The sequence below is a fragment of the Pinus tabuliformis genome, chromosome 9 (assembly GCF_031772625.1).
Source record: "Pinus tabuliformis cultivar Carrire ecotype Pingquan chromosome 9, CPIR1, whole genome shotgun sequence".
Lineage (NCBI taxonomy): Eukaryota > Viridiplantae > Streptophyta > Pinopsida > Pinales > Pinaceae > Pinus > Pinus tabuliformis.
In genome coordinates this window covers 1,769,809,887-1,769,881,975 of record NC_142307.1, presented here as the reverse complement: position 1 = coordinate 1,769,881,975, position 72,089 = coordinate 1,769,809,887, and the positions used below count along the sequence as shown (strand labels likewise).

The window sequence follows — 72,089 nt, the reverse complement described above, 5'->3', positions numbered from 1 at the left end:
AGGCTTTTCAAAAACATGATATTTTATCTTTAATTTCATGCTTGAAAATCGCGAAAAATTTAAAGTTTTTCAAAGTCATCTTCTATTTTTAATGTCGTTATTAGAAAATGTTGAAAATATACCATGAAAAAAAAAAGATTTTATTCCAACATCAACAATTTTTGTTTTGAGGGTGTTTTTTGCACAAAAAAAATTGGTTCTTAATGTCATTTTTAAAAAATGTTGAAAATGTACCCTGAAAAAAAAAGTTATTCCAGCATCAACACTTTTTGTTTTCAGCCTGTCTTTTCATGCTTTTTTGGGGCTTTTGAGTGAGAGTACTCATTTTGAGGTAATAGTTCCCATTTGATAGGTAACTATGTTCATTGAGAAATGGATAAATGGAGGGTAAAATGCTGATTATTGATTTGAAGATAAGTGTAAATTAGCATACATTGGCTATGGGATAAGAGAAAACTCCTCTTTGATACTCTTGTTACTCATGTTATATTATACGGATGTGAAATATGGGGATGTAGTATTTCTAGAGAACCTTGGAGAAAGTTAGAGCATATCCAAAATAATTTTATAGTTTATGTTATCAAAATTAAAGGAAATGTGCCATGTCTTATCTTATCTTTTTCATAGAAGTGAGCCTTGCCTCCATGGAGTGCATTACCATTATTAGCTTAATGTAAAAGAAAAAGCTAAACAACATAGATGATGAGAGACTCCCTAAAATTGCTTCAAACTATGGCGAAAACCACCAGGGACTCAAGCAGCGATGACATTAAGATGTCAAGTCTAGGCTGAATTATTGGAGAATCCAAGATGTCATTTTAATGAAAATTGATAATAATAAAAAATATTATTACCTTCAAGAGAATTTGTGATGCAATAAAGAACTAGAAGATGAAAAGAAGTTAAGATACTTTTCAGTTTATATATATATATATATATATATATATATCAGTTTTTTGTGGTGCAATAAAGAAATAGAAGATGAAAAGATGTTAAGATAAGAATTTGTGTTTTTTTCTTCAATTTTTTAAAATTTTTGTTTTTTTTGCTAATTATTTTTTATATTTTTTTTTTAATTGTGAGGTTTTCTTTTAATTTTTTTTTTTTAACTTAAAAAAATTGATTTAGATCTTTTTTTTTTTCCCTTAAATTATATGTTTTTTTTTTTAAATATTGTCCTTTATTATTTATTTTTGGATATTTTTTATTTATTTAAAGTTTTTATTTTTACAAGTTAATTTTTCTTTTCTTTTACAATTTTCTGGTTATTTTTTAATATATTTTCTTATATTTGATTTACTTTTGACATGAATTCGCCCCTTGCTCATTAGGCCTCGTGGTGGGCGAGGAATTTATTTTCTTTTTTTTATTTTACTTTATTGTTTTATTTTATTTTTGTATTTTTTTTATTTTTCTTAAAAAAAAAAAAAATCCATCGTTTTTTATTTTTTTCGTTAATCTTTAACTTAGATACCATTTTTTGGGATTCAACTGTGTTAAGTAATTCATTCATCTATGACCATTTCCATGAGAGGTAGTCATAACTGACTAATTTCTCATGATTTTTGAATAGTCCACTTAGTACTCATTGCATCGAGTGATGCTCAAAGGGGTGAAGAAGTGGGATCGAAATTAGTGAATTAAATCACAAAACGTCAATCATCACTTCCGGGGCTTGCACCCGGTAACTAGGACTTCTCAAGTTATGTCTGTTTTTTACATTTTCACCCTCCCCCCCCCCCCTTTTTTTATTTTTAAATTTTACATGTTAATTTGATTTTTTTATATTTTATAGTTTTTTTTGTCCTCTATATATATTTTTTAAATTTGATTTTTTTGTCATGTTTTTTTATGTTTTATTATTTGTTATTATTTTTTAAATTTCGTTGAGTTTTCTTTTTTATTATTTTTTATTTTTTTTCAATATTTGAATTTTTGTTTTCTTTTGTATTATTTTTTGTGTTTTTTTTTTTAATATTAAAATTTTTGTTTTCATATATATATATATATAATTTTATTTTATTTTTTCTCTGAAGGGTTCGTGTCGATGCTCATATAGCAACCTGATTTCATTACGTGTAATTTGATAGTTGATTTTATATTTTTTCACTAGAATGAATCTAGTATGCCCCTCACAAAGTGTCAATTTCATGGTTGATCTTTAAGTTTTTATTACAATGGGTCAATTTCAATACACTGCGTGTCAATTTGATGATTGATTTTTAATATTTTCTTTGCAATGTACCAAGTTGTCTTCGGCTAAGATTTTAAAATCTTTATACATTTAGCATTTAAAAAAAAATTACTCTTGGTATAATAAATCTTTCATTAAGGTGTTCATTTTTAAAGTTTTTTTGGTCATAATTTTTTTGCATAATATCATGCTCGAAATATTTTGAAAACTTAAGATTGTCTTGTATTCCTAATCTTTGGTTTTAATTCCATGGTTGAAAAATTGTCAAGATTTTATTTTTTTTCTAAGTCGTGATATTTTTTCTTTAATGCTATGGTTGAAACAATTATAAGTATTTTTTCTTAGCACTATACCTGAAAATTGTTGAAATTTTAAAGTTTTTCAAATACATGATATTTTAAATTCAATGTCATGCCTAAAAATCATTGGAATTTTAAGGCTTTTCAAAGACGTGATATTTTATCTTAATTTCATGCTTGAGAATCATTGGAAATTTAAAGGTTTTTAGAGTCATATTTTATTTTTAACATTGTTATTAAAAAATGTTGAAAATGTACCGTGAAAATAAAGACATTATTCCAACATCAACAGTTCTCGTTTTTAGGGAGTTTTTTGCACCAAAAAAATTGGTTTTTACTGTCATTTTTAAAAAATATTGAAAATGTACCCCGAAAACAAATGTTATTCCACATCAACACTTTTTGTTTTTAGCCTGTCTTTTCATGTTTTTTTGGGGGTTTTTGAGCTAGAGTACTCATTTTGATGTAATAGTTCAAGTTTGATAGGTAACCATTTTTATTCAGAAATGGATAAATGTAGGGTAGAAAGTTGATTATTGATTTGAAGACAAGTGTAAATTAGCACACCATTAGCTATGGGATAAGAGAAAACTCCTCATTGATACTCTTGTTACTCATGTTATCTTATATGGATGTGAAATATGGGGATGCATTTTTTCTAGAGAACCTTGGAGAAAGATAGAGCATATCCAAAATAATTTTATAGTTTATATTATCAAAATTAAAGGAAATGTGCCATGTCTTATCTTATATTTTTCAGAGAAGTGAGCCTTGCCTCCATTGAGTGCATTACCATTATTAGCTTAATGTAAAAGAAAAATCTAAACGACATAGATGATGAGAGACTCTCTAAAATTGCTTCAAATTATGGAGAAAACCAGCAGGGACTCAAGGGGAAATGGCATTAAGATGTCAATTCTAGGCTGAATTATTGGAGAATACAGGATGTCATTTTAACGAAAATTGATAATATTAAAAATATTATTACCTTCAAGACAATTTGTGGTGCAATAAAGAACTAGAAGATGAAAAGAAGATACTTTTCGGTTTTTTTTGTTTGTTTGTTTTTTTCTTGGTGCAATAAAGAACTAGAAGATGAAAAGAAGTTAAGATAAGAATTTGTGTTTTTCTTTTCAGTTTTTTAATTTTTTTGTTTTTTTTTTTTTGCTAATTATTTTGTATTTTTTTAATTATGAGGTTTTATTTTTATTTTTTTTAACTTAAAAAAATTTGATTTAGATTTTTTTTTCCTTAAATTATATGTCTTTTAAAAATATTTTCCTTATTTATTTATTTTTGGATATTTTTTTATTTATTTTTTGTTTTTTATTTAAATTTTTTATTTTTACAAGTTAATTTTTCTTTTTTTTTACAATTTTCCGGTTATTTTTTTATATATTTTCTTATATTTGATTTATTTTTTGATGTGAATTGGCCCCTTGCCAGTTGGGCCTCGGGGTGGGCGGGTAAATATTTTTTTTTAAGTTAAATTTTTTAAATTTTATTGTTTTATTTTGTTTTTTAACTTTTTTTATTTTTCTTTTATTTTTAATTTGGTTTTTATTTTCTTTTATTTTTTTAGCTTAAAAAAAATTGTTTTTGATCATTTTTTGGGATTCAAATGCATTAAGTAAGTTATTCATCTATGACTATTTCCATGAGAGGTAGTCGTAACTTACTAATTTCTGATGATTTTTGAATAGTCCACTTAGAACTCATTGCATCGGGTGATGCTCACAAGGGTGAAGAAGTGGGATTGAAATTAGTGAAATAAATCACAAAGCGTCAATCATCACTTCCTGGGCTTGCACCCGGTAACTAGGACTTCTCAAGTTATCTCTGTTTTTAAAAACCGAGAAGTCCTAGTTACCGGGCGCAAGCCCCGGAAGTGATGATTGACGCTTTGTGATTTATTTCACTAATTTCAATCCCACTTCTTCACCCTTGTGAGCATCACCCGATGCAATGAGTTCTAAGTGGACTATTCAAAAATCATGAGAAATTAGTAAGTTACGACTACCTCTCATGGAAATAGTCATAGATGAATAACTTACTTAATGCATTTGAATCCCAAAAATTTCAAAATATTTCAAGCATGAATTTATGGAAAAATTTTATGACTAAAAAAACTTTAAAAATGAACATCTAAATGAAAGATTTATTATACCAAGAGTAATTTAAAAAAAAATGTTAAATGTATAGAGATTTTAAAGTCTCAGCCAAGACAAATTGATACTTTGCAAAAAAAAATTTAAAATCAATCATCAAATTGGCACGCAATGTAGTGAAATCAACCCATTGTAATGAAAACTTAAAGACAAACCATGAAATTGACGCATTGACGTGAAAACCACCAGGGACTAAAGAGGCAATGGCATTAAGATGTCAAGTCTAGGCTGAATTATTTGAGAATACATGATGTCATTTTAACGAAAATTGATAATAACAAAAATATTATTACCTTCAAGAGAATTTGTGGTGCAATAAAGAACTAGAAGATGAAAAGAAGTTAAGATACTGCTAGGAAGTGGTCAACTCTAATATAGAAGATCAAAGTATCTCTTAATACTGCTAAAAATGAACCAACTCCCATAAGTTACATAGCAAAATTGAGCATTGGACAATCCTCATAACACAGTGCGATGCAATAATATGTCGTCTTTATGATACTAAGAGATTGAAGATGAAAAGTGCATTCTCCTAAGGTGTTCTAGAATACTCTACATATATTTAAACTACATCATAATATATTTGAATTACATCACAATTTCAAAATATTTGCACACTACTAACATTTGTAACCTCCGAAGTCATCAAAACTATAATAACCTTAGAACACTTCTCTTAATACTTAAAAAAAAAATCTAAATGATGTTTTATGTTTCTTAAAATTAATGTTTTATGTTTCTTAAAATTAAATATAATTTCATTAAGACAAAATTATAATTTCAATAGATATTATTCATTATCACATAACTATACAATATTATTATCCATAATATATTATTATATCATTTGATATTAACCATAAATATAAATTAATTTAAATATATTATTAATTATATAATATATACTATCAAATATATAATAATATAATTAAATTATATATATTAAATATTCTGATCGAATATTCGAATCTCCATTAAAAAAAATAATCCTATTCATTACAATTAACTACTTATATATAAAACAGAAAAGCATGACTCCTGCTCACACCATTCACCTTGACTTTTGGTTCTAAAACTCTTATAACGAAAAACCAGCGTGATCGATGAAATCGCATTTAAATAATATTTAATGTGCAAGTTACCTATCAGAATTATATTTAATCTTTGATATTATGGAAAGTCAAAGTGACCATCAGCATAAGTGTGAGGTTATTGCTCAGAGTTATCTTGGTATGGAACACACATTGAGTGAGAGGAACCACACAGCCTCGGTCGAAGTAACATCGGCAGCTTCGGCACTACTTCCAAGAAATCGAAATTAGGTCCGAGAGAATATTCAAGGAGAATATCTGAATTTCGACCCTTTAAAACACAGTACCGGCGTTTGGTTAGACAGCGAAGAAGAAGGCCATTTCACGGCTCAAATCATCTGCCCATCCGCTGGGTTTGGGGATTTGCCTCAAACAAATATTTTCTTGCCGCCTGGAATCTTGCAATTAATGGTATGCCAGTCAATTTTGCATTCAAATTGCTTCTCGTTAAAAATTGTGTGAAATTGCTTATCATTTAAATTGTGTGAGCGTTTGAAGCCGAATTTATAAATATTGGAAGGATATGAAACATTAAGGCCGAATTGGTTGAACATTGAAAAGGATGAAGCTTAAAAAATATTTAATTTAAAGCCTAATTGATTAAAAGGATTCAGGCCCAATCGGTTGAACGTTGAAAGGGATGAAGCTTAAGAAAGATTTAATTTAAAGCCTAATTCATTAGAAGGATTAAGGCCGAATTCAAGGTTGAACATTGAAAGGGATGAAGCTTGATAAAGATTTAATTTAAAACCTAATTCATTAAAAGGATTCAAGGGAGGGAAAAAAATATTTAATCCTCGATTTTTTATTTTTAGCTTCTTCTCGAGATGAAGAATGTTCGATCTTTTATTTTGAGCTTCTTCAAGAGATCAAGAATGTTCGATCTTTTATTTTTAGCTTCTTCAAGAAATCAAGAATGTTCGATCTTTTATTTTTAGCTTTTCTTCAATAGATCAAGAATATTGCTTCGTTTAGAAATTCTGGCCTGTTTTCTAATCTAATTTATTTAAAATTTGAAATTTTATTAAAATTCGTGGAAAACACCAGTATGAATTGTGAATTCTCTATTCTGAAACTTTTTAGAATGATAAATTATTTTAGATCTCAATTTAACCAAAAATTATTTTAAATTCTGACAAAATCCCCAAAACTTAAGACTTCTAATAGTTAGAGAATCACTTTGTTTAATCTATCTTACTGTACTCGCCCGCAGACACTCATACACAGATTTAATTTTCCTCATAAAATGAGAAAAATTAAAAATTAAAATCTGGCTCACCTGAACAGCTGAACCAGAGAGCACCTCTTTTAGCGGAAGATTCACAAAGCATAGCAGTTCAACAGGAGTTGCTGATGCGTAGCACTCCTGTGTGGTTGAATTTTCTAAATCCTTTCCTGTTTGACTGCTTTTTACGGCATCGCTTAGGTTTATAATTGCATCTGGTACTTTGCAGTGCACATGCTTATTCATGGCCTGCTTTTGACCTAAAATAAGGTTTAATGCCATGGATAATTTTTTTTTTCTTGTTAATTTGCAGTGCACATGCTTATTCATGGCCTGCTTTTGACCTAAAATAAGGTTTAATGCCATTGATAATTTTTTTCTTCTTCTTAATTTGCCTGTGCCCTACCATAAGCTTTAAAGAATCGCTAGGACGCTCTGATTTATATGAAGGTTACTGTGCTCTTATTTATATGATCGTAGCAGGATTTTCATACAATCATTTTGTTCTCTCTTTCGGTTTTTGTCATGAACAGGTCTGATATTTTTTTTTGAAATATCGGTTTCTATTTGCATTCTTTGTGTTTTTACTACGTTCTTTAGGAATTCTTTACCTTTACATAGATGCAGATGCTATATATGTTCAGAAGGATTTCCTATCGTTTGATAATTTCGAATATATATATTTAGCAAGAAAGTCTGAAAAATTAAAGAGTTGATATTGCAGATTTTGTTGAACAGTTGACGTTGCAGATTTTAAAGATTGATTGTAGGGGGTCCAAATTGTGAAATATTGTGAACAGCGTATTATCTCTGCTGACATGCCGTCATACAATTTTGTTTTTCTTTTCAGGTTTTTTAAAGACATTTAGGTTGGGAATTTTAATTACTTTGGCGTGTAAGAGTGGGCTAAATTTGGAGAATCTGACTTAAGTCAAGTTAAGTAGAGGTAAGTCATATTTTGGAAAAAAGTTCAAATTTAAAATATTTTTGCATGTATGAATTGGCTGTTAAGCAGAGGTAGGTTATATTTTGAAAATAGTCAAATTTAAAATATCCTTGCATGTAAGAATTGGTTTAGGAGATTCTGAGTTAAATCGAATCGAATTAAGTAGAGGTAAGCCATATTTTGGAAAAAGTCAAATTTAAAATATATGTGCATGTAAAATTATTTTAAGCAAATCACTGAAAAAAATTTTAAATACTGCTCAGAGCCTCAGTTCCTATGATTGTGTCAAATTTTATGTTTTGCTCCTCTCTGTGAAAGTTTTAGTTGGTGTGTTTTGTGCAGATACCAATAGAGTGCCATGGCTAAGGGTCAACTGGAGGTTCTTTCTGCCCTGGACAAGGCCAGGACGCAATGGTACCATTTCACGGCCATCATAATAGCGGGCATGGGCTTCTTCACCGATGCATATGATCTCTTCTGCATACCGACCGTAACTAAACTACTGGGACGGATCTATTACCCGGCTGCTGCGGGGAAAGTAGGTACTCTGCCAGTCAACGTCAACGCGGCAGTGAGCGGCGTCGCTCTTTGCGGAACTCTGGCCGGGCAGCTATTCTTTGGATGGCTGGGCGACAAGCTGGGTCGGAAAAAGGTCTACGGTATGACACTGATGATCATGATGATCAGCGCCATCGGAAGCGGTTTGTCCTTTGGTAACACGTCCAACTCCGTGATGACTACTCTATGCTTTTTCAGATTCTGGCTGGGCTTTGGCATCGGCGGCGACTATCCGCTTTCAGCCACCATCATGTCGGAATATGCGAACAAGAGAACCAGGGGAGCCTTCATCGCGGCGGTGTTTGCCATGCAGGGATTCGGCATTCTGGCGGGGGGAGCTGTTTCCATCGTAGTCTCCAAGGCTTTCATGGCAGCTTTTCCCGTCAAGCCTCCGAACACCCCCCCACAGGCGGATTTTGTGTGGAGAATAATTTTGATGTTCGGGGCTGTGCCTGCTGCACTGACATATTATTGGCGCATGAAAATGCCGGAGACTGCTCGATTCACAGCCCTGGTTGCAGGAAATGCCAAGAAGGCCGCCATGGACATGTCCAACGTACTGCAGGTGGACATCCATGAAGATCAGAATGTCGTAGAAGCCATCGCAAGGGACGAAAGCACGAAATTCGGCCTGTTTTCCAATGAGTTTGTCCAACGCCACGGTTCGCATCTCCTGGGCACTGCGTCCACATGGTTTCTTCTGGATATTGCATTCTACAGCCAAAATCTGTTTCAGAGCAATATATATACTAAAATCGGTTGGGTGCATTCAGCGAGTACGATGAGCGGCATAGAGGAGGTTTACCGTATTGGAAAGGCGCAGTCACTGATCGCCCTCTGCTCGACTGTTCCGGGTTACTGGTTTACGGTCTTCCTCATAGACCGCATTGGGCGTTTTAAAATTCAGCTAATGGGCTTCTTCTTCATGACAGTCTTCATGTTCGCCATAGCGATTCCATACCCCTACGTTAGCAACCATGTAACATTGTTCCTAGTTCTTTATGCCTTCACCTTCTTCTTCTCCAATTTCGGTCCCAACAGCACCACTTTCATTGTGCCGGCGGAGATATTCCCGGCGAGGCTGCGTTCGACGTGCCACGGCATATCTGCAGCAGCTGGGAAAGCCGGAGCCATCGTCGGGGCATTTGGGTTCTTGTATTTATCGCAGGATGGGTCGACTGCGGGTTATCCTAAGTCAATCGGGCCGCAAAAAGCTCTCCTGATACTGGCTACAGTCAACGCACTGGGCTTCCTTTTTACCTTTTTGGTGCCTGAAACCAATGGCAAGTCGCTCGAGGACCTGTCGGGAGAGAACGAAGAAGTTCTCGAAATGACCGGATCGTCCGGTCGATCGAACCGCGCTCTACACGTCTAGCCGTGGTGACGTAATCAATGTTCGATATTGCATGTCTTTAACAGACAGCTGTGTGGATTTTTAGTTACGGAATAACGACTGCAGTGATTCATTCGCAGTCAAGGTGTGTGACCGTTCAAGTGACGGAGGGATGGTAGGAATATTCGTGTCAAGCATATATATATATATCTCCATTGAGTGCATGTGAATGTAGGGTATTAGAACATATTAGATGAGTGCATGTGAATGTAGGGTATTAGAACATATTAGATTACTAGCATTTGGATCAGATGTTATAAAGAAAATGTAGTAAGGCAATGTAGTAAGGCAATGTCATAAAAAATATTAGTGATTCTGTTTTTTTATTGGTGTTTCTTTTTTATCATATGTTATATTTTTGGGAGATTCCAACCAAGATATGTTCAAAGTGAAGGTAATGCATAACACTTCACTCGAAAAGATTTATGAAAATGCTCTTCATTAAGATTCTAGAATGTTTATAAGTAAATGTTTTAAATCAAACATTGCATAACAAAGTAATCTCATATCACCTTAATTCACAATGCAATGGATAATAGTTTTTGTTCATTAGAAATTGGTCTAATTTTATGAGGAAAGCTTAATAGAAAGACTTTAGTAGTAAGAGGAACATTAATAAACTCCCTCATCATTTGTTATATAATGTTGTTAATTTAGCTATTTGTTGCTTCTTATCCTTATTTTAGTCGTATAATATGTCCAAACTATAAAATAATGGTATTATTTATTCTCTTTGGACCATTGTATCCTTCTAGTGCCATCAATAAATTTCAATTTTCAAAATAAGGTTTCCTTGTTCTGATAAAAAAAATGTCTTTGATGTAATACATGTCTATTGAATTTCTCTAGCTTTTATTCCCAAGAAATTCTATTAAAGATTCAAAAACATTTTTTTAATTTCTCTAGCACAAAAATAAATGTTTGAGCTTAAAAAAATATCGTACTCGACACAGAGCTCTTCTTTTTGCAAAAATGATAAACTCACAATCGCAAGTTCGCATAATTGAGGAAGAAGACAATTCTATACTTGTAATGGAAAACTTGTTAAAATATCAAAAATAAAATAACCAGTTGCTAGAAGTGGACAACGTACAAGTGGAAGAGAAATGCCTAAGTAAATAGATCATCAATGACACTATGCGAGTTATCAATTTAGGGCTTGAATAAATTATTTACGAAGCTTGTGAAATTCGGGAGAATCAGGGTATTATTGTTGAGCTTGATGACAATGTATCGAGTTGTTGCAAAGACATTTAAACAATTGAAAGAACAAAAGAAATTGCATTCATCTTTGAATAAGTTAGACTTTGTTTGGATTGTCTTAAATAAATGTCTTAATTACCCATATTGTGTAGTAGTACTAGGGCCTTGTGCCCTGAAGGATGTAGAGTTTACCTTGGGTGCCAATATTTCGAATGAGGGGAAATGCTTGGAGGTTTTCCCCAAAATATTTTGTTTTATTAAAAAAAATGACAACTAAATTCATAGTCTTCATAGATAGGAAAAGTTGGCGCATTTGAGGTAATTGCACTTATATTAGATTTCCAAAACTATAGGTTTCAATTTTGCCTTTCATATTAGAGTAATTACATTATTACTTCCCTTGATTCCCTATGTCACTACTCAACTTGAGTTTTAAGTTATTTTAACATCAGTAATCATTCATTTGTGTGGATATTGGCTTTAATTTGTGGGGAGATTGGCTTTTGTTTTGACATATTCAATTAAGGAGTTAAACTAAGATTTAATGTACCTAACCTAACCTAACTGACAAAAAAAAAACTTACTATATAATCATTAAAACATGTATTATTTATATGATTATTGTTATCTCATAAATGAGTAAGGCTTCCTATTTCTTGTTATATCATAATTGCAGAAGGCTTCTTATTTCAACTTACTGTGGATGAGGATCAGTTGACTTTTAATTGAGTGTCTAGATTTCTTCTCAAGGGAATATGCTCAGCATATGCTTTGTCTAAGTGCTTATCAATGGTTGTAGTGAGTTTCTTGTTATATCATAATTGCTTAAGACTTCTTATTTCAACTTAGCGTGGATGAGGATCGGTTGACTTTTATTATTTTATTAATTGAGTGACTAGATTGCTTCTCAAGGGAATATGCTCACCATGTGCTTCGTCTAAGTGCTTATCAATGGTTGTAGTGGGTTATGACTTTTAATAAATTAAAAAAAAATTGTGTCATGTGGCTCCCTGTGCACCAATTTACTAATTCTAATTAGATGGGGAAATTAATATATAAGCAAATTTTATTTAACAAAATGGTCCATTTTACAATAAGATGTGTAATTTTTTTTTTTCAAGTTAAATTAGATTCATGCCAGGTGGCTCCCTGCCCACCAATTTCCTAGGGATTTAAGATCATTCCAATTCAAATAAATTTATATTCTAATTAGATTTGGAAATTAATATATAAGCAAATTTTATTTAGCAAAATGGTCAATTTTACAATAAGATCTATAATACCTTTTTATTCTCAAGTTAAAGTTGACCCATAACCTTTTTATACATGGTTAATCAAGGAATTGTGTGCATTTCTTTGTATTGCAATAGTTTTTTTTGCAATAATTTTTTTATTATATTTATGAAGCCTTCAATTATATAACCTCATTAATATTTTTAATATGATTTGACTAATATATTTTTAAAATTTAACTTCTAATTTATTATTAGATTATTTTTATATTTTCAATAAATATATATTTTCCAGAGTAATAAAAATGACAATTGCCCAATAATGTCCCACAAGATTTGTTAAGAATTTAAATAGGTAGGTTAGTACACAAGATTTGTTAAAAATATAAAAAGGTATGTTAGTACAATATCTAGAATGGTTCTCAGTCTGTAATTCCATTATTATTTAATCCTAGCAGGAGTTAGAGAATCTGACAAAAATCTGCAATAGCTTTAAATAACTTTTGAATCAGTGTAGGCATCTAACCATGTTTAAATTTGTGTTACTAGAACTTTTCAAAGGCTAAGTAAACAATTGAGCTGTAGATATGGAGTCACCAAAAGGCTTACTAAGTGTGGCTATTGAACTGGATGGTGACAAGAGAATGAGGTCATAATACTTTGAAAAGATTGGGCATCATAGTCATTGCATCTTTGGATCACACCTTATTGTCAAACCATTCCATCATTGCAATCGTTTAACCCACAGATTTAAAAGAACATTGTTCGCTTTTATCAAAAGGGATCTGACAAATATCTCCATTTGCAAAATATTATGATTCTAAATATTTATGGAGGGGGAGTACCAACAGTCAAAACAAAATGTACATATCTGTTTTTGTATAATCAAAACAAAATATATAAATTTGTCATTTTTTATATAGATAATTGATTGTATATTTCATATATAACAATTAAATTGGGTGGAGTAGGTCTAAAATTGTTTTAGTTTGGCAGATGCAAAGAAATAATTTGATTGTCCAAAATATTCTGGGATGTAAGAAATAGATTAAAAATTCAAAATCCAAACACATCTAGTAAAAATGAAAAATGAAAAACTACCATTTACAAATCTCTAACAAATAATTAAATATTAAAATTTGCAATCAACATAAATTCAATAGTTTGAATTATAAAAAAATTAAAGCATCATAAAAATACTCCGAAAATCCAATAAAGACTATAAACACTGAAACACAATCCAACCAACCTATTATCTAGAAATTTATGAAAAGCAGCTTGAAAATTATTACTATCAGATTGATGAGAAGTGTTTGTTTCCATCACCATCCCATAAAAACTAAATATGTGCTGCTTTCAATAAAGAATATAAGTGAAGGTTTGTACTCAATCTGAAAAATTAGGCAAACAACATAATTGATTTCAGGAGATTACCTCTGATGTCTAATTAATAGCATATAGATATAATCATAATGATATCAATATTTATGACTAAGATACTCAGAAATGTTTAAAAAATCTGTAAATGTCTTTCATTTCCATGATGCAGTACGTGTTCAAATAAACACCATATCATATGAATAGAAAGCCTATGTACCTGCTATCCCTTCCATCTGGCCTTATTGTTTTTGTTATATGGCTATACTTGAATGTAAGAGTCAGAGACATTTCAATCAGGACCTTATCAGAATTTGGAATGCTGATAAACTTCTCTGCCATTTTCTTTGGGATCCCATTTGCAGAATGTTGTCTGTCACCCCCTTCCCCATGATGTCTGAGTACAGAGACTCCGAAGATCTCTATACAATTATTTCTACTTACTCCACTTGAACAAACTGTAGACTAGTAGAAAAAGAGAAATCAATGGTGTAATCTATGAACAACGGTGGGAAGATGAGTTGGGTTGGTGCAAAAAGTCTATCATTGCAAGAGGTGATCAAGGTCCATTCTCAACAAAGAAGAGTTGAAGAGTTTCCATGATGAAAAAATACATGTATGGACTGAAAGGGCTAGGAGAAGTAAAATGAATTGTATGCTCAATACCCTAAAGTCTCTATTACCTGAGGGTCTCAATTCAAAGGTAGTACTTGATGATTGTTGTCTGGAATAACAGTTGAAGACACTAATATAGGCCATGAGCTAAGAAAATGAGTTTAAAATAGATTTTCATGACTCTACAAATGTGCTAGATTCAGATTGCAGAATTGATAGATTCTTATCAAAGCTGATGTTCTAGATGTTCTAGAGACTGAATTGCTGAAGTATTTCTTTCTCAATTGGACAAAGGAAGAATTGTTGATAAGGCCATTGATTATATCAAGACCCTCCAAACTGCCTTGAAAGATTTGCAAGCCCAACAATCAAAATGTCTGAAAATTCTCTTGGCATTCACATCCTTCCTTCAATTCCAGTAACATCATCACATCCAGGTCTATAATGGGCCCCTGAGAAGACTGGTTTTTGTTTAGTAAATTTAGTGTTCCTAAATTGATGTCATTAATTGTCAACCCGGGGCTCGTAAGCTGATGAAGTGAAGGTGTACTATATGTACTTAAGCAACCTCTTAGAGCTTTTTGTCGTTTGGGGTGTTGTTTGTGGTTAATTTATCTTTCTAAGATGGAGTGGTGATTTATAAACAGATGAGTGATGGTGTGTGTAAGGTGAATTCTAGATGAGTGAGGGTGTGTGATCAGTGGTTTCTAACTACTTGCTGAAAAGGAAAAGCTTGAAAGAAATAAATAACTTGAAATGACTTGAAAGCAAAGAACCGCTTTCTAATGGCATTAGACACCATTCATGCTGCTGCAAATAAAAGGTAAGAAAATCACTTTAAAAGCTAATGATAATGTTTATCTCTTCCTAACTCCCTGCTTCTAACACATAGTACTGTGTAAAACACGATTAGGAAGTAGCTAAAGATGAGCTAGAAAAGTGATCAAAAATGAGAAAAAACTACTTTAAAGACTAGTTATAATGTTTTGCTCTTTCTAACTCTCTGCTTCTATCATATGGTACTATGTAAAGCACGATTAGAAAGTAGTTAAAGATTAGTCTAGAAAGTACTCAAAGCCAGCTGTAAGTTATTAGTATTCTGATCTCTAAAAGATAAACAATTTGTGATAAAGAGACCATTCATATGTTAGCAGACAACTTTGAGAAATTAAACTAAAAATCAGCTATAAAAATAAAGTAAAGGCAGCAACTTTGAATCTGTCAACTGAAACTACCAATAGATATAAAGCAAATACATAAACACAAAACAATCCTGGGTTAAAAACCTGCAAAAGAACAATACTGATCAGTCAAAATGAATGCTGCAAATGAAATAACAATGAAAGTGAATTAAGCTGTACATGTTTCAAGAAAAGGAAATGTTGAATGGAAAATAAAGAAATAGCAAGAATATAAACATGAAATACTATACAAGGGCAGTCATGAACAGGGGCCCTCCATTCATAATAACCAAAGAAGACTCAAGGAATTGAAAACTTCAGAACAGCACTGCTTCTATTACTCCATGTGCAGAAAATTACAGTCAAGAGTGCTAGAACAACACTATTGAAACAGATTTTTGAAATGCACTAAAATGATAACAAGTTCATAAAACACGGCAACTAAAAAGTAACATTAAGCGTATGCAAACACTAGTTTTTATAGGCATCTGAAAGATGGCCTAATGCGTACAGCTAAAACTGAAAAATAAACTAACTGTCATGCGTAATTAAGGTTCAATAACACGTCATAAGCCTCGTGGATGAGCTGGAGGTTCTGGTCGTTATGGGTAATGAATCCAGAGTTGGATTATGTCCCCCACAACCTGCGTAAGACGGACAAATCACCGTTTGAACTGACGTGACCCAACAACTTACGCATCACCGTTAAGCTGCCTTTGTTGACCGTAACTTGACCCTCGTTGACCGGAGGTACAGATGACGTGGCTGACCGAACTAACAGCACAGGAACCTCGAGCACCTTGATTCCTAAGTGCCCATGTGGCTCGTTTGGAAAAATGACACGTGGAACCTTGAGATTAACAAAAAGGCTGCGGAATTATCAGATGGCTGCGGAATCATTAGATGGCTGCGGAATCATCAGATGGCTGCGGAATTCCTGTAAATATGTCAAAATCTAAACAAAACAGTCACACATTAGCAAAATTCCTTAATCATGCTTAAAGTCATATAATGTAATGATCTGGGTTGGTTTGCAAGGAAAATGAGGCAAAAGAGAGAGATGAATGAGGGAAAACTGTAGGTAATGATGGATAATCAAGTGTAAAGTAGAGGCTCTACATACCCCCACTACGAGGGCATTGCATGTCCTCATGCAATCAAAAACATTGTTCAGTCCACCTGCTAGGATGCCTCTGCTAAGACATCCAACCTTCTCTTCTTTCTCTGTGTGGCCACATTGACTCTTGGTCTTTTCATCAAACACCTGAATTTTAGATTGATCAAGGCTATGTTTAATTTCCTGCATCTCTTCTTGAGCTTTTTGTTTTCCTTTTGCCACAGGCCCATATGAAGCATGGTGTTATCTTGGACCATCTTGTCCACATTGCTCTGTACCTTCAGTTTTTCATTTTCTTGTTTGATGTGGCGATTTAGTACCTCCAGCTCAAATATTTCCTGCTTCAGTGATTGGACTTGCTGCTCCAAAGGTTGAGTAGTGCTTGGACCAGCAGCTGCTTGTTCTAGTGTCTCCAGGTAATTATAAACTTTCTGCTGATCAGGGTCAACCTCAGGTGACTTCTTTGGACTGGGTACATACTGAAATTCGGATCCATGTTCATATTCAGGTTCATGCTCAAAAGGACTTTCCTCACGTGGAGGACTGGTGTCAACATACTCAGCGTGTGGAGAGCTTTTCTCAAAGTCAGGACTTGTAGCAACCTTTTCAGCTGTGCTCAAGTCAATGATGAGTGACTTTTTACCCTTTGTGGCCCCTACTTTTCTTTGTAACCTGCTGCTTCTTCTCACGGTGGTGATGTTCTGTTTTTCTTTTTGTGCCTTTTGCTTTTGTTTTTCCACCTTCTTGGAAAGGGCAGTTTCATGGAGTTTGGCCATTCTTTGTGCTAAGGGCTGAGTATCTTCTTCACTAGAGTTCTCAGGAGTAGCGTAAGTTTCTTGGGCTACAGCTTTGCCTTTATCTTTCTTTTGTTTCTTCCTACTCTCTTTTCTCTCTTGAGCAACTTCTTGGGCAAGTTCTGAAAGGGTTTCTGTGATGACTCTTTGAGCTGTTTGATCAGTGTCCACAGCAGGCTCAGGATCAATTTCATGTTCAGAATGATGTACATCAGTTTCTTCTTCAATTTGTTCTTGGACAGTTTCCTCTTGGACAACAGTTTCAGGGGTCGCCTCTTTTCTTTTTCTTCTACTCTTTCTAGGCACAGAGGTTTCTCCTGCTTCTTCAAAATGGTTTCTCACAAGAAATCTCTCCCAGGTATCTCTTTTTTCTTTCAACTGTTCCTCAACTAGCATCTTAACAAGACCATGATGATACAGATGTGATTCAATGTTTCTTGGGTTCCTTTGGACAATTGAACACATTTTTCTAAGACTTGAGAGTAGAAAATATGGAAGGTTAATATCATCTCCTAAGAAATGCATCATGACTTTGGCATGGTAAACATATAAAACTCCAAACCTTCCCTCACAAGTAAAGAATTTTTGCACTAATAAAAGTAAAGTTGTCCATTCTTCCTTGACATAAGTAACAGGAATCCCTTTTGTAAAAATGCTGGTATCCATACCTGGATTCTTTAAGATTTGCTTCCACTGTTGGTCTTGTACTGATCTATTTTTAAAACATCTTTCTCCAGTTTGTGGGAGTGAAGTGGTCTGTGCTATACTACTCTCAGTGACTGTAAACTTTAGGTCCCCTATCTCCACTTGATTGTCTTTGTCTCTAAAGGAACGTGCAAAGGCCTTCGTAACCTCTTTGTGGTAACCTCTGAATTTCTGGATGCATTGGAGCCAGTTTTCTTTCTGTAAAGCTTCTTTAACTTGAGGATATCCCTCCAGAAATTTTGAACCCTCGGGTTCTGCTCTCAAGAGTTTGCCCATTGGCTCTACGGCTCTATTCTAAAACATTTTGAAAAAAAAGGTTACACGGCTTCAACAGTGGCCCTAACACAGTAAATTTACGGCTCTAATGCAACAGCCGTAACATACGGTCACTGATAACCAGAATTAGCAGAGAGGAAGAAGTAAAACAGAGTATGGCTGAGGTAGCAGCGTAGTGAGCACAGCGGAATAAGGGAACTGTGGAAATGAAACAGCGTGAATGGAATGATACGAGAGTATGAGGGTTATGAAATGATGGGTAGAAACGGTTAGGTCCTTAGGCTTCGGTCATGGGTTTACACTTGGCTGCGGGAATTATGACGTAGAGAGACGTAGTACAGTAGTCTACGTCACTTAGGTACGAAAACCTTAATGGAAGAGCAGCCGCAATTGAGTTTCAAAATCGTGATGAACATGACCGATAAGTGTGGGGGATACGTGGATTTTTGGTCGCATGATGGGAAAGACTGGTAATCATTACATTAAATGGCAAGAAACATAACCCCGGAAACTTTGCAAAATGAGATAACCGTAAGTTTAGGATTTAGATCATACCTCAGATTCGCACTTGGATTGCCTTTGATTATTTTCCACTAACCCTTCATTGTTTTATTGTTGTTTCATGACTCTTTTCCACTTATTATTGATGACTTCTGAACTGTAAATTTCTTTTCAAACAGACTGTGTTTTTTTTATGCAGGTGCAGAGAGCTGCGGAATCGTTAGATGGCTGCAGAATTGTCAAACAGCTGCAGAAACTGCAGTGATACCCTCCGGCTGCACAAAACAACTTCAGTTATCTAAAAAAAATGACTTTATTGATGGAATGAAATGTAATGAATGGATTAATGAATGGATGGATGGATGGAAAGAAATGAGGTGAAGTGAGAGTGATTAAATGAATGAGATGGTGAATGAGGTGGATGAAATGGCGAAATGAGATGGAAGAGAGAGAGATTTTTTTTTTTTTTTGGAAAACATGAGGTGTCAGGTGACCCTGATTTTCACCTCAGGTTTTCTGCATGAGACTGCCAATCAGAGATTGGTTTTCAGGCTCATACATTTATTATTATTATTATTTTATTTTTTTTCCTTTTTCTCTTTTTTTTTCTTTTTTTTTTTTTCAAAAACCAAAGATTAGGCTGATGGAGGAGAAGAATCCTTCTCCACCAACCTGATTGCAGAATCTTCTTTAAACAACTTGACAAACTCTTCTTTTGAGAATGGCTTTTGATAGATTTTCAAGCGATGGCCATTCACAATAAGAGGAGTATGAAATTCATCAATAGTTTTCACTCGAACCGCTCCATTGCTAAAGACTTCATCAATCTCATATGGTCCAAGCCAATGAGTTTGAAATTTTCCTTTGAAGTCTTTGAATTTTGAATCAAACAATAGAGCCCAATCTCCTTTCTGAAACTTTCTTTCTTTGATATGACGATCATGCCATTTAGATCTTTGGTGCTGAACTAGATCGGTCCTTAGAATTGCATCTTGTCTTATTTCATCTAGCTCATTTAGCTGGTCCATTCTATGTCTTTGAGCTTCTGAGAGGCTCATTCCCAATTGGACTGCCATCTTGAAGGTCTTGATTTGGAACTCAATGGGGAGCAGGACTTCCTTCCCATAAACAAGTTCATAGGGAGAATGTCTTGTTGTGTTCTTCCATGTAGTCCTATAGGCCCATAAGGCTTCAGGGAGCCTTTCCGCCCAATCTCTTCTATGAAGATGAACAGTCTTGGTGATAATGCCTTCAAGAACTTTATTGGTAGATTCCACTTGGCCATTGGATTGCGAATGGTAGGGAGTAGATGTTCTGTGCTTGATCTTATATTCCTCCATCAACTTCTCCATCAATTTAGATGTAAACTGGCTGCCCTGATCTATCACAATTTCCCTTGGGACACCAAAACGAGTGAAAATATCCTCAAAAAGAAATTGAACAACTGAATTTTCAGTGGCAGAAGGCAATGCTTTCGCTTCTACCCACTTAGTAACATAATCAATACAAACCAGTATATACTTCTTTTGCTTTGATGGTGGATTAATTGGTCCAATGAAATCTAGAGCCCATTTCTCAAAGGGTTCGATGCATACCTGAGGCTGTAGAGGCATTTCATTTGAAGGAGTTGGTTTCCCAACTCTTTGGCAGCTGTCACACCTTCTAACATACTGCTTTGCATCTTTAAAGAGAGAAGGCCAATAATATCCTAGAGAAAGGATTTTATAGGCTGTCCTCTTGTCAGCAAAGTGCCCGCCGCATGGTTCATCATGACATGCCTTAAGGATGTCAGGCATTTCATCTTCCCGAACACACCTTCTGATTATACAATCTGGCCCTATTTTGAACAATTCATTAGAAATCCAAGAATAATGTGCACTCTCCTGAATGATTTTCCTTTTCTCATTAGGAAATAAGTGTAGAGGAAGCTTCCCTGTAACAAGATAATTAGCCATATCTGCATACCAAGGAGTCTTGGTAGTCACTGCAAACAAGTATTCATCTGGAAACTTATCTTCTACTGGAGAATCTTCATTAGTGTTTTGGATTCTAAACAAGAAATCAGCTACTGTGTTTTGTTTTCTAGGTCTATCTAACACAGTAATGTTGAATTCTTGTAAAAGTAAAAGCCATCTTGTAACTCTACCATTAGTGACAGGTTTGTTCATTAAATATCTTATGGCAGAGTGATCAGTATGGACAAAGGTTTCATAGCCGGTTATGTAGTGTCTGAACTTGTTGATTGCATGTACCACAGCTAAGAACTCTTTTTCTGTAACAGTATAATTTAACTCAGTGGGAGTCAAATTCTTACTTGTGTAATAAATGGCATAAGGGATCAAATCCGTTTGTCCCAAAACAGCTCCTAGAGCTGTATCTGAAGCATCAGTAGAAATGTGGAAAGGGAGTTTCCAATTTGGCCCCCTTAAGATGGGTGCTTCAGATATTCTAGTCTTTAAAGCTTCAAAGGCAGATTGACACTCAGGATCCCATTTGAACTCACAGTCCTTGGTAAGAAATTTGAAAAGAGGGGATGCTATCTTAGTGAAGTTTTCAATAAATCTTCTGTAATACCTAGTAAACCCAAGAAAACTTCTAACATCCTTCTGGAAATTTGGAACAGGTAACTTAAAGATGACTTCAACTTTGGATCTATCAACCTTAATCCCATCTCCTGAAATATGATGTCCTAAAACAATCCCTTCAGTAAACAACATAAAACACTTTTCATGACTTAAAGAAAGATTTGTTTCCTTACATCTTACCAGTACTTTTTCCAAATTTTCTAAAGCTTCTTCAAATGTATTACCATAAACTGTGAAATCGTCCATGTATACCTCTACACAATCATGAATCAGATCTGAAAAGATTCCTAGTACAGCCCTTTGAAATGTAGCGGGTGCATTGCACAATCCAAAAGGGAGTACTCGGTAGGCAAAAGTTCCCCAAGGACAAGTGAATGTGGTTTTGTCTTGATCTTCAGGTGCTACCTGAATTTGATTATACCCACTAAAACCATCCAAGAATGAGAAATACTTCTTACCTGCTAAAGTGTCTAGTACCTGATCAATAAAAGGTAGAGGGAAATGATCCTTTAAGGTTGCCTTGTTCAATTCTCGATAATCAATGCAAACTCTCCATTTACCATTCTTTTTGGGCACTATAACCAAGGGAGAAACCCATTGGCTGTCTGAAATGGGGTAAATGAAGTTTACCTTGAGCAATTTCTGGAGTTCTTCTTTCACAATTTCCCTAAGGTTTGGATTCATCCTTCTTTGTGGTTGCCTAATAGGTCTGCTGTTTTCTTCAATAGATGTGATGAATACAAGTCTTAGGATCGATTCCTTTCATGTCAGTGTATTCCCATGCAAAGGCAGTGGAATGTTTTTGCAACAGTTTAGTTAATTCTTCTTGTTGTGGTCTTCCCAAGTTTTTGTTAATATTCAATGTTTTTCCTGGAAGGATTTCAACTGTAGAACTACCAAACTCTTCCATTGAGAAGAGAGACATCTGTCTAGAGGAGAGATATTCAATGTCTGCATCTAACTGAAACTGTGTGGAGTCATATTCTAAAGGTATTTCAAAATTTTCTAATGTATTTAGAATTTGACTATCCTCACTGATCTCAGAGATGGTTAGAACATGTTGAATAGTATCCTCATCATCAACCCACTCATCTTCTCCTATTTCTGTTATTGCCTTTGCTGGAGGATACAAGTTGAATTTCTTGGTGGAATTACCATCTGATATATACATGTCCCCAGACCTACAACTTATGAAAGCATCAGCTGTGGCCAGCCAGGGTCTTCCTAAAATAAGAGGATGTCCTCCTAGATTATTCTTGGGAGTTAAAATCATAAAATCAACTGGATATTCCCAAGAATCTAGAGAGACTGGAATATCTTCCAATACACCATCAGGTTTAATGATTGATCTATCTGCAAGTCACAGTAAAGTAGGTGTAAAGAGAAGGTTAGGAAGCTTTAACTGATCCATGGTCTGTCTACTCATGATGTTGATCGTGGCTCCTAAGTCAATCAAAGTATTTGGGATTTCAACCCCATTAATATGAGTTTTGACAATAGGGCTACCGGGATCCACATATTTTTGCATGGTAATATTACCCATCATTATGTCTGCAATTTTTCCAACTAGATGTATCCTTTTGGTATCTCTGGTTCTTTTTCCTGTTTTCTTCAAACTCAACTCCTTTATTGTCTTCGCTAGAATGGGAATTTCCTTAATGGCTTGTAACAAGGGAATCTTGATACAGACATTCTTCAATTCATCTAGGAAATTATAGTCAGGCACCCATATCTGCTCTTCCACTCCTTTGTCAATTTGCAATCTTTCAGGAAAAAGAGGTGTAGCTAAAGGTGTAGGTTGCTCAACTATGGGAGTTGTAGAGGTTGATTCTTTTTCTTTTTCTTTTTGGATATTTTGGTTTTGAAGTGATACTTCAGAACCTTTATTGACTTTGAGAGATTCTTCCTCAGAAATGCTTGGTTGTTGAACACTTGTAGAAGGTTGATCTAAGATTCTACCTGATCTGAGTTGTACTTCAATGAGAGGAACAACCATATAGGTAGCGAATGGTTGACCTTCCATCATGTAAGCATTTTGAGGGTTCCTATTATTTGGATTTGGTAATGGCTGAGAGGGAAGTTGATTTTATTTCTGTTGGGATTGAAGTGATAGTTGAGAATTTTGATTTTATGGAGGAGGTTGTTGTTGTTGAGGGTATGGCAATGATAGTTGTTGACCTTGGTTTGGAAGTTGTGGAGCTTGCTGATTCTGAAATGATGGAGGATATTGATAGAATTGAGCAAATCTCCCATAAGGATTTTGCATTCTTTGCATCCATGCTTGAAAAGCATTTTGAGGTTGAGGCCAAGGTTGTTGCCAAGGATTCCAATTTGGTTGGGATTGAGAATTCATAGAGTTGTTAAACCCTTGATTCTATTGTCCTTGCCAAGGTCTCCTTGCAATAAAACAGAGAGATTCAAGTGTATCTGGATCCTCTTGAAAGACTGCTTTGAGGCCAGGAATTGAAGGACAATCCTTGGTCTCATGAGTTTCTGAGCAAATTACACATGTTTCTACAACGTGTGCATCTAAGGGACATTCCCTTAAAGCATGTTTCTTTCTACACTTTGGGAAAAAGATAGCCAAAGCCTCAGCTTCTGCTTTTTGTTTATTGTGAATCTTAAGGGTATCAAGTTGTTCACTAAGACTCCCTAAGATGTCAGTTTTAAATTCATCAAGCATACTGTCGATTTCAGCCCTACTCACTGATCCTGTTGCAGATTTATTTGCCCTAAGGAGAGAAGGATCTCTAGGCCCTTTTTGAGTTTTTGATTTTCCCCTTGAGAGATGGATACAAAGTTCTACTATATCATTGAGTGAAAGTTGAGAAATATCCCCTTTCCCCATCATGTTTAAGATGTCTATCCATTCATCCCTAATGGCTTTTAATAAGAGGGCTTTTAAGGTCTCTTCATCCAAGGTACTCATTTTTGCTCTTTTCAAGTTATATTGAAATCTTTCAAGTAAATCTTCTAAGCTCTCATCTTCTTTTTGTATCATTTTAAAAACCTCGTCCTTGTGATTAGTAGGCATACAATAGTCCAAATACCTATCCAAAAATGTCTGTTTCATTTCATCCCAAGTCCTAATGGATTGAGTGAGTAACCCCATGAACCATTTCAAGGCTCGATCCTTCAGTGTTGAAGGGAACAATTTGAGTTTCTGAGAGTCATCCAGGTAGTCATAAGTTCGACATACCACTTCAAACTCAAATAAGAATGTTTCAGGGCCCTCAGTCCTTAACCCATGGAAGTTAGGGAGGACAGATGGTGATATGTTTTTCATAGTGGCTCGGGAATCCTCATTAACAATGGGAAACCCAAATGAATTATCCCCATCTCTATTTCCTCCTCCAAGGGGACCTCTTCCTCCATTATTGTTATTGTTGTTTCCTCCTCCTCCTCTACCTCTACCTCTACCACCTCCTTCTTCCTCTGCCGTGATGATTCTCCTAGGGATTTCAAAATCTTCTGGTTCCTCTACAAAAGTTGAATGAGAAGAGATTTATCCTTCTTCTTCAGATGATTCCAATTCCTCAATTACAATTGGTCTCTCTGTAGGAGAAAGAGAAGAGTCTCTTCCTGGTTCAAATTCAATAGAAGGTGTAGGAGAGTCAACTCTTGGCTCTTGAATTCCAGGAATTCTAGGACTAGGAGTTTCGGTTGGAGATAAGGGGGGTGTCTCTTGTCTATCCCTTGAAGCAGATGGACTTGTAAAAATTGAACTTCGAGCTCTAGCTAAAAACCTTCCTCTAGAATCTCTAGCTCTATGCATGTCATTGTTTTCTTCAAGTCAAGTTAATAGTTCTTTTTCTGATCTTCCAGTTCACTCTAGGTGCAAGAAGAGAGCATACTCAAGAAACTATCAAATCAATAACTTTCTCTTTTCTGATCCTCCAGTTCACCTTGCAGTGCAAGAGGAGAGCATACTTTGATAGGTTATCAACTTCTTTCCTTGAAATTTTTATGTTTTTTTTTTTTTCTAAGAATATGGCTACTTAATTTCACTTCCCCGGCAACGGCGCCAAAATGTTTAGTCAATTTAGTGTTCCTAAATTGATGTCATTAATTGTCAACCCGGGGCTCGTAAGCTGATGAAGTGAAGGTGTACTATATGTACTTAATCAACCTCTTAGAGCTTTTTGTCGTTTGGGGTGTTGTTTGTGGTTAATTTATCTTTCTAAGATGGAGTGGTGATTTATAAACAGATGAGTGATGGTGTGTGTAAGGTGAATTCTAGATGAGTGAGGGTGTGTGATCAGTGGTTTCTAACTACTTGCTGAAAAGGAAAAGCTTGAAAGAAATAAATAACTTGAAAGAAAAGAACCACTTTCTAATGGCATTAGACACCATTCATGCTGCTGCAAATAAAAGGTAAGAAAATCACTTTAAAAGCCAATGATAATGTTTATCTCTTCCTAACTCCCTGCTTCTAACACATAGTACTGTGTAAAACACGATTAGGAAGTAGCTAAAGATGAGCTAGAAAAGTGATCAAAAATGAGAAAAATCTACTTTAAAGACTAGTTATAATGTTTTGCTCTTTCTAACTCTCTGCTTCTATCATATGGTACTATGTAAAGCACGATTAGAAAGTAGTTAAAGATTAGTCTAGAAAGTATTCAAAGCCAGCTGTAAGTTATTAGTATTCTGATCTCTAAAAGATAAATAATTTGTGATAAAGAGACCATTCATATGTTAGCAGACAACTTTGAGAAATTAAACTAAAAATCAGCTATAAAAATAAAGTAAAGGCAGCAACTTTGAATCTGTCAACTGAAACTACCAATAGATATAAAGCAAATACATAAACACAAAACAATCCCGGGTTAAAAACCTGCAAAAGAACAATACTGATCAGTCAAAATGAATGCGGCAAATGAAATAACAATGAAAGTGAATTAAGCTGTACATGTTTCAAGAAAAGGAAATGTTGAATGGAAAATAAAGAAATAGCAAGAATATAAACATGAAATACTATACAAGGACAGTCATGAACATGGGCCCTCCATTCATAATACCCAAAGAAGACTCAGGGAATTGAAAACTTCAGAACAACACTGCTTCTATTACTCCATGTGCAGAAAATTACAATCAAGAGTGCTAGAACAACACTATTAAAACATAGTTTTGAAATGCACTAAAATGATAACAAGTTCATAAAACACAGCAACTAAAAAGTAACATTAATCATATGCAAACGCTAGTTTTTATAGGCATCTGAAAGATGGCCTAATGCATACAGCTAAAACTGAAAAATAAACTAACTGTCATGCGTAATTAAGGTTTAATAACACGTCATAAGCCTCGTGGATGAGCTAGAGGTTCTGGTTGTTATGGGTAATGAATCCAGAGTTGGATTATGTCCCCCACAGCCTGCGTAAGATGGACAAATCACCGTTTGAACTGACGTGACCCAACAGCTTACGCATCACCGTTAAGCTACCTTTGTTGACCGTAACTTGACCCTCGTTGACCGGAGGTACAGATGACGTGGCTGACCGAACTAATAGCACAGGAACCTCGAGCACCTTGATTCCTAAGTGCCCATGTGGCTCGTTTGGCAAAATGACACGTGGAACCTTGAGATTAACAAAAAGGCTGCGGAATCATCAGATGGCTACGGAATCATTAGATGGCTGCGGAATCATCAGATGGCTGCGGAATTCCTGTAAATATGTCAAAATCTAAACAAAACAGTCACACATTAGCAAAATTCCTTAATCATGCTTAAAGTCATATAATGTAATGATCTGGGTTGGTTTGCAAGGAAAATGAGGCAAAAGAGAGAGATGAATGAGGGAAAACTGTAGGTAATGATGGATAATCAAGTGTAAAGTAGAGGCTCTACAGTTTTCTACCCAAATTATTTTCTATCATGGATGCCAATCAACTGGAGATTATAAATTTCACCATAAACGCTATTGGATCCAACATGGTGCATACCTTTATGCTAAGATAAGTAAAAGTTCTGAACTTAACCATGGAAATACTTTACTGTCCTTTTACCAGCTACGATATTTGATACATTCTAGGAGCTATGTATACTGATAGTGTTATTTTCTAGAAATTCCTAATCGGATTTTCTCTCTATTATATATAGAACTACTTCCTGAAGTGTGCTTGCTTTGATTTTTTTTAGTCAAAAAACAATAACCAACAAGTCACAGCCAAGGACTTGAGTGGTACCATAGATGAACATAATACCACCATAGTTGGTCCTGAAGAAGATACCTTACAAAAGGTTGGCAACAGATAATCTCTGTGGATATCCCAACCAGTGTATTTTTGCTCTAAGAGCAATGATTTGTTTTTTTCTTTCTTTTGTGCAATTTCTCTGCAAAATATATCCATTCCCAGGCTGGGATGCATACCTCAAACTACTTCTGACATTCGTTGCAGTTTTATGACACTTTGTGGCTGGGATGCATACTGATAAACTATAACCAGTCCAAGGATGTGATGCATACTTCAAACTTTTGACATTGGTTTTCCTAAAAATCCAATGTAGTTTTATAATACTTTGTGGTGAGTAACTAGCAGGTTCAGAACTTCAAGCCCTTGTAAGAGCATGGATGCCTATTAGTCTAATAAGCAGAGAGTTACTGCAAATCTACATGAGAATTATTAATTTTTGTATTGAGCAATTATCTGTGTACCTCAGTGTGATTTTCCACTGAGGTGAGAAAATATCTGAAGATTTGAACATAAATACAACATACAATCGTAGCATTATATAAAAAAAAAAAAACTACTTCACATACTCAAACCAAATTGCTGGTAAAGAAGTTTAATGGACACTACTTTGGATCATCTATTTTTTAATTGGATACCCATTCAGAAAATATGTTAAGGTAATAAACGACATGGCACAATTATAAAATCATGACACTAAGATTTTAAACTTTTCAAATAAACTATGACAATGAATAGAATGGTTTGACAATAAGGTGTGATCCAAAGATTCAATGATTATGATGCCCAATATTTTCAAATTATTGTGACCTCAATCCTTCTACTATGATGTGCTTCCAATTCTAATTGTTGGACTGGGTCTTGATGTAATATATGGCCTCATCAACACTTTTTCCTTTGTCCACCTGAGAAACAAATATTTCAACAATTCAGTGTCTAGAAAATTAGGTTTGATTCACATCAAAAAACACAACTCTGCAATCAAAATCTAACATGTCTGTACAGTCATAAAAAATCTATTTTATACTCGTTTTCTTAGCTCATGGCCTGTATTAGTGTCTTGAAATTTTATTCCAGACAGAAATCATCAAGTACTAACTTTGGATTGAGACCCTCGGGCAATAGAGACTCTAGAGTACTGAGCATACAATTCATTTTACTCCATTCATACACATTTTACATTCTAACATACAAAATGTATGACCATAACTTTCAAAACTGGTTACAAGGGCAATACTAGGAAATAAGAGGAAACAGGTAATAACAGAGAAAACGTGATAACAAAACAACCCAAACAAACACATACCATCAGAGATCCAACATTAATATAGAATCTGTAGTTGATTGAAAACTTGCTCCTCAGATGTCTCTTCATTTCTACATTTTGCATTCAATAATTGGAATGATTAATCTAAAGCATACACAATTTCCATCATCACCAGAGGATTGAATCATGAGACGTCTTCCAAAAATACAATAATACCCTGTGCCAACTACTTGAAGAAGAAGCTTATTCCATCTATCACTGATAATTTGAAGCGACCTAGTTGTGATATACCCATCATGAAAACCCTAACCCTAACCCTAATGGTTTAATTTTTAGAGGGTAGAAAAAAGAAAACCAGACGTCACAAGAGTCAAAAACTAGCTAAATAAATTAATAAAACAAGGAAAGCGAAGTAAATGCAGAATAATTTTTTATTCATTAACTGTACCCGTGCATGGACTTCACGAGGAAGTTGTGGATCATTGGGTGGCCGCCTTAGATCCTTTTCTTCAGATAGCAGCCAACTAATTCCTCTTCTGTTGGATGAAATCTGAAGCCCGGAAGATCCATCCTAATTATTCATTTGATGGTCTACATAAGATCTGGATAAAATGATCATCAAAGTAAACTAATGACCTTCACTGTGGAGGATCTGAGTTTGGCATCCTCGTTCATAATCTAGTCCGTCCTCTATCTGTAAGGGGCTTTTCCTTCATAAAACACGAGAAATTTCTTCTGATCAATGCATTGAAGTTGCTCGTTGCGAATTGCCCTGTCTGAACCCGTGACTGCCTTGGATTTTTTTCTTTAAATAGAAGCCAACCAGTACCTCTTCCGTTGGATGAAATCTGAAGCTCGGAAGATCCATTAAAAACTCTGCTTACAAAACCCTCACTGGGGATATAAGCTCATCAAGCTCCTAGAGTGGGATGCCCAGAGATGCAGCTTGCTCAACAAGATTTGAACCAACAAGAAAAATTGTGCAAGATTTGAAGCAGTAAGAAAAACTGTGCGAAAAGAATATAAGAAACTAATCTAAACTACATCCAACGGTCTGAAACGTTTCAATCGTCTAACATCTGATCGAATGGCTCAAACAACTACACGGTGGCAATTGGGAGAGTTGTTTTCAGAGGGGAACGCCTTACAACGTAATTAATAATGTGGATTGTTGCAATCATGTTTTATTATCGTTACGTTTAATTTTTATTTTATGTAAGTTTTTAAAACATTTCTCCGAAAGTTGTGTAAATTTGTGTTTAACTGAACAAAAAATCCATGTGAAATTTTATTTCACACAGATTGTGTAGTGAATTCACCATATCACTGATTTGGAATGGAAAGTAGCAACGCTCTCATTTCATTTTAAAATTTCTCCTTTGAGATTTAGAAGTTGATTTTTGGTTAAAGATTTTAATTAAATCTCTTCTTAGATTATGCCTGGAAGAGAATATAATAGATTATAGAATACAAATTCCTTTCAATATTGGTTTGATTGCAAAGCTCACATAACATAGAAATTGTTAGTAAAATTGAATAAGAATTGTAATTATGTCGAGGGCGTTAGTTTCTCCAGTTCTCCAATTAGAACTAAACCTAAAAGTTCAGTTTCACTACTTGTGGCGTTCATAAATGAGCTGATGAGTTGGTTGCGATTAATGGTGAAAAGGAGTGGCGTGTGGCACCGCTTTGTCCAACTTTATAAGCATCTAGTTTAGGAAGGAATCTCTCATCACTCTTTCAACAAAGATAACATACAATGGCAAATATGTGAACGGAGTCCCTTGGATCAAGGCTTTTTCTTTCCATGGAAGAGAACTCCTTATGAAACATCTAATGGTGTGTTTGTATCTTTAAGAAACAATAATGTTTATTGATTTCATCCTGCAAGATTTTATGATTATCATAATTTTTAAAGTGGATATTCTATATGACTTTTAAGATGCGGAAATATTGTTGATCTTCTTGAATTTCACAACATAAAGTAGTGGGGATGATTTAGTTTACAGATTTTATGATTAAAGTTGTTGGAGATATTATAGTATTTATTATAAAACAATTATTGGTTATTTATGAAGATGGTGATGATTGTGTGAAAATGAATAGAGGTGTAAAATATATTTTCTCACTAATTTATTATAGAAGAATGTATAGAAACTTTTTATAGTAAAAAATTACAAAACTTAAAACAAAATAGTTGTAAACAAATCAAATAACAAGTTAAATTTAACAACACAAATGCATGGAAAAATACTTTTTAGGAGGAAATCTCCACACTCTAAAGCAAACTCAATTGATAATTAACAAACTAAATGGTTACATCATAGGGCATGTCCTCAACAATAGTGTTCTAAAATAATATAAGTATTAGTATTATAGAAAAAATTCTCATAGCATAATGGTAAGTTAGAAATTACACTCTATTTTTTCCAACCTTAATATTAAATAAATAGGAATATCTAAACCATAATAAACCATTTATGGTTTTCTAATTCTACATGCTAGAAACCACTAGGAAGTGAGTGGCTAACAGTTGTTGCTTAATATTCATTGCATGCGAGTGATATGCATTTATTCCATGTGAATACTGAGTAGTCCCTCTCATTTCTTTCCATTTCTACATTTATTCCTTACTGAACTACATCATTGCAAGGTATATGATGCATGTCCAAATATTCTCCCACTTGTTATATACATTACAAAGTTACAAGGGAGAATGCATCAAACTATGAACTAATTGGTGGCTAATTGCTAGGGGTTGTAAGGCTTTTAGATTCATAATGCTATTTGAATTTTCTTGTACACAATGGTTTCATTAATTCTTAGACAACATTTTAAAAATTATCAACTTTCTCTATTATTGAGCCTAGAGGCTCATTCTACAACACAGTGTGAAGGGGATGTGTAAGTATGTTTGTCCCTCTTAAAATAAAAATAAAAATAAAATATCTCTAAATAGAATAGCAAAAGGAAATAAAAATATGCTATGCATATTTAATTAGTTGTGCATGTGACCTAATATAATTTCATCTAAAGTAATTAGAAGTAAAAAAAAATATGTGAGTAATATGTTTAAACCTTATACTTTTTAAAAATATTTTAACAAGTGATATGAAATATTTCAATTTCATAAATATCTATATATATATAGATAGAAAAAATGTTAAAAGAATATATTTTAATGTTGTATAGAATAAAATATCCAATGTGAGTTATGAATTAAAAAACAAGTTTAATATGCACTTATAAAATGGCTCAATGCACATGTTATGTAATTTCTATAACATTCAAAAATACAATTAAAAAAAAAAAATACACATTGTTTTTTGCACTATAAATCTATGTTGGCTGTTTTTGAATAGAAAAGCAATATCTGCTAATATATGTGTGTGTGTGTGTGTGTGTGTAGTTGTCCATATGACCTTAGAACTATATGTGAGTGAGATGTTTAAACCTCATACTTTTCAAAAATATTTTGACACATCATATCAATTTCATATATATTTATATATAGAAAAAAATGTTGAAAGAAATATCTTATTGTTGTATAAATAAAATATTGAAAGTTAGTTATGAATAAAATACTCATGTACTTAAAAATATATTAATAAAATGACTAAATGCACATGTTATTCATGTGTAAGTATGTTCGTCCCTCCTAAAATAAAAGTAAAATACTCTGTAAATAGAAAAGCAATGTGGGCTATATATATATGTTTTGCATATTTTATTAGTTGTCCATATGACCTAATCTAATTTGATGTAAAGAAATTAGAACTAAAAAAAAATATTTGTGAGTAAGATGTTTAAACATTATACTTTTCAAAAATATTTTAACACTCGATAATTGAGCTGAGAGGTGCATTGTACAGCCCAGTATGATGTGTAAGTCGTGCACTCTACAACCCAATATGATTCTACAACCTTGTATGATGTGTAATCCCTACAACCTAGTATGATGTGTAAGCCCATGCATTCTACAACCAAGTATGATTTGTAGCCCATTATGATTTGTAACCCTATGGGTCCATCATGAAATTTTAACCCCGTGCGCCCAACCCATTATGATTTGTAACCATATGCATCCATCATGAAAGTTAACATTTTAGGCCCAAGACAATTAATAATTAATTTAAATGTTTTATATACTTATTCAAATTCAACATATATGATAAAATAACTATTAAACACATAAGATAATTTTATTGTAATACAAATACCTTATGCATTTAATAGTTATTTTATCATATATTTGAATGGATGATAAATTTTCCTTCAACAAAATAATTTACCACATAAAAAATCCATATGAGGTAAAATTTTAAACATCTTTACTCTTTACTAAAGTCAATATCATTTCGTAAAATAAAGTAAAAAGTTATTTCAACACAAAGAATCAAAATCTTGCTCCAAAATCTTTTAATATTTTTTTTAGTTAAATATTTGTAAAATGAATCAAGGAAAGCGATACCCTATGGATATATTTAAATCTCTAAAGACATAAATATTTCTACCTCAAAGTTGTAATACTTGAAAATTTTGTTATCATACTATGTAAAAAATATCATTAAATATAATATTAATATTACAAATTTAATAACTTAGGATTAATACAATATTAAATTTAATATTATATTAATTTTTTTATATTATAATATATATTAATATATCATGATATATATTAACTCTAGATATATATGGGAGGGAAGAACAAAGTCAGAGTAATAGAGGTGGAGACATAGAGGGAGTGAGAGGAAGGGAGAGAGAGGAAGGATGAGAGAGGACATAGAGATAGGAGAAGAGAGGGAGGGATAGAGAAATGGAGTTGGAAGGAAAGAGAGGGAGGGAAGAAGAGTCACATAGAGAGAGAAAAGTGGAGACAAAGTGAGAGAGGGAGTGGCAAGGGAGAGATGGAGAGAGAGTGTATCTGTTTGGGCTGAGATAGAGAGATAAAATAGGAGAGATAGTGACAAAGTTGGAGGGTGGAGAGAGAGAGAGAGAAGCAGGAGAGACAGAGGGAGGCATGAGAGAAAGGGAGAGAGAGGAAGGAAGAGAGCTTGGATGTGACAAGGAGAAGGAGAGAAGAAGGGAGAGAAAGAGGGAGGTAAGAAGAAAGGCACAAAGAGAGAAAAGTGGAGAAAGAGAGGAGTGATAAGGGAGATGGAGAGAGAGGAAGAGAGGAGAGCAAGAGGGACAAGAGATAGAAGAGGGCAGAGAGGTAGAGAAGGGGAAGAAAGAGAGGGAGGGAGAGGAAGAGGGAGGGAGAGAGAGAGAGATAAATATGGAGAAAGAGTGTGTATGTTTTGGGGGTGATATAGAATGGACACATAGAGAAAGATATATAGATGGAAGGCCAACAGAGGGAAGAAGAGAGAGATAGAGAGAGGGAGAGATAGATAGATATGGAGGGAGAAAGCATGTGTGTTTTGGGAGGGGGGTGAGTTAGAGAGACAAAGAAGGAGAGATCGAGGGAGATATAGATATAGATGTAAGGGGGAGAGAGGGAAGAATAATTCTTGCACTAGATTCATTGATTTTAGTGTAGATAATGATTTCTAATCCTATTTGAGTGCTTACATTGAAGGAGATAAATTGAAGGACATGGGAGAGGAGGAATGAAGAGAGAGAGAAGGAGAGGAGTGAGAGAGGGAGACAAGGGTAAGAGAGAGAGAGGGAGACACAAAGATGGAGGAGGGGAGAGGGGGAGAGAGAGAAGGAGAGAGGGAGAGAGAGAAGGAGAGAGGGAGGAAGATAATGACAGGGTTGGAGGGAAAAGAGAGATATGGGGAGAGAGGGAGTACAAAGAGATTGATTTGGAAGGGGAGAGAGGGAGGGAAGAAAAAATATATACAGAGAGAAAAGTGGAGTGAGAGAGAGAGAGGTGGGGAGTGAAAAGGAAGAGATGAAGAGAGAGTGTGTATGTTTGGGGGCGAGATAGAGAGACAAAGAAGGGGAGATGGAGGGAGATATAGATATAGATGGACGGGGGAGAGAGGGAAGTAGATTTCTGCACAATAAATCCATTGAAATCATGGTAGATGGTGATTTATAATCCTATTTGATTGCTTGCACTAGATGCATTAATTTCAGTGTAGATGTGGATTTCTAATGATATTTGATTGCTTGCAATAGATGCATTGATTTCAGTGTAGATGTTGATATTTAATCTTATTTGATTGCTTGCACTAGATGCATTGATTTCAGTGTAGATGTTTCCTAATCCTATTTGATTGCTTGCATTAGATGCATTGACTTCAATTTAGATGTTTTTTAATTCTATTTGATTTCTTGCACTAAATACATTGATTTAAGTGTAGATGTTGATTTCTAATTCTATCTGATTGCTTGCACTATATGCGTTGTTTTTGGTGTAAATGGTGATTCCTTATTCTATTTGATTGTTTGCACTAGATGCATTGATTTCAGTGTAGGTTGTGATTTTTAATCCTATTTAATTTCTTGCACTAGATGCAGTGATTTCAGTGTAGATGGTGATTTCTAATCCTATTTGACTGCTTGCACTAGATGCATTGATTTTAGTGTAGATGTTGATTTCTAATAGTATTTGACTGCTTGCACTAGATGAATTGATTTTAGTGTAGATGTTGATTTCTAATCTTATTTGTTTGCTTGCACTAGATGCATTGATTTTAGCATAGGTGTTGATTTCTAATCTTATTTCATTTCTTGCATTAGATTCATTGATTTTAGTGTATATGATTTCTAATCTTATTTGATTGAGTGCATTAGATGCATTGATTTCTTTGTAGATGATGATTTATGATTTGAAGAAACTCAATGTATGATGGTACATTAACTTAAAGTGATTGGATTAACAATGTGCATTGATTTCAGTTGTTCACAATTTGTACTAAATTTTGTGATATAGTAATTCAACCTATTAATATTGGAGAGCAAGAGAGACAAGGTATGATGTTTACTACGAGTTAAAGAATTGAATGGTTTACAATATCAACTATCCTTTTCATATAATGGATATGAAAAGATGGAAAAAATAGCAAATAATCTAAAGATTTTGTAAATACCACTCATTAAAAAAAATCAAAATTACATAATTTCTTGAATTTTGCAAAAAAAACTATAGATAAAAGAAAGTCATCAAAATATTTTGAAGGAAATAAATTATTTCAAACATTAGCAATGAAACAAATAATTTCAAGAGTAATATTAATGCAATAAATTATTAAAACTGCAATTCAAAACATATTTAGTAATACCTGGAGGGACACTATTAAGAATTATTTACTGTCAAAAGTTGTGATACCTAAAATTAAATGAAATATATGTGCAGTATCAATTGTCTTGCAAACTATAGACAAGATTGTCTAACTTATTCATCACCAACTAATTACTAACAAACAATTACATACACATAGAAATATTACACAACACTTTTAACATTCAAAAACAGTACCATCCAAATCCAAACATATAAACACACAAACCAATCAAAGCATCCAAGCTCAGACGTCCATTCAAGACCAACAACAAAAACAAAATTAAAGAAGAAAATGATACAGTCATGCCAAACAAAGAACACATAATGTAAATTTCAAAGTATGAATTTCATCTCAAACATATACATAATAATGATACTCTAAAAATGTGTCATTGTCACCATCAACTGGAACCAACCTAGATCCATCTAACTTCGGATCTATCATGTGGGGAGAGGGATCAAATCCCTCGAGGTGCAAACCTTTCCTCAAATTCCACACTCCAAATAGAAGGTTTGCACCTCTACATATTTGATCCCTGGAGGTGCAAACCTTTCCTCAAATTCCACACTCCAAATAGAAGGTTTGTACCTCTACAGATTGATCCCTCTCGACGCATGATAAGATGTGGAGTTTGATGGATCTAGGCTAGCTAAACCAACCTAGATATTGAATCGAGAGGCTTATTCTTGTGAAGGCTATGTGTAAGTATGTTTGTGCCTCTTCAAATAAAATAAATAAAATAAAATATTCTCTAAATAGAAAAGCAATGTCTGCTATAATAAAAATAAAAAATAAATATGCAATGCATTTTTATTAGTTGTCCATATAACCTAATATAATTTCATCCAAATTAATTAAAGTAAAAAAGATATATGAGTAATATGTTTAATTTGATCCCTCTCGGCTCAGGTTAGATCTATGCATTAGATCCGTGCTTAAGATGGATCTATGTTCGTCATAATCAAATAAGCTAGGTGGCCTCCAGACAAAAAAAAATTGCAGTATTAGTATTTGAATCATGTTTTTGATGGTGGAAATAGATTCAGCACCATCAAAAACCTCTAGAGCTCCAAAATATTGAAGTTTGACAACTTTAACTTGGATTTAAAAAAATTCCTGATAGATTTTATCAAAATATGACCGGAATTTCCATGATTTTCAAGGGAAAAAAGCAGTCTGGTTAGACTAAGCAATAAGAAAGTAGTGAAGCACAGGAATTGCCAAGACAGCCAAAAGTGGTACAAAAAAAATTCAAAATACCTTGTAGATGTAGTGTTTGAATCAAGTTTTTGATGGTGGAAATGGATTCAACACCATCAAAAAGGTCTAAAGAACCTAAAATTAAGATTTTTGACAGATTTTACTTGGATTTACAAAAATTCCTGCCAGATTTTTTCAAAATATGGCTGGAATTTCAATAACTTTCAGAGCAAAAAAGCATAATTTTTAGACTAAGGCAATAAGAAATGTATGAGTTTCATGTTTTTTTTAATAAATGTCTTGGCAGTGTTTAAATTAAACTGGATTTCTTATATAAATTAAATAAGTTTTAGTTAAACCAACATAGATCTGTTTAAAGTACTAATCTAACATGAGTCTAGAAGAATCAAATTTCTTCTGGTGTAAATTTTTTTAGAGCTAAAAAAACAATATGGTATTTTTCCTTTTTAAACTTTATTTTTGAATGTTAAATAAAATATATATACGACAAAATAACTATTTTAACTATAAAACTTAATTTTCATATATATATATATATATATAATTGAGATTAAAATATTTTACATAACATCACACAAATTAAAATGGTTTTTTATTATATATATATATATATATATATATATATATATATATATATATATATATATATATATATATACATATATATATACATATATAGTAATTGACATTAATTTTTTTTACATAACATGTATATCTAGATATTTTATCACACAAATTAAACTGCCCTTTTATTATTAATATATTTTTAAGTATATATATATATATATATATATATATATATATATATATATATAGTAATTGACATTATTTTTTTTTTACATAACATGTACATCTAGATATTTTATCATGTAAATTACACTGGTTTTTTATTATTAATATATTTTTAAGTATATGTCAATATTAAAATATTTTATGAAAACTCACATGGAATATTTTTTATATACAACATTAAAATATTTAATTTTAATAAATAAATCTATGAAGTTTATATGGACATAAGTTAGTTAGCATAAATCCTCTATTAGCTTATTTAATTATTTTTAAAATGTATAAGAGTTAAACATCTTACTCACCCAAATTTTTTTACTTTTAATTATTTTATAGCATATTCATTTTTTCTAGTGTTTAAATTAAATTAGATCACTTATATAAATTAAATAATCGTGTTTAAATTAAACTAGATTATCTATATAAATCAAATAGTGAATATTTAAATTAAACTAAATCACCTGTATAAATTAAATGACTTAGAAATATAAATAAGTATCAAAAACATTTCCTCCATGGTACATCAACCTTATCCAAAAAAAAATTATATCTTTATTTTAAATTATTATTATCATTATTAATTATAAAAAAATTAATCTATAAATTAAATATATATAAAAAAAACATATAACAAAATTCTTAATCATAAAAATTTTACTCTATTTTATAATAATTTTTCTTAACTAATAAATAGTGACATATAAACTGATATTATGATTTACTTATGACATGCCATAATAATTTACATAATTTACATACTGATGGTAAAGTAATTTGTTTGTTTCCATAAATTATGATTTTAGTCGTGTGAATACTTGACATTTTTTAGTTCAATCATATTATTAATCGTCTCGAAATTTTTTAAAATCTAAGTATACACTATATTAAATGTCAACATAGTCGTAGTGGAGTGCGATAACGACATTCAGAATTGGGATAGCTACCACTTAGGGAAAAGACATTTGGAATTATATGCAACATTTTTATGGTAAGTTTACTGTGACTGTAAACTTCATATTTAAGCATTTTCTATTTTTTTAAATGAGTTGTAGTTTTTTAGTATCATTATATTTTTTATTTTATTTTAGTATTAAGGCGTAATGTTTATTTATATTAAGTTATTTGGTTTGGTAAATAAAATTGATTAAATTTTATTTTAGTTTGCTAAATTGGATGAAGTTAGCAAATCTTAAACCAAATAAGAATAATAAGTTGTATAAGAATTTGAATAATTTAACAAAATTTGTCATAGTTTTTATTTAAATTCTTTTCGAGTTAGTTATGAAATCGAAGAGGTTTGTAATGAAAAACCAAAAAAATTATAAGGCTCTATTTAAGGCTATAATTTATTAGCTTTAACAAAACAATTTCATGGTGCTTGCACTAATAAAATGTTGTCTTTGAATGTCAAACTTCAAAACTAGAGATATCAGCATTTTTTGAGTTAACTTTTGGGAGGATGTTGGGAATCATGTTGTTGCTTTACATAAAACATAAGTTTATTTAATAATATTTTACATTTTTATTTTTACAAATATTTTTTATTTCTATTTGTTCATCTTTATCTTCACAATTTTAATATATTAATTTTTTATTTATCTCATGCACGGTTAAATTGTATAAAAATATATATTTAGAAACAATTATAATACAATTGTATATTTCAATAAAATATAAAAGTTAAATACATAAAAGAAACATATGTAAATTAAAAAAGATATTCTAATTTTTAGAGAAGGGAATTCCTCTTAACATGAAACTAACCCATGGATAATAAGTTTATCCAAAACCATTATTGCCCCAAGACTGACTAGGAACAAACATAACCCTCCTTGGCAGATTCCCCAAAGAAGGTTGACCCATGCTAAAGATTGTGACCATATGGGTATAAGAACTAAGTGAAAACCACCTAGCCACCATAGGTTTACTCTTGGTTGCCCCCATATAGAACAAAAACCTAGATGAAGGGAGGGATATAGATAAGCTAAGGAAACTAATGGGTGTTGTAGAAGCAACTCGTGAAATGCCCCAAAGTGATGACATAAGTGTGGCTGAAACTAGACAAGTGGACCCTATCACACTCATTGATGGTGATGTGGACATCACATAAGAAGCTACATATGTATATGGTGATGAGGGACCCAACTTTCCAATGTTGTATGTATCACTGTCAACAAACATTTGATGATAGAATATAGAAAAAGGTTCTGTGAAATAGGTACTCACTTGTACAAGTATGAGGTCTAAAGGATTAGTGAAAGTTGGGCTAGTATGCAATGGTGGACTCTCATCTACTACTTCAATAGTAAATTGGTCTCCCCCCATGAAGGGAAGATAACCTTCCCAACACTGGTTTGATCTAAGCCCTTTGACTATGGAGTTATCCTATGTTTCTATGGTGGTGCACACTCCTCTTCAAGAGAAATGTTTCCCAATTGTCAAGAACAACAAATAACTTGGTCATCCATGGTGGATAAATAAGTTTAATTAATTGGTTTATTAAGAAACTCCTATAAACAACTTGACTTTCACCAAATAAAATGCATTATAAAAGCCCTGAGAGATACAAAAATCCAACCAATTGTAAAAGGTACCTCCTGAAAGTTGATATGCTTAAGGAGATCAATCTCACAAGGACCTCAGAATAACAAAGGACTGAGAAGCAATTACCCCAACCTCCCAATACCAGACGTGACTTTCACAAGTGACCTTAATGGAACTAAATGTCATTCCCCAAGAACATTGATATGGTAATTGATATCTTCCTCAGGAAACATGGGGACTTTTCACACACAGACACCTAGGTAAGAGCCCTAAAAGATAAGCCACTATGGTTAGCACCTCATGAATAAACAATCAATGGGACATGTATGATTAGAATCATATGCATAAGTAGGGTATCTAAGCCTGAAACCTCTCAAGATATTGTTCAAATTGAGTCATGCGCATCTCAAAGATATCCTCATTAACATGCACAATCCAATGAACACTAGTTGCAAGGGAGTGGGGATGTTACTCCACAAGTTCCTAGTGTGACCGTGTGCTTAATTGAGATGATATTTCTACAAGTGTCCAATGTGACAATGGATTTACAGTCACTAGTGAAGCTAGTTTCAATTTTGTAGCCTTGAAGAGTGTCCTCTCCAACCCATTTAAAGGCTCTACAACCCTAAATTGATGTTGGTGTGCTATAGCCAAAAGGTTTATATCAATTTTAATTAGTGCTTTATTTTTATGGATATTTTTTACTCAAGGGTATGAAGTGAAAATGATATGGTGTGTAAGAGATTCAATACCAATCTAAAATTAAAACTAAATGAAGGATGCAATTTATTTTCCAGTTCAATTAAAACTATCTAAGGAAGGGTAGAGACTTTCTTTCTTTTTCCAAGTGACAAATAAATACCTCACAACCTCTCTCAATAATCATTTGATATTCACCAAATTCACACTAGAATAAAATCCACTAAATAATTTACATATTAAAATAAACACTCTCAATATGCCAAAATAAAATCACCAAAAAAAACTAAAATGCTTGAAACTAAGGCTTTGAAAGAAAAATGCATGAACTATAGCTTATAACACTAGACAAACAACCTGTTCACACACAAAGAAAGTTTCAATCTATAACTCAATGTAGGAAGTTAGAAAACTTACACCTACAATGATCTACAAGGGAAAACAATCCAAACCCTAGACAAGGGAACGGTACCTAAAATGCCATACAACTCAAGTTTCTTTGTAATTCCTCAAATTATATAATAAAATAACTCATATAAGGTTCACACTGTTAAACAAAAAATAGAAATACCAATAAATATTGGAAGCAGTCAATCAACAAACATAATCTTATAAAAACAAAGCAAAGTTGCAAAATATATTGAATATATTGAAAGAGAAGGGAAAATAGGAAAATATACAATGGAAAAAATAGAAAATATACACAAATATTTTCTTCCTGGAACCCAAAACTGAGAACCAAATTATTTTTTCATTGTATTCCTTTCAATGTTACAATACATTATATGCATGTCAAATCATTTATAATCCCCCAATCCATTAACCTTGGATTAGAACATAACCGTAGTTTGTAGAAATTTTGAATACTATGACACTTATTCACAGAGATTAACCTGATTATACACTATTGCGGAATACATGCATAATACATAACCTCCTCTACGTTGATCATCAATTTTGCGGAATTAAAAACAATGAGACATCTATCACATGCGCACATTAACACAATATGTAAACCGGGGAAAGCATACAGCTGAAAACCCCACACTATATGTATATTATAATGATAAAGAACATGTACCAATACAGAGTACAATACTCTTTGCAAGTACTCAGTACTATCTCCACCTATTACACACAAACTAGCTCCGATCTGAATCAAGTCACAGGTTCAAATCTCCTATGTTGTCTGCTTTCCTCCACTGCACAATCCAAAGTGAGTATGATTACTTTCCAAGCTCGTTTTTACTTGGTTTGTACTACGCAATCCTCATTGGCAATCTCTATCCATGCATGTGCAAATCTCATGCACAACTATAGTCACAACTAATAGCAATCTCAACCTCTAACACTTGTCTCCACTGAACTGTCCATGCACTGAGTTAACTGATGTATTCTTGAGTTAATTTATGAGTTAATAATTAGTGAATTAATTAACAATTAATTCACATCACTCATCACTAGTGTATTTGCAGTTAAACTAAATACAACTAGTTCAACTAGTTCAACCAAGTCAAACTGAACACAACTCCATCAACTCCTCAATCAACTCCACCAAACTCAACCACATGAGTTCTAACTGAAGTCCATCATGCAATAGCTCAACTGACCCATAAGAAAAGCGTATTTCCTTCTGACATCTGCATGTACCACATCTGTAGCTCAAACTGAAGTGCTCCAAGAGGATAAGATAATGTTTATAGTCCAAATATTATGATGAGTTAATAATATTCGACTGTTCTATTTTTAGCTTGGCAGTCTAAAATTAGAAACTACCCATATGTCTAAAAATAGAAGTCCATCTATTTTTACCAACATGACCAATCATCCACAAATAGCATCCTGCAACTCATAGACCATGATCCATATGTCTAAAAATAGACATAGTCTAAAAATAGACTTTGCACCAAAAATAGCCTGCGGGTCCACTTGGTGAAGGTGACTCCTTTCCACTAAGCTCCATCATCTTGTTGCATTCTCAACACTTCCTCTCAACAAGATATGGATTATCAGCAACCCCTATCCTGCCTCGGTGGTATTCGAATTTTCTCCTGGTGAGCGCCTTCGTCAAGATATCAGCATCCTAATCCTTTGTTGGAATGTATGAAAGTAACATGACTCTCCGCTACACAATCTCTGATATGATGGTACCTAATGTCAATGTGCTTAGATCTATCATGAAATACTGGATTAGCCGAGAGTTTAATGAAACTCTAGTTATCACAATAGATCACAGTAGGCTCCAAGTATGAACCGAACAACTCGACCAGGATCTTCCTCATCCATATAGCCTCGCATGCAGCCAATCTTGTTGCCATATACTTGGCCTCTGTTGAACTGAGTGCCACGGATCTTTGCTTCCTGCTGTACCAAGAAACTACTGTCGACCCGATACTGAAGACCCCTCCAGATGTGCTCTTTCTGTCCGCTGGGCTCCCTGCCCAATCTGCATCCATGAAGCCACATAGTTTCACCTCATCCTCCTATCTGTACCACAATCCATATCCCGATGTGCCTCTGAGATAACGCAATACATGCTTTCCTGCCTTCCAGAAGAGCTTGGTTGGCTTAACCCTAGCTTGTGAAAGCTGGTTAACAGCATAGCATATATCGGGTCATGTATTGACCAGATATATAAGCGACCCCACCAACTATCGATAAATAGTGGCATCCACTACTTCTGCTGAGGTATCATCCTCCTTCCTCCAACCTCTAGGAAGAGGAGTATCAACAAGCTTGCAGCCATGCATGTTGAACTTCTCGAGTATCTCCCGAGCATACTTACCCTGAAAAAGAAATAGTCCATCACTGCGCTGCCAAATATCCAATCCCAGGAAATAATGAAGGAGGCCCAAGTCCTTCATCTCAAACTCCTTAGCAAGATCATCCTTGCATGAAGGTATCAACAGCTCATCACCTATTAGAATCAAATCATCTACATAAAGTACAATGATAAGCAACTTACCCTCCACCACAATCTGGTATAGGTTAGGATTCGCCTCACTCTTGGAGAATCCAAGTCCGGTGAAATAACTGTCTATCCATGTGTACCAAGCATGTGGCACTTGTTTCAACCCATACAACACTCTCTTGAGCCTGCACACATGTGATTCGCTGCTGAAGATCTCGAAACCTTCGGGCTGCTATATGTACACCTCCTCCTCAATGACTCCATTGAGAAACTCACTCTTCACATCCATCTGATGAATGTGCCACCCCATCTGCGCTGAGAGAGCAAGAATCGTCTGTATGGAAGAATACCTTGCGACAGGTGCAAAGGTCTCCTCATAATCGATCCCCTCTATCTGTGAGAAGCCTCAGGGAAAAAATCTTGCCTTTTACTTCTCCACACTCCTGTCAGCTGCCTACTTCACTTTGTAGATCCATCTCAAAGCCACCACTGATTTCCCTTCCGGTCTTGGAACAATCTCCCATGCACTGTTTCTGACAATCAAATCATACTCTTCCACCATGGCATCTAACCGTGCGGGATCCTCCACAGCTTCCTTGAAAGAGGATGGCTCAGTCACAACACATTTTCTCATAAGATCCATGTATCCAGTGTACCGATCAGGTGACTGTCTTTGTCTATGTTGAGCTGTAGGTGGTCCTACAACCTTCTCTACATCTTGAGCGAGTCGCTCAACTTCTGTAATGCGCTTTTTCCCTCTGATGGTTGGCGCTGCATGAGTGGTCTCTTCCACTCCATGAACTTCGTCCTGTGGCTGATCCACATCCTGAAGCTCATCCTTAGGAACTAATAGCTCCTCATATGCATGCAAGTGTGGCTCCCCCTCAAGCGAACACTTCATGGCTTTCTCCTCCTGAAATTTTATATCCTGTCGCACAACAGTCTTGAGACTGTCTGGAAAATACACACGATAGTTATGGGGTGTATCAGTGTACCCCACAAATATCCCAACCTCTGTGGTGGGCTCTAGCTTCTTCCTGACATCCTTCGTCACATGCATGTAAACGTTAGAACCAAAAATCCTCAAATGAGAAATATCAGGCCTCTTACCAGAATAAGCCTCCTCGGGTGTACTCATGCCAAGTATCCTGTGAGGACAACAGTTTTGCACATATACTGCAGTATTGCATGCTTCAGCCCACAAGTGAAGGGGCAGGCCCTGATCATGCAACATCACCCATGTAGCACCCACGATCGTTCTGTTCTTCCGCTCAGCAACCCCGTTCTATTGTGGGTTATGGGGAGCTATGAGCTCTCTTCGAATCCCTTCTGCACTACAGAAGTCCTTGAACTAGCCAGAGATGAATTCACCACCATTGTCACTCCTAAGAGCCTTCACATTCTTCCCCGACTCCTTCTCGACCAGTGCTTTGAACTCACTAAACTTTGAGTATGTCTTGCTCTTCTTCTGCATGAAGAAGATCCAACACTTTCGAGAGAAATCATCAACAAAGATCACATAGTACCTATGCTTTGTTGTCGAAGCTACTAAGAAACGTCCACACACGTCTATGTGAATTCTCTCAAGGATCGTCGTGGCGCGACTATCCTTCTCGTGAAAGGTGGCTTTTGTGGGGGAAAGTATCCAACTCGGAATGACCCTAACCCACTCTAAGGGTGACAGTTCTTTAGCAACAGCTAAAAGCAAAGCTATCTAAAGTTACTTCTTTATGACATGCAAGAGATAAAAGGAAGAGATCCACTTACCGATGTCTTGCGCAAATGGTCGATCCAATCTCCCCTATTTGCCGCTTGCTCCCAATTCCAAGTCTTTTCACAGGCCCAGCTACACGAGATCCTGCAAACAAGACAAAGAAAGGAAACTACAAGAAGCATGCATTCATAACTGATTCAAGGATTAGCATAAATCAAATACGCAAGTAAGACAATACATCATTGAAACACATTCGAATAGAAGAACCTCAAATGCTTTATTAATATATGGAAGTAAGGTTCAAGCGGTGATACAACCATGAAAGGTCCAATCCAGCATCACCTTCCCGACGGAGAGAAATCTCTTCTTCACCTCCCTCAAGCAATCACCCAATGCTCACAACTGTAAACCAACAGCAATTCTTCGCACTAAATTCCGCCCCCCAGATCCCATGGGATGAGATCCTTATATAGAGTTTTGGATTGAAGATAAGTCAGCTTGATGTGTGAATTGTTGTCCTCTTCAACTCCAGTTGTTCTTCAGTCCTTGAGTCCACTCGGAGTTTCTACCTTCCACTTGGAGTTTTAGAACCTCTTTACTCATTATTAGGCGAATCTTCTGATCCAAGTGTCATTTTGGAAGCTTCCTGGGCACTGGCACATTGAGAAAAGATTCCTCCACATGTCAAAGTACGCCCAGCGCAGGTAGCCTTTGTTGCACTTGCTATGCAGCGCAGGTACACCATAGAGCTTTTGACATTCAGTGCAGATGCTTAGTGGAGCAGCTGCTTTGATCCAAAATTGACCTGTTTTTGAGTGCTTTTCAGTGGAGAACTGATTTGCAGTGCTGTGGTTTGCTGACCTTGTTCCTCTAGGGGTAGGAACAACATGTTTAGGGACTTTGGATCCCTTAGATTATTGACATTTCATGCTCTATGCTGTAAGGCACAAAAATGTCTATAACAGTTGCCCCCTAAAGTATGAGGTCGTTTATCGGGTGAAATGCTTTATTAGGAGGATCCGAAGTTCATTCAATCGTCGGGAGGTGACCTGTAACAAAATACAATACAATACATTATCTTTTCATACTTTCTTTTCATGATCTAGTTGATGCGGGCATTTCCCATGCTCAGCTCTATAAATACATTTTTTGTACATAAACAGACGATCGTCTGATAATAGACTGATAATTCTCTGCTTTTAATTATCATCCTTTTAGTAGGATGATCATCTGCTGCACATGTCTATGTTTTTATCTCCTGAATATATATCGCAGCCCGGATGGATGAAACTAGATCCAGGGTCTTCAAACTCGTCCGATCTTCACTCTAGTACAAGTCGATCCATGTGAGAATTTCTTGAAGTCGAACATGGAAAGACATCGCTTGATTACCAGTCAATAATGAAAACTGTTAACAAGCGCGAGAGGAATCACCGATAATGATGATGACCCTCAAGGTACTGCAGCACAATTCACGTGGCGTGAATATAGGATCTGACGTCGAACACCACGCAAAGTCTCCTGGTCGAAGGTCATTAATGTATACCTATCGCCGGAAGTGAGAAACTTGCGATTGAGGTATGCAAGCTTCAAAGTACTGAGGGGGTGTTCCTAGATCAACTTCTTGGATAATGAGCTGATGTCGACAAGAAGTGATCCGTCAAAGGAGGGCCTTAATGAATCCCACATCACTGACACGGAACGGAGCTAGTGATGATGGTGAAAACGATCTGTGAAATATGATTCAGGGTGGCGGTCATGGAAGGATGAAAGATGATGTATGGTAGTGGATGGGACCCGGTTGACACTTTCTGAATGACATCTCTTGAACATATAACGACACTGATGTGATGGATCGGTAGCATTACCCCATGTATGGATGGTATGGCGAGACCATGGTGAAGGGACCGGTGAATGATAATAATTGAACCCGATATTTACGGAGGCAAAAGTGTCATGTTCAAGAGCGACTTGCTACCATTAAGCTTTGAGGTTCTCCCAATTTTTCCCCAGTCATTTCTGACCAGTACCTCTTTATTTTTGTCAAGCTTGAGGAGGATAACATATGCTTGTTCTATAACCTGCCCTTCGGGCAAGCCCATCGCTGTTTTTTAACGAGCCTAGCGATAGGGAAACTCGTTCTCGTCTAAAGACAAGTTTGTCGCTATCTAATATTTTTAACGAGCCCAACGACGAAGACAACTCGGTCCTTTTCATTTTTAGAGAGTCTGAAAAGGGTACATAAAGTGGACTCCAGGGGTCCTTTTTCATCATTTAATCCCTTAAGTCCGAAAAAGTATAAAACAATACAGCAGGGATGAATGTTCGATATCTTTATCGAGCCGAACTAGACAAGCGCTCGATCTTTTTGTGCAATAATCCCTCAGGTCCAAAAAGATTAAAATCTAGAGGAGGGATAGCTCTTCCGGTCCTTTTAATGAGCTGGAAGCCCAAAACTCGGCAAACTTTTCATTTTTTACGAGTCAGTGAAAAGAGCTCAAAGGAGACTCGTATTTTGAGGAACGAGTTATAAACAGGGATAGCAGCAGATTCCAGGTACAGGTTGGAATTTTCCAATCACGGCAGTATTACAAGGATGGCTAGGTGGGATCACTCTTCGCAGCTGTTCCTCAAAATAGGTAAACAATCAAGTGGATGTGAATGATCGGCCAAATGAAAAGTGGAGGTGACGGTGCACAAACACGACCAAGGCTTTTATGGCTGATGAATTTACGGTCTCAAATGGTTATTTACCGGTTCATTTTTCTGGATGAGCTTGAACTCTGGGGAAAGCTTGCTCACATGCTTATGTTTATTTTTTAACGAGCATGAAGTCCGCGTTAAAACTGCTCGGATCTTGCGTTTATTTTTTAACGAGCATGAACTTTGCCAAAACTGCTCATTTTTACCAGTCATAAAGCAAGAAGGTCTCATGGAAGATCGCTATTTTTTAAAGAGCTTCATCTCCCTACGTATTGCTCCATATCCTCTCTTTGTGCAAGCCGGGTATCGACTTATCTACGGGTTAGCGGGGTTAATCCTACCTAGAACTAAAAAGCCGCTCGCGCTTGCATTCCAAGAGGTTTGCATGCCCCCAGGTGTAAGTCTAATTTCAAGGTCGCCCCTACTTTTCCGTTAAAAACCTTTGTTTTCAATAGGTGAGGCTTACCTCTTTCTGGTTACCCAAAGATTGTTCTGCTAATCCTTTCAAGCAGAACTTTCTTCGGCGATGTCTATCATTAGGTTACACAAAGATGGTTACAATTCGTTGCAGCAATAGAATCTCTTTCTTTGGAGGCTGCCCCTACTTATCCTCTAAAACATTTGTTTTAATGGGTGAGGCTTGCCTTTTACCCAAATATGGTTACTACTTGCTGCCGCAAACGGATCCCCTTCTTTGGCAGAGCCTACTTATTTATACAAAGGTGAGTAACGGGCCCCCGTCCTCCCACATAACTTTAACAAAAGAATCTTTTTCCAGAACAACCCCATTCCTAACTGCCCCTTCTTCTGCATGAGAGCTCTTGCCGGCTCTTCTGTTTTACGAAGAGGAAGGAGGGGACGGGGTATGGACTAGTCATATTCTCCCGCGGAAATTCTACTTTACACCCAAGGTTTCTTCTGCCTCCAGAGCAGACCAGGATGCATGCCCCCTGGGTTCCGGCCCTACTTTCCCGAATCACTCGCACTCATCAGGAAGAAGAACCGGAGGTAGAGACCTTTCTTGATCAAATAGACCATTCAGGATAAGTATGTGACTATTTGCGATGCGTGATCCCGGAAATGAAAGTTGGTCTACGAGCTTGACCATTCTTCCTTCGTATGGAAAACACATTATTCGAAAGAGAGAGGAGACTATTGCTTCCATGCAATATATGTAGTCTCGTCCAAGGAGTAGGTTATAATCCAAGGGTCCTTGGACGACCATCAAATTCATCTTGACAGCCTTCCCTTTCAAGGTAATAGGCACATTAGGTAGAATCCCTAATGGTCGACTGGTTCCTTTGTCAAAACCCAAGAGATTCCTTGTCTCGGGCAAAAGCGTCGGGCAACCCAGTGCTTTCCAAGCAATAGAGGACAGGACACTCACAAATGCCCCTTCATCAATGATAGTCCTAGCCATCACCATTTTGTATATTTGGACTATAATTCTAAATGGTATACTGGCTGGTAACCGGGGTCTGCCTAGTTGGTTCCAATCAAAGGACACAACTAGGTTGCTTGGTGGTGGGACCGAATATACGGCCGGGTATGACCCTGACGATGCTCCTTCCTACGATAAAGGAGTGGGCACATTGCCCTGATGTTCATCAGAATCGGTGTTGACGAAAAGAATCTGGACGGTGTCATCCTTACTCTCTTCGGTAGGGGTGTCAGCTGAAGATGAATCCTCAGTGACTGTGGTATTTGAATATGAAACTTCTGAAGGGAGAACCGGGTCAACTGCCGTTTCGACCTTTGGACTTTCGTCCGGTCCGGATTCAGTAGGTTCACTTTCAGTGACTGACACTTCAGCTGGCCCTATGAGCGGGGCAGCTGTATTTTCGACCAACGAAGGACTGGGCGCGAGTTTTTGGTATCCAGGAGGAAGTAGCATTGGTGCAACCGGTTGATCTTCCAAAACTCTCTTTGCTTCGTCTAAAAAGGGACAACGGTGGAGGGTGTGATTGCCTTCACACAGTTCGCAGGGGAATCTCATTCCCCTTCGTCGTCTAGAACCTTCACTTTCGCTGGTCGACGGTAAGCATTCAACCTGGTTGTCAGAGGTCGACGCTTCCGAACTGTGCAAACGAGGGGACCAGTCCCTTAGTATCCGGGGAATACTGGGACAATCACGGTGGAGGTGGTCTCCTCTACATATGACACATGGCAATTTGGGCCCGGTCCGTGCTGTGTGTGGATTCTCGTTAGATGCCTTTTGCTTGCCCCCAGGCGCCTTTGGCTCCTTCTGCTTCTTTTCTTTCTTCTTCTTTTCCTTCTTCTTTTCTATGGGAGCTCCGCTTTCGGCGGCTTGAACTTTCGAAGAAGAAGGATCGGAGGAAGGTTTATAAGAAGTGGAAAGCTGGAGGGCAGCTCTGGACTGGTCTAACTGTTGACTCGACTGTTCAGGAACCGTGGTGTTCTGAACTACAATGGTTGAGAATAGCCAAACTGGCAGGCCAATTGTCAGCCCTGGAAGCGATAATGTGGCCATGTGGGGTGCACCAACTTCTCCCCAAGAGGAGAAAGGGCTAGGGGTCCCATCATGTGGAATCCCTTGGTTGGTGTGTTCCATGTTCTCAACCTAAAGATCAACGTAGGAATAAGGGTTGATTATGTTCCGCTTAGAATGAATTTTATATGACGACGCTTTAGACACAACTTGCTTTTTCACTTTTTAAGAGTCGAGAAAAAGCTAAAGATGACTCTAGTCTCCTTCGATGTATTAATGAGCCCGAAGTGACAAATGCTCGGATGGAATTTTTCAGTTATAGAGTTTGAGAAAGGCCAAAAGAAACTACTCTAGAGTTCTAGGCAGAGGGTGTGCCAAACCTTTCGCGAAACCACAGAATACGTTTTACGGTACGAGTGGTCGATCTTCGTGAATGATGTGTTCACTGCATCGCGATCAGTAGGGCAGCCGACACGGCTTCCTATGGATAAAGGCTTTGTTCCTATAGGGGTCTCCCAATATACGCGACGGTACGCGGGAGCACAAATCCGTATTAGTGCTATCGTCCCTCAGGAGGAATCACCCACCTTCGTAGAGATCGACAGTCACTATGTTTAACGACGCCGGTTCACGTCTCTACCTAGACCTCTACTGTGTTTCGTTATGTTTCAAAGCGTTGTTAGATAAATTCAGTTCTTTTTAGGTTGATCTTGCTTAGCAGTTTTCCTTTATGGATCACCACGTGATGTATGATACAACTCCTAAATGCAGTCTAAGAATGATAAGCAAGCTTTTTCAATTCTTTCAACTTATGAAAATCTTAACTACTGAAGGAAAAGAAAGACATCATCTTTTCAAACAGATCATAGAGCACACACTGATGCAATTTTCCTAAATCGACATGCAAACTGTCAAAATGCACATGCACAATGCAAGTATTTCTTTTCTTCTTCCTTAATGTTGATGTATTACAAAAGGAAAGTTGTTGTATAATTTCGAATTTAATTTCAAGCGAAAGCAAACAAGTTTTTGTCCAATAATCAAAAGAACACCTTAAGATTCACTCGTTTCAACAAAAGAAATACTGAAATTCGAACCATATAACGAAAGCAAATGCTCAAGCAGCTATGAACAACAATAAACTAGCTCTTAGAATCACAACGACACTTTCTCATAGGTCTAGATCCAAGAGGTCATAGCGAGACTAGTTCACTTTCGCTACGGGAAACTGTGAATGAAAGAAAGAAATACAATAAGAACAATCACGGTTTCTTCATACAACTTTGGCGGAATGAAGGCAAAGAAAAGTAATTTCAGCTGGGTATACAGGTTGACAACAGGCTGCAAAAACAATACTGAAAACTGGGCAACAGACAGTGGGGAATCCCAGCTCCACAAAGCAAAACTGGATCAGCGCAGGTGCTGCACTGTCAATCTGACATGCAGCGCAGGTAGCCCCTTCGGGACCTGCGTTGCAGCGCAAGTAGCCTTTGCTGCAACTACACTGAAGAGAGAACTCTCGTCTCTCTCAGATTCCGGGTCACAGTTTGCTCAAAAATCAATGGTTTTTGGCCAAATCAGAGGCTATCAGTCAAGTATACACTATAGGGTGATTAAAGGAAGATGAACACTATCACAAAGAGCTAAAAAGAGTCCTTGTGGATCAGCTCTTCAAATCATAAACATGCCCAACACTGGGCTAGAGTAGCTGCCCTCTACTTTGCATTCGAAGGACTCGAATGCAGTTTGATTCGGTACTCCATTTGTTTAAGAAATGAATAGCAAGAAACACAAGCTACCAACAAGACACAGTCCCCAGTGGAGTCGCCAGTCTGTTGTGGGGGAAAGTATCCAACTCGGAATGACCCTAACCCACTCTAAGGGTGACAGTTCCTTAGCAACAGCTGAAAGAAAAGCTATCTAAAGTTACTTCTTTATGACATGCAAGAAATAAAAAGAAGAGATCCACTTACCGATGTCTTGCGCAAATGGTCGATCCAATCTCCCCTATTTGCCGCTTGCTCCCAATTCCAAGTCTTTTCACGGGCCCAGCTACACGAGATCCTGCAAACAAGACAAAGAAAGGAAACTACAAGAAGCATGCATTCATAACTGATTCAAGGATTAGCATAAATCAAATACGCAAGTAAGACAATACATCATTGAAACACATGCGAATAGAAGAACCTCAAATGCTTTATTAATATATGGAAGTAAGGTTCAGGCGGTGATACAACCATGAAAGGTCCAATCCAGCATCACCTTCCCGACGGAGAGAAATCTCTTCTTCACCTCCCTCAAGCAATCACCCAATGCTCACAACTGTAAACCAACAGCAATTCTTCGCACTAAATTCCGCCCCCCAGATCCCATGGGATGAGATCCTTATATAGAGTTTTGGAGTAAAGATAAGTCAGCTTGATGTGTGACTTGTTGTCCTCTTCAACTCCAGTTGTTCTTCAGTCCTTGAGTCCACTCGGAGTTTCTACCTTCCACTTGGAGTTTTAGAACCTCTTTACTCATTATTAGGCAAATCTTCTGATCCAAGTGTCATTTTGGAAGCTTCCCGGGCACTGGAACATTGAGAAAAGATTCCTCCACATGTCAAAGTACGCCCAGCGCAGGTAGCCTTTGTTGCACTTGCTATGCAGTGCAGGTACACCATAGATCTTTTGACATTCAGCGCAGATGCTTAGTGGAGCAGCTGCTTTGATCCAAAATTGACCTGTTTTTGAGTGTTTTTCAGTGGAGAACTGATTTGCAGTGCTGTGGTTTGCTGACCTTGTTCCTATAGGGGTAGGAACAACATGTTTAGGGACTTTGGATCACTTAGATTATTGACATTTCATGCTCTATGCTGTAAGGCACAAAAATGTCTATAACAGTGGCTTTCACAAATTTTCCCAAAGTACACCCTTTGCACTGATCTGACTGTGCAAGAGTGCCTTTAGGAAGCCCAGTAGTAATCTGCTGCAGTATCTTCAAGGCTCCATGGTGAAGGTGGCCCAATCTCCTATGCCACAGCTCGCGATCATCCCGGCTCACCAATCCTTCTGCCTTGCATGCCATTGTTGCGCAACCATCTACATGCAACTGATAAAGGTTCCTGACTCGAACCCCTATCTTCCGGGTTTCTCCAGCTGTCTTACTGCGCAGGAAAGCCCTTCCCTCGCTGAAAACAACATCATATCCCTTGTCTTCTAAAATCGCCACAGAGATAAGATTCTTCTTCAATCCTAGAACATCCATCACTTTATTCAATACGAGGGTTTACCAGACTCCCTCTCAAAGGAAATGGTACCGATACCGATCGCACTGTATCTACCATCATCACCCATCTCGATGTGCACTCCAAGATCTTTCTCCTCCAGATCAGAAAACAAATCTTGATCTTCTGTCATGTGAAAAGACGCACCACTTTCCAAGAACCATACAGATCCCATCACACTTGATACCAAGCATGCGATCAATGAAAAATCAAGCTCAAACTATGAGGCTAAGGCCTCTCTCGCTGCAAATCCAGCAACTTGCTTATTTTTCTTCTTCTGCGGACAATTTGTGGCATAATGTCCGTGCTGGTGACAATAAACACTTCACCTTGGACATGTCCTGCTTCTTGCCTTTCGCACCAGAATGAAAATCTTTCTTGTTCTTCCCCTTCTTTGCTTTGGCAGCCAAAGCGCAATTTTCTTCATCAGTTGCCTTTGATGAAGATCCGTCCCTGGTATTCCACCTGATCTCGTCCTGCACAAGGTCTGACCAAAGTCTCTCCCATCTTGGCAATTTCTCTCGACCATTGACAGAGTCCTGATAGGAATTCCAACTTTTTCGAAGACCAAGGAGAGCCAAGCTCACCAAGTCCCCATCATCGATAATCACCCCCACACTTCCCAGCTCATCCCGGCATTGAGTGAACTTCGTGAGATACTTGGGCATACTGTCTCCCGTCTCACACTTAATGTTTCTGAGTTTATCCTTGAGCGCCAAATTCCTCTAATTTCTCTTGCTTTGTAATAGATATGTCAATGCTTCCCACATCAAGTATGGAGAAGCCTTTCCATGCAGGTTGGACACAATGTGATCCTTAACGCCCTCCAACAGAATCCTTCGACACTTTGCTGTCTTCTTTTGCCACGCATCAACTTGAGCAATATCAGTAGGCTTTCGGACCTCAGCCTCTATGAACTCCTTCAACCCATTTTCATCTAACATGGCCTCCATCCTGTCCTTCCATGCAATATAATTCGAGCTACCTGATGGGCCCCAGTATTGTAGCAATAATGCTACAACTCCTGGAGCTTCCTATCTCTAATTTTATCAACCCGGTAGTTCGTACAAACTTGGAAGCGACGGTGCTGTATGCACAAGTACTAGCTCTTGTCGCAACTGTCACTTGGTCAGCTGGCACAAGTCCGCTAGGGCTCAAGCCAACTTCTATATGTTCTCAGAAGAAGCTTTCTAAATGATGGATGAAGGCTATCTCAGAGGAAATTAATCTACTTTGCAAAAATGAACTAAAATCCAACCAAAACATGGAAACCCTAGTAAACCCTAATCTGAATAGTTTTACCTCTATGATGCAATAGTGAGAGTGCAAATGTCTAAAAATGATGCCATTACTTCAAGTGATGTGAAATGCATGAACTCAAACTACTTCCATTGAAAAGAACATTGTTTTTGTATTTTTTGCTTAAGTGGTTGGAGTTATTGTGATTTTGTTTCTTATTAGGGTTTGACTGTGCAGGGGTAGTTCGAAGGGAAAGAAAGCTTGGGAAAGGTGAGGAGGGCTAGGAAAGGTTCCAGGGGATCCAAAACATCATTCCATAGAAGTCCACAACGTTCAGGTGCTCGGCAACCGAGTTTGCAAGCTTCTACATGATGTCTGCAGGGGATCCTAGAGGATGTTCAGAGATTTCTACAGGATGTTCTGAAATGGGATTTTTGAGGATGGATGGTTGATGGAAGATGCATGGATGGTTATAGAGGTAGGATGGGGGTCTGAAGTGACCCAGGAACTGATGGATGGAGTGGTGAGATGATGTGGAAGGCTGACTTGCATCAACGAAGGTTTAGGCAATGGAAAAGCAAGAAGGTGGGGTTACGTGGCAAAAGAGCAGATGGGAGATGAGGAAACAGACTTGGTGATGGAGGAGCTGATCTGGATGAGGCTCAGATGAACAAGGAGGTGATGAAGGTGCCCTGCATAGTGTTTCCAACTGAACCAACAAAGACTTGCAAGAAAACAAAGATCTAGTTATGCTACCCTAATATGATCTAGCTAACAGTAGCAAGAATGGACAACAACTTTATTTGCAAGGAAACCATGTACAACATGTGAGCAAGAACAGTCCAAAAGATCTGAATGCATGACTAAATCCTACCACTCTATTCCAACCATAAAAAGCTACTTTAACCATCAAAAGAAATCTAAATAACAAAGAAAGATCTAAATCTAGATAGCAGATTTCATTTCAAGAATGCAGCAAAACACATAAAGATAAACAAGGGAGGTACTGGGCGCTTGAGATGGGCCATGTTGTTGGGAAAAGTATCCAATACGGAATGACCCTATCCCACTCTAAGGGTGATAGTACCTCAGCAACAATCAAAGCAAAGCTATTCGAGATTACTTCTTTATGAGATGTAAGAGAGGGGAGAAAGAGATCCACTAACCGTTGTCTTTCCCTAATGATTGATCCAATCTTCTCTCTTTGCTGCTTTCCCCCAGCTCCTTGCTCTTTCACTGGCCCAGCTACACCAAGATCCTACAAAATGGCAAGAGAGGGAAACTACAAGAAGCATACATTCATAATTGATTCAAGGATTAGAATAAATCAAATACACAAGTACAACAATACACCATTGAGACACATGCATATAGAAGAACCTCAAATGCTTTATTAATGGAAGAAGTAAAGTTTAGGAAGTGATACAACCATAAAAGGCCCAATCCAGCATCACCTCCCAGCAGAAAGAAATCTCCTCTTCACCTCCTTCAAGAAAATCACCCAATAGTTCTATACTCAAACCAACAGCACTTCCTTACATTCACCAGATTCCAGCCTCCCCAGACCTCATGAGAGAGCTCTATATATAGGAGTTTTGGAGAAAGGATGAGTCAGCTTGTAGCTGGCATGAAGCTGACAAGTGTCCTCTCCCACTTCAGTTATTCTTCAGTTCTTGAGTCCACTTGGAGGTTCTTGCTTCCACTTGGAGATCTAGACCCTCTTACTCATCACAAGTCGAATTCCCTGATCCAAGTGTCATTTTGGAAGCTTCCTGGGAATTGACACCTTGAGGAATGACTGTGCCACTTGGCCAAACTCGCCCAGCGTAGGTAGCCTTCTTTGCAGTTGACATTCAGTGCAGGTACACAGTGGAGCAGTTGACATTAAGTGCAAATGCTTAGTGGAGCAGTTGACATGATCCAAAATTAGCTTGTTTTTGAGTGTTTTCAGGTGGAGAACTGATATTTAGTGTTGTGGTTTGCTGACCTTGTTCCTCTAGGGGTAGGAACAACATGTTTAGGGACTTTGGATCCCTTATATTATTGACATTTCATGCTTCATGCTGTAAGGCACAAAAATGTCTATAACAGGCCCAACCCCAAGAGCTACAGCCTCCTAAGAGAGATTTAGAGTTGGTGCAAAGCTGGATTCATCTTTATTAAACAAGAATGAATTGTTACATCAAAACTGTCCACGAGAAGAACTTGAACATGAGCTGAAAGAAAAGCTAATCTATTGCATAAAAATTGAACTACAAACTAGCTAACTAATGGCTAAAACAAAATGACTAACTGCTAACCAGTAGCTACAAAATGACTACCAACTAGCTAACCAAAATGAGGCCCTAAGCCTTCTTATTTATACAATTTGAGGACCCAACAGTCCTCCTAAAATTTAGGGACTTGGCCACCCAAGACTTGTAGTTAACAGCAGTCCTACTTGACTTGCTTGGCTGCCCTTGTGCTCATTGATTTGGTGGCCTTTGAACTCCGAGCTGATGGTGGAGAATTCAAGGTAAGGGCCCATAAATGAGGGGGACACCTTCCTAAAAATCCTCTAGCTTGTTCTCCCACGAATTTGGCTGCCAAGTGCTCATTAAGACCTTCATTTTTGTCTCCAAGTTGACCAAAAAGGCTACACAAAGCACCCATTAGACTTGTTGGCATAATGACTAACCAAATTCACTCTATTAACATAAATATAATCAAAAACATGCAATAAACTAATGAGAATGGTGGATTAAGTCAACTTAGGAGGTTGAATGAGCCCAAATAATTGTCCATTTTTGGGGCTCATCATCACCCCCCTACTGAAAGTGTTTCTCATCCTCTGAGCAACCAATCTCTCTCTTCATCTTTGATGGCCCTGGTGGCTTCTTTAGCTAACATCTCGGCTGTTTTCTCCTTTGGCTTCCCTCTTTTCAAACTTCCTGTAGAAACAGTTCGCTGGCTTCCTGTAGAAACAGTCCTCTGTCTTCCTGTAGAAACAGTCTTCACTGTTTTGGCCTGCTTGGATGAGGGTTCCTTCTCCTTTCAGCTTTGCTGTGGCAGCCTTCATCTTCTCCTCCTTTCTGCTCTTCCCACTATCTGCTCCTTTTCCTAGAGAATTCTCAGCCTTGGTATGATTGTGTAAGTATATTTAATATGATGGTTGAAATGGTGGTGAAAGGAGATAAAACCCATGGAGAATGGAAGAGAAGAGTGGTTGCATGCCTCCTCAACAGACTTCAAGCTTCAAATCCTGATTCTGGCCTTCCCAAAGGCTTCTACAGGATGTTTCTGGTAAAAATACAGAACTTCCTGTAGAAAGTCCTGTAGCTTCCTGTAGAAGGTTGAACCATGACTAAATTGTGCCCGAACCCTAAAAAAAATGAGTGTTCATGGAGGGGATGGATGTGCTTAGGGTGGCCAACACAGGTGCTACCTCCTTAGCTAAAATATCGACCAATTTCTCCTTCTGCTGCCCTTTCTCTGGACTTCCTGTAGAAATGCCCAAACAACACAAAGCCTTTGAACTCATTTGATGAAACTTGCTCAAGAGTAATTCCCTTGATGCATCATCTAATTCAACAACTGCTCCATCTGCAAGTTGTTGAAAAGCACTCCTTTCAAGCAAATTTTCCATGGCGTCTTTTACTAGCAGAAGATTTTGTCCCATTGGTTCCATGACAATAACACCTATGGATTTTCGATCACAATCAAACTCCAATAAAGCCAGGCTCTTTGATCTTTGTATCCACCAATCATAATTGCCCAATTGCACTGTGCCACTGTTGAGAATGGCACTTGTATCACCTGCCACTGGGTCCGGAACTCCCATTTTTTCAACCAATACCATCAAGGCTGCCTCAGTGGGAATACCATTAGCATGGAACTGGTGACCTTGACAAGATATCCCTGCATCATTGCAAACTGCAGCAACTCCTGCCAGAGTTTCTAAATCTTCCCCCATATTATGGGTAGGCCAATCCAATATTTTTCCATCCTCAAGATTATATGTTGTTCCTTCAACAGTAAACTCTCTAAGTGAACCAGCACTGTGCCCTATGACTATAAACTCACTGACAGACATCTGATTGGTTGTAAGAGTACCTGTCTTATCAGAGCAAATCACTGTGGTGCAACCCAAAGTCTCCACGCTCGATAACGTATGCACAATAGCATTCGTTTGTGCCATCTTACGAGTGCCAAGAGCCAAACATGTAGTAATCACAGCAGGCAATCCCTCTGGTATAGTAACAACTGCCAAAGAAACAACAATCTTAAAGTAGTACATACATTTCTCAAAGGAAAACTTGATATTGTTTTAGCCACCCATCTATGACTTCCCATGAAAGAAAATATTTGTAGTTCGTGATCCAGACAAGAATACAAATGGCACCAATCACTGTTGTCAGTCTTTCACCAAATTCATCTAACTTCCTTTCAAAGGGGGATCATGACATTCCATTGAAGCTTCCTGAATTTGTGCCTGAATTTTACCTATTTCTGTAAACATGCCAGTGCTCACAACAATGCATGTGCAGCAGCCATTGGTAACTATAGTTCCTGCAAACACCATGCATGCTTTTGACTGCAACTCACAGTCACACAAGGTGGCTGGATATGTTCTTTTGATCAGATTCTGAATTCAAACAGATTGCTCCATAATTAACATATCTATAATGCGTTTAAAAAAAAACTCTGAAATCAATACTTTCAAGAACCCTGGTAACCTTGGACACGAGCTTTAACTACTTTTCTCATTTCAAGCTTGAATTTTGACAAAAATCTCGGGTTTTCCTTCTGCAGAGCTGTTTTTTGCCTTTCCTGTAGACGACATCCTATAGAAACGCCTGTAGAGTGCGACATATGGGAATCTTTGAAGGGACTGTAGAGATCTTGAGAAAAAAAGGCAAAAATCTGTAGAGCACCATTGTTTAACTGATCTGGAAATGGTGGACATGCGCTTCAGTTGACCGCAGTTGAACAAAGAGTGGTGAGAGTTTCAACCGAGTGTGATTTGTGGTGAGGTGGCAAAAAAACATGCACGCTGGCTTTTTCGAACTGAAGTGATGTTATGAACTGCATGTCTTCTATTTGTTAATCAACTGATGCCCTGTTCACTGAAGTTCAACAAACCTACCACTAACTGTGTTTTTCAAATTTTCCATGAATGACCATACACGTATGCTGCGTGATTTTTCCTTGAGCGCTAGAGAAGACAATCGGTTGAGCCTCGCTAATCCGTGGCTTAATTCCACCATTCCATCAATTCATGCAGTTTTCAAATTAAACTTATGCAATAGAAGAATGAGATCAGTCACATACCTCGAAGTTGAATGGCTGCCGTGAGCTGCGTGGGCTGTCATTGATGCATGCATTTGATTTTATGGTTTCATGATGGCTTGGTTGCTGATTCATGGCTGGTTTCCTTGTGCAGGTGTCCTCTGGCTAGATGCATGCAACAAGAGTTCATTTCCACGTTCAGATCTGCACCCTCAAACTGCTGCCATTGAATTTTCACAGGACTAGAACTTGTTTTCGCCATTTCTCCCAAACGGTGAAGCGGATTGATCTGAAACTCGGTGAGCATGTTCCTATCATCATTATGCATCTCCCATAGAAACATCGTGATCAATGGATGCACGAATGTCGAGAAAAATGGAAAATGGCTGAATATTTCAGAGCTCGATTTCTCAGAAACTGTGCATCGGAATCGGCTGAAACTACTTGGGTAGGATAATATCACCCATGTGCATCTCCCCATGAAACAAGTTTTGAAATGGATGCACGGTTATGGATAAAATGCAAAAATGGCTGATGGTGATGGAGGCTGATTTCTTGGAAACCGTGCACCGGAATTGGCTAAAACTTCTCAAGCATGTTGTCATCAACCTTGTACAATTCCCCATAAAACGGTTTGTCAAATGGATGCATTGTTTTCAAGTTATGGCAAAAACAAATTTTGTTCTATGGATTTTTGCCTCAAGGCTTTTTGCATGTGCTTGCATGGAAGGGAAAACTGAGCTTGGGCTGTGATGCAGGTATGGAGATGATGGAGGAGGAGTTGGAAGATTGCATGAGGACTTCTGAACCCTTGAGGAAGCTACCATGTTCGCCAAACCACTTTTTGAAATGCATGCCTAGTTTCCCACAATTTCTACAGGACGTTCCTGTAGAAGGACAATGAGAAGCACAAGGAGGTGAAAAAATGATGGATGAAGGCAAGGGATGGACACACAAGTGCTTGTAGGCCAAATCAACAGATTCCCACCATCAGATTCACTTTTGAAATTGGATTTGGCTCGTCCAAAGGTTCTACAGGATGTTTCCTGTAGAAATACAGAGCTTTCTGTAGAAGGCACAAGAAAGAGTCCTTTGACCTTGATTTGAGTGCTCCTCCTGTCATGAAATGTCCTTCTTTAACCTGCAATGTCATTGCTCCAACATGAACTTATTCAATGGAGATTAGCTTTATTTTTCTTTTTCTTTTTTCTCTTTTTTTTCAAAAAACAACTAGGGCGCCTCATGGAGGTTTTCACCCTAATTGCCTGCCTTGGGCGCCTCCAAGGGAGGTTTTCACCCAAAGACCTTATTCTCTTTTCTCTTTTTTTTTTCCAACCCATTGACCGCCTCATGGAGGTTTTCAATCAATGAGCCAATCTAAGGCGCCTCCGAGGAGGTTTTCACCTTAGATTTCTATTTTCCTCTTTTTTCAATTTTTTTTCTCTTTTTTCTTTTTTTTTTTCCTTTTTTTTTCTACCCTACCCTACTTGAAGAACAAAATCATTTTCAAGTATAAGAATACTTCCAATGGAGCCATGTGCACATCGAGATTAGAGAAAAAATGATGTGAAGGCTCGAAATGCATGCTCTGACAGGTATCCAAATCTGAGAGACCAAATGATCTGACTTTGAAGGGATCAAACATAGTTGAGGAAGAGAGTACTGTTGCAACTTAGTGACTGTCTGGAACCATGTCTCAATATAGCTTTGATATCCTTGGTCCTTTTGCTGATCTGGATCATTCTTCATGTCACTTTCTATCATGACTTTCTCATCTTCCTCCTTTTGCTGATCTTTCTCTTGAATACATGGAAGATTTGATGGTAACCATGAGGGATCTTTCTTTATCTCTGATTCCGATCTCTTCTCTTCATCAAGTGCAGCCCATGATTCTTTGATCTCTTCTTTTGAATCTTCTTTTGCTGGATGTGATCCTTCAATGCTTTCAAGATGATCTCTTTTTTGCAATGCTTTTCTTGAGCTTTGGTGAACATCATTGAGCTCACGAGGAATCATTTGCACATGTTGTGCCTCAGATTTGCAATGGGGCTGAGCTGCTCCATTGTATGGTTTTGGAAATGGTACGGGTAGTTGAGTGGAGGTGTGAAATTGAGATGGAGATGGATGGCATTGTGGTTGGGTAGGCATTTGGGGTTGCCTTGGTGGAGGAGGAGGCGATGGTTGTGGATGAGCAGGTGGTGGAGAAAAATGAGCGGGATGAGAGTTGTACTGGGGCCTCCACTCCTGATAAGGTGCATTCCACTGAGGCTGTGGCTGAGCATAAGAGTGAAATGAATGAGCAATTGGTTGGGTATAATATGGATCTGTGAAGGAACAAGGAGGAGGTGTGAACCAAGAAGGATGAGCAGGGGGACACCAAGAAGGCATGAAGGTGGCTTGATAAGGGTCATAATAGGTCTCGGATGTCCCTTGCAGTTCCCATTGGTAAGATCTAGGTTCATGTGGCCAACTTTGGTTCATGTAATAGAGTGATTCAATGGCTCCTTTGGCTCTCTGATATGCAGCTTTGAATCTGGGTAAGGAAGGGCACTGATCTGTAGGATGGCTTTCTTCACAGACAAAACACACTTCTATGGAGTACAATGGACATCCGTTCCTAGGATGCTTTCTAGTGCACCTAGGACAAAAAATGACCAAAGCCCTCTTGGCTTCCTCTTGCTTCTGTTGGATCCGCAAGGTATCCAGTTGCATGGCAAGAAACTGCCTCATATCACTCTTGAAATCTTTGATCTGATTTTTAAATTCATCTTTGGACAAGATGTTGCTCCCAACATCTCTGCTTGTAGCCATTTGCTCCAGAGGAATGTTTTCTTCTTCTTCCCCCCAGAGGTTCTTCAGATATGTCTTGATGTCCACCCAGGGGTTCTTCAATCACAGCCATCGAAGAAGAGAGAATCTTGGCTGTGTGAAGCAGTGGGGGTGTTGTGCAATCATTTTTATAACTTATCTCTACTCCTACAAGGCATGAAATGAAATCTTTTTGGTTGATTTTTGCTTTTTCTACTTCTACTTGCAAAACTGAAATAGATTGAACTGCAACTAACTATCTTGCTAAAATGAAAATGCGGAATCGAAATGAAAGCAGGAAATGACTAATCTATTTTGCTCAAATGAAATTGCAGGAATGAAATGCTAGTCTACACTTGCGGAATTAAAATGCTAATCTACACTTGCAAAAATGAAATTGCGCAATTGAAAAGCTAATCTATGAAAGCGGGAAATGCTAATCTATGAAAGCGGGAAATACTAATCTACTTTTGCATAAACGAAATTGCATAATGGAAATGAAATAAACTACTTAGCAAAAGATTGTAGTGGAAAATAGAAGAAAAGTGAAAATCACTAATACTCTGACGCTTCCCCGGCAATGAAGTCAAAAAGATGGTGGGCCCCAGTATTGTAGCAATAATGCTACAACTCCTGGAGCTTCCTATCTCTAATTTTATCAACCCGGTAGTTCGTACAAACTTGGAAGCGACGGTGTTGTATGCACAAGTACTAGCTCTTGTCGCAGCTGTCACAAGTCCGCTAGGGCTCAAGCCAACTTCTATATGTTCTCAGGAGAAGCTTTCTAAATGATGGACGAAGGCTATCTCAGAGGAAATTAATCTACTTTGCAAAAACGAACTGAAAGCCAACCAAAACATGGAAACCCTAGTAAACCCTAATCTGACTAGTTTAACCTCTATGATGCAATAGTGAGAGTGCAAATGTCTAAAAATGATGCCATTACTTCAAGTGATGTGAAATGCATGAACTCAAACTACTTCCATTGAAAAGAACATTGTTTTTGTATTTTTTGCTTAAGTGGTTGGAGTTATTGTGATTTTGTTTCTTATTAGGGTTTGACTGTGCAGGGGTAGTTCGAAGGGAAAGAAAGCTTGGGAAAGGTCAGGAGGGCTAGGAAAGGTTCTAGGGGATCCAAAACATCATTCCATAGAAGTCCACAATGTTCAGGTGCTCGGCAACTGAGTTTGCAGGCTTCTACAGGATGTCTGCAAGGGATCCTAGAGGATGTTCAGAGATTTCTACAAGATGTTCTGAAATGGGATTTTTGAGGATGGATGGTTGATGGAAGATGCATATATGGTTATGGAGGTAGGATGGGGGTCTGAAGTGACCCAGGAACTGATGGATGGAGTGGTGAGATGATGTGGAAGGCTGACTTGCATCAACGAAGGTTTAGGCAATGGAAAAGCAAGAAGGTAGGGTTACGTGGCAAAAGAGCAGATGGGAGATGAGGAAACAGACTTGGTGATGGAGGAGCTGATCTGGATGAGGCTCAGATGAACAAGGAGGTGATGAAGGTGCCCTGCATAGTGTTTCCAACTGAACCAACAAAGACATGCAAGAAAACAAAGATCTAGTTATGCTACCCTAATATGATCTAGCTAACAGTAACAAGAATGGACAGCGGCTTTATTTGCAAGGAAACCATGTACAACACGTGAGCAAGAACAGTCCAAAAGATATGAATGCATGACTAAATCCTACCACTCTATTCCAACCATAAAAAGCTACTTTAAGCATCAAAATAAATCTAAATAACAAAGAAAGATCTAAATCTAGATAGCAGATTTCATTTCAAGAACGCAGCAAAACACATAAAGATAAACAAGGGAGGTACTGGGCGCTTGAGATGGGCCCAACCCCAAGAGCTATAGCCTCCCAAGAGAGATTTAGAGCTGGTGCAAAGCTGGATTCATCTTTATTAAACAAGAATGAAGAGTTACATCAAAACTGTCCACAAGAAGAACTTGAACATGAGATGAAAGCAAAGCTAATCTATTGCATAAAAATCGAACTACAAACTAGCTAACTAATGGCTAAAACAAAATGACTAACTGGCTAACCACTAACTACAAAATGACTACCAACTAGCTAACCAAAATGAGGCCCTAAGCCTTCTTATTTATACAATTTGAGGACCCAACAGTCCTCCTAAAATTTAGGGACTTGGCTGCCCAAGACTTGTAGTTAACAGCAGTCCTACTTGACTTGCTTGGCTGCCCTTGTGCTCATTGATTTGGTGGCCTTTGAACTCCGAGCTGATGGTGGAGAATTCAAGGTAAGGGCCCATAAATGAGGGGTACACCTTCCTACAAATCCTCTAGCTTGTTCTCCCACGAATTTGGCTGCCAAGTGCTCATTAAGACCTTCATTTTTGTCTCCAAGTTGACCAAAAAGGCTACACAAAGCACCCATTAGACTTGTTGGCATAATGACTAACCAAATTCACTCTATTAACATAAATATAATAAAAAACATGCAATAAACTAATGAGAATGGTGGATTAAGTCAACTTAGGAGGTTGAATGAGCCCAAATAATTGTCCATTTTTGGGGCTCATTACTACCCCCAAGGGCATACTCCAATCGCAATCCGTTGAAAGACATTTCAACTTTGACACAAAGAAAACACTGCTGCAAATTCGAATTCCACCAGCTCAAAACTAAACCGCTTCTGATCTAAAATTCGTGAGAACAAAGTATTTCTTGTACAGAGATTGACTGTATGGGCATTTACCAGATATCTCACCTTCTAGAAGGATGAATCCAAAGGCTACTGGCCCGATTACAGACTCTGCCTGAAGAAATAAAATGTAAACACTTTCTGAATAATAGATCTGATGATCAACAGCTCTGATACCATGTAGAAATTTTGAATAATATTCATAGAGATTATCCTGATTATACACTATTGCGGAATACATGCATAATACATAAGCTCCTCTACGTTGATCATCAATTTTGCGGAATTAAAAACAATGAAACATCAATCGCATGCGCACATTAACACAATATGTAACCCGGGGAAAGCATACAGCTGAAAACCCCACACAATCTGTATACTATAATGATAGAGAACATGTAACAATACATAGTACAATACTCCTTGCAAGTACTCAGTACTATCTCCACTTGTTACACACAAACTAGCTTTGATCTGAATCAAGTCACATGTTCAAATCTCCTCTGCTGTCTGCCTTTCTCCACTGCACAATCCAAAGTGAGTATGATTACTTTCCAAGCTTGTTTTTACTTGGTTTGTACTTCCCAATCCTCATTGGAAATCTCTATCCATTCATGTGCAAATCTCATGCACAACTATAGTCACAACTGATAGCAATCTCAACCTCTAACACCTGTCTCCACTGAACTGTCCATGCACTAAGTTAACTGATGTATTCTTGAGTTAATTTATGAGTTAATAATTAGTGAATTAATTAAAAATTAATTCACATCACTCATCACTAGTGTATTTGCAGTTAAACTAAATGTAATTGATTTCAATGTCATATTCTAAGATGTTGGCAATCCATTTTCCCCTTTTGCCTTCAATTCCTTCTTGGGTCAAGATGTCCTTAACCACTGCATTAGGGACATAGGCAATTATATGTGAGTACAGAATATAGATTCTAAAGTCTTCGATGGCTTTTACCAGTGCATAGGCTTGCTTTTCCATAATCTTATATTTCAAGGGAGAATCTCTAAGGGCTCTACTAAATAATGCAATGGGTTTTTCACAGCCCTGGTCATCCTTTTGTAACAAGACTGCAACAATTGTATGCTCAGATGAGAAGGAGAAAATGATGAAGTCTCTATCAAACCTAGGACTTGTTAGGATTGGTGTGTTTGTCAATGCTCTTTTGATGTCCTGAAAGGCTTGCTTGGCTTCCATGGTCCATTTGACCTTCGAATCCTTCTTCAACATATTATTTAACAATCTTATTAGCTCGGCCAAATTAGGGATGAATCTTCTCAAGAGCGACATGAAGGATAGCTTGAATTCTGTTCGGATCAATTCTAATACCATCTTTTGAAATTATGTGCCCTAAGAGTTTACCTTCTTCTAGGCCAAACAGTGGTTTCTTTGGATTCAAAGATATACCATATTTTCTACAAATTAAGAAAACCTGCCTCAGATGCTCTAAGTGTTCTTGGTCTGATTTTGAAAAGGCAGTAAGATCATCCAAGTAGATCACCAGAAAATCATGGATTTATTTGGCAAAGGCTATATCCATTGCTCTTTGAAATGTGGCCCCTGCATTTTTAAGTCCAAAAGGAATTTTGACATACTTGAAGGCCCCCCAAGGTGTTGTAAATGTAGTTTTGTCCTGATCATCAGGGTGAACTAAAATCTGATTGAATCCAGAGAATCCATCTAATAATGAAATCCTAGAGGTTCCCACTACCCTTTCCAAGATATGATCCATCTTTGGTAAGGGGTAATGGTCTTTGAAAGAGACTTTGTTTAAATTCCTTAGGTCAACACACAACCTAATCTCTCCCGTCTTCTTCCTAGTGGGGACCAAATTTGAAATCACTTATGAAAACCTAATTGGAGCAATGATTCCAGCTTCATACATACGTTTCACTTCCTTTTCAATGAGGGGAAGGAGTACAGGGTTCACTCTTCTAAGCTTTAGTTTAAAAGCTTTTTGGTTTTCTTTTAAAGGTATGGTGTGCTGGATGATTGAGGTGTCATAGGACTTAAGGTCCTCATAACTCCAGGCAAAGACATCTTGGAACTCTTTAAATAACTCAGTGTATTTCAATTTCTGATCAGCTGGTAATGCTTTAGATAATTTTATCATTTTGGGATTTTCTATGGTTCCAATGTTACAATCTTCAATTTCAGCATTCAGTGGTTGCATTTTTGGTTTTCTTGAGATATCATTTGAATCAAACAGATCCTCCAAAGGGGTTAAACCTGTGGGCAAAAAATTATCCTTTAACTCAATTACCTCGGCTTCTGTTTCAGCTATTTCATCTACATCTGTTTGCCTCAATTCTTGTATATTTTCGTTGTTAAAGGTGGTAGGGTTCAAAACCAAATTTGTTGTTTCAGCTGATATATTTTGCTTGGCTGTGTGAGCCTGCGGTTGATCATTCATAGTGCCAGTATCAATGTTGATGCTGGGAAATTCTTCTTTTAGAGTGAGGAAGTTGTTTATTTGTGTGTCACTCTCGAAGACTTGCCAATTCTTGATGTTATCCGGGACTGCAGGCCTATGTTTGATTTCAGCAGTGAAAGTGTGATTGGGTTTGAAAGGTAGCTTGCAAGTGCTGGCAAAAGTTGCCAAGCTATGAGCATGTAAATTGAGCTCTCTAGAAATTTTAGTTAAATGAGATTTTGAGAAGGTATCAAGTACTTGGATAACTGCTCCTTTATAATCTCTTAACCTTATATCATTTGTGATAAAGTTTCCTTTCATCTGTTGTATGATCAAATCTGAATCTCCTAAGACTGAAATTTTGGTTGCACCTAAGTTTTTTATGAGTTTGAGACCTAACAGAAGGGCTTCATACTCAGCCATATTATTTGTGCATCGAAAATTTAGCCTATATGCATGACCTTCAGCTTGGTCATTCTGCATATTATGAATCCAAACTCCTGCTCCAGCTCCTAATTTGTTTACAGAACCATCAAATTCTAGATACCATAGAGTTTCATGGTTAAGGTTTGTATTGAGACTCTTAGAGAGTTGGGTCATGGGCAGATTGGTTTCTTGCGAGTCACTTCATACATCATGCTGCTTTGTTATATCAGTTATACAAAAAGTATTTTGGTCTTGGGAGGAAAATTGTTCATTCAATTCCTTTGCCTGTGCTGCCATTAATAGTTCAGGATAAGCCCTGTTGCACCTGTCAGCATTATAGAGAATAAATGAATCCATGTCAGAGTGTATTGAATAAATTGGAAAGTTTTGGGGCTTGTCTTGACTGCTCACCACATACTTCATTAATGTTTCACGGTATAACACATATTTCATTAAATATGGAAGTATTCAGTGGATCTAGAATTTAGAACTTTAACTAAATTAAGTTTTTTCAAAATGAGGAATTAGAAAGTCACTTAATCCACTAATTTTAATGTAGATATTCACCATTTTTGTGTAAAAATTATCATGATAAACTTTATAAAACAAATTTATATAAACTTGCTAAAAAAAAAATTCACATTTTAATCTTGGATTCCTTACATTATCTATTTTAATATTTTTTATGGTTTATAGTAAAAAATAAGTTTGTTAAGGTTATTTTATGAAAATAATGATGCATATGTTACTATTATTAATCCATTTAATTATAATCGGATATAGTAAATATCATGTATGTGAAAAGTCATGATTATTACTAAGGCAGTGTTGGCACAATTTAAAAGTCTATCACCTTTGCAACACTAGTTGTATTATGGTTGAAGATTAAAAAACCCTCAAAGCATCGAGTTTATACTCGTATTAGAATTAAATTTCAATATATTTTTGACGGTACCAACCTTTTTGATTGTTTAACTAAACAAAATTATGATGATATTGAAACACTTCCTTTAATGCTTTTTCAGCATAACAATAAAATTCGAAATAACTTTTAATAATATCTTTTTATCTCCTTATTTACCATAGTTGGTCTTAGTGGATGATAATCATCATTATCACCATCATAATTACATACTATTGTAGAAAGTTTGCACCATTTTAGAGTTGAGGAGAAAAATAAATTTATGATCAAATTAAATGTTGAACGTGAGTAGTAGCATAATTTATTTTTATTTATTAGTTGTACGCTTATGTTAATAAAGAAGTTGATTGAGGCTCGCTTTATGAATAATAGATTAATATGCAAGATATATATTAAGTATAAAGTTATTTAATGACAAATGAAATTTTTGGTAATGTGTCCAATATATACCATTATTTAGAACTTTAACTAGATTATATTTTTTCGAAATGAGGAATTAGAAAGCCACTTAGTTCACTAATTTTTATATAGATATTCACCATTTTTTGTGTAAAAATTATCATGATAAACTTTATAAAACAAATTTATATAAACTTGAAAAAGAAAATATTTCACATATTAATATTGGATTCCTTACATTATCTATTTTAATATTTTTATGGTTTATATTAAAAAGATAAGTTTGTTAAGGTTATTTTATGAAAATAATGATGTGTGTGTAACTATTATTAACCGATAATCCGATATAGTAAATATCATGTATATGTTGATTTACGATTATTACTAAAACAATGTTGGCGCAATTTAAAATTCAAAATAACTTTTAGTAATATCTTTTTACCTTCTTATATACCATATTTGGTCTTAGTGGATGATAATCATTATTATCACCATCATCATTACATACTATTGTAAGAAGTTTGCACCATTTTAGAGTTAAGGAGAAAATATTTTTTTAGGATCAAATTAAATGTTGAATATAATTTATTTGTATTTATTATTTGTACTTTTATGTAAGAAACGAAGTTGGTTGAGGCTTACTTAATGAATAATATATTAATATGCAAGCTATATATTAAGTATAAATTTATTCAATGACAAATGATCATAGTAATGTGTCCAATATATACCATCATAGATCCATTTTAAGTGCAGATGTAGGGATCAAATTTCAAGTGCAAACACATTTAGAGTGAAAGATACAATGTGCTATTTTTAATTGTTGAAACTACATTTTTGAAAGCTAAATAGAGTATATATACGAACAAATAATAATTTTAACCATAAGATTTATATATATATAGATATATATATATATATATATAGATAGATATATATGAAGTTGATATTGAAATAAATTAGTTAACATAAATCTTCAATAGTTACTTTTGAAAATTATAAGATTTAAACCTCTGATTCACACATTTTTTTTTACTTCTACTTACTTTACAAAATATTCTTTTTTTATATTTTTCTATTTAGAACATAATTTTTATTTTAAACGGGCACAGACGGATAGACATACTTACACATCCCCCATATTGGGCTGTAAAATGAGCCTCTCGTCTCAATTACTAATCATTTTAATGATCAAAATCAATCATGAATTAGAATAGTAACAAAGTAGTACAATTTGATTATTTTCAAATACAACAAGAAAGAGAGAAAAATGATTTAGATATTTATTACACATGTTTAGTTTTTATCCCTGTAATGTTTAAGGATACTATATTGAAAAGAACATATTAACATTCATCTAAAACTTAAATTCCTTACATTATTTCTATTACCATTAACATTTATATTTATGTATTAAATATGACCATGAATACTAGATTGTGTAAAAAAAATCTTA

General features: G+C 36.2%; 2 protein-coding genes across 2 annotated transcripts; one reads left to right on the top strand and one right to left on the bottom strand.

The window, feature by feature from the left end:
- Positions 1–6,059: 6,059 nt before the first annotated feature.
- LOC149155859 (inorganic phosphate transporter 1-4-like) lies at positions 6,060–10,003 on the top strand. The gene is made up of 3 exons (XM_089441298.1): positions 6,060–6,163; positions 7,828–7,923; positions 8,266–10,003. Exon 3 carries the CDS (start codon positions 8,282–8,284, stop codon positions 9,854–9,856), a length of 1,575 nt encoding a protein of 524 aa, XP_089297424.1. The 5' UTR covers positions 6,060–6,163; positions 7,828–7,923; positions 8,266–8,281; the 3' UTR covers positions 9,857–10,003.
- Positions 10,004–19,095: 9,092 nt separating this feature from the next.
- LOC149155858 (calcium-transporting ATPase, endoplasmic reticulum-type-like) lies at positions 19,096–68,886 on the bottom strand. Its single transcript, XM_089444550.1, has 4 exons — positions 68,737–68,886; positions 60,183–60,324; positions 59,231–59,942; positions 19,096–19,150 (listed from the first exon to the last, which is right to left on the bottom strand). Exons 1-4 carry the CDS (start codon positions 68,884–68,886, stop codon positions 19,096–19,098), a joined length of 1,059 nt encoding a protein of 352 aa, XP_089300676.1.
- Positions 68,887–72,089: the final 3,203 nt, after the last annotated feature.

Excerpts from the sequence above, each read along its gene's own strand:
- LOC149155859 (XM_089441298.1), top strand. The coding sequence starts at position 8,282 with ATGGCTAAGGGTCAACTGGAGGTTCTTTCTGCCCTGGACAAGGCCAGG.
- LOC149155858 (XM_089444550.1), bottom strand. The coding sequence starts at position 68,886 with ATGAATGATCAACCGCAGGCTCACACAGCCAAGCAAAATATATCAGCT. Across the intron at positions 60,325-68,736 it reads TAGCTGAAACAGAAGCCGAG|AATCTGATCAAAAGAACATA; the intron begins GTAATTGAGTTA and ends GTTTGAATTCAG. Across the intron at positions 19,151-59,230 it reads AGGGAATTACTCTTGAGCAA|CCGGAGGGTATCACTGCAGT; the intron begins GTTTCATCAAAT and ends TGTTTTGTGCAG.